This window comes from Saccostrea echinata, unplaced genomic scaffold, assembly GCF_033153115.1.
Source record: "Saccostrea echinata isolate AGI-Se365-2 ecotype Australia unplaced genomic scaffold, CSIRO_AGI_Sech_v1 ptg000007l, whole genome shotgun sequence".
Lineage (NCBI taxonomy): Eukaryota > Metazoa > Mollusca > Bivalvia > Ostreida > Ostreidae > Saccostrea > Saccostrea echinata.
This window is the reverse complement of record NW_026889756.1, coordinates 1,429,497-1,497,946: the sequence shown is the minus strand read 5'-3', so window position 1 is coordinate 1,497,946 and position 68,450 is coordinate 1,429,497. Positions and strand designations below refer to the sequence as shown.

At 31.8% G+C, this 68,450-nt stretch overlaps 2 protein-coding genes and 1 long non-coding RNA gene across 3 annotated transcripts; 1 reads left to right on the top strand and 2 right to left on the bottom strand.

The window, feature by feature from the left end:
- Positions 1 to 15,633: 15,633 nt before the first annotated feature.
- Positions 15,634 to 50,172, bottom strand: LOC133180595 (von Willebrand factor D and EGF domain-containing protein-like). The gene is made up of 11 exons (XM_061315072.1): positions 49,960 to 50,172; positions 49,778 to 49,864; positions 49,255 to 49,656; positions 48,949 to 49,034; positions 48,064 to 48,142; positions 47,770 to 47,949; positions 47,235 to 47,464; positions 16,948 to 17,209; positions 16,523 to 16,672; positions 16,224 to 16,392; positions 15,634 to 15,902 (listed from the first exon to the last, which is right to left on the bottom strand). Exons 1-11 carry the CDS (start codon positions 49,960 to 49,962, stop codon positions 15,634 to 15,636), a joined length of 1,917 nt encoding a protein of 638 aa, XP_061171056.1. The 5' UTR covers positions 49,963 to 50,172.
- Positions 50,173 to 50,441: 269 nt separating this feature from the next.
- On the bottom strand, positions 50,442 to 51,299 carry LOC133180824 (uncharacterized). The gene is made up of 2 exons (XR_009720394.1): positions 51,156 to 51,299; positions 50,442 to 50,606 (listed from the first exon to the last, which is right to left on the bottom strand). It is a non-coding gene; the product is annotated as an uncharacterized LOC133180824 (long non-coding RNA).
- Positions 51,300 to 54,889: 3,590 nt separating this feature from the next.
- On the top strand, positions 54,890 to 58,438 carry LOC133180715 (uncharacterized). Its single transcript, XM_061315186.1, has 11 exons — positions 54,890 to 54,967; positions 55,269 to 55,355; positions 55,454 to 55,480; positions 55,585 to 55,776; positions 55,995 to 56,159; positions 56,359 to 56,457; positions 56,590 to 56,781; positions 56,933 to 57,097; positions 57,219 to 57,272; positions 57,356 to 57,470; positions 57,817 to 58,438. Exons 2-11 carry the CDS (start codon positions 55,295 to 55,297, stop codon positions 57,938 to 57,940), a joined length of 1,194 nt encoding a protein of 397 aa, XP_061171170.1. The 5' UTR covers positions 54,890 to 54,967; positions 55,269 to 55,294; the 3' UTR covers positions 57,941 to 58,438.
- Positions 58,439 to 68,450: the final 10,012 nt, after the last annotated feature.

The window sequence follows — 68,450 nt, the reverse complement described above, 5'->3', positions numbered from 1 at the left end:
ATAAATATTTTCGTCTTTTTGAAAAGCATAAATTTAAAGATTTGGCACTTTGTCTTTGATGAGTTTTCATTAAAGTGTTTAAATTTTCAACTGGGTCTACATTTCTATTTAAATTTACATTGTGAAAAAAAAAGTTTCTCTGATATTTTCATAGATTTTACAATGAAATAAGAAATGTTTTTCATCTTCTACCGATCCGTCTTTACATAAAACACAACAACGTTCTTGTGGCGGTTCATTTCTAAATCGGCCTGTTTCTATTCGTAGCGGAAGGATACCACATCTAAACTGAGCCATTATGGAGCGTTCTTGTTTGTTTATGTTCATCGTTATGTAAGGTTCCATTTCGAAATTATTTTTAAAAGTCACAAATGTTCTTAATTTAGGTAACGACAATATTTTCAATTTCCATTCTTCTTCGCAAAGCTTAAATAATTTACATTTGGTTTGATTTATATCACATATACGGAGGAAATCAAAATGAGTGTTCATATCTAATTTATATAGAGTTGCTTTCATTTGTGAACACCATGTTCCATTATTTTGATAACTCCAGAAGAAACTTTTTTGGTGAGTCTGTCATTGTCCATTTCAATTAATCTGTTCCATCTTCTAATCATGTTGATCCAGCGCCTGTGCGTCGGTATTATCCAGCCAACTTCACTGTTTAATGCGATTGTGGGTGCGTATCTATGTAATCCTAAAAAATATGGAATAGCACGATTTTGTACAACTTCTAAAGAGTGATATGTTTTGAATCCCCAAACCCCGGAACAATAATCTAAAACTTTAAGTACACAATATTGAAAAAGCTTTTCGTAGGTATTAAATCCGACATCTTTATAATCATGAATTTTTGAAATCATTGACCCCAATGCTCTCCCTCCTGCTTTACCAAGTGTTTCTGCCGCTATATTGAAATCCATCATCTCGTGAAAGATTATACCAAGGTATCGGTATTGATTAACATACTGTTATTCTTCTTCTCCTATTTTGAACTTGTATTGACTTTGAGGAATGTGGCGTTTTTTAAAGTGCATGACATTTGATTTGGCACAATTCACATTTAATCTCCACCGTTTACACCAGTTGTTAAGAGTATCAAGACATTTTTGCATATCTGATTCATTTTCACTGAGAATGACAAAATCGACAGCATACAATAAAAGACTTATCTTTTGATCACCAATAGAAATTCCTGTATTAAGGTGTGAAATTTCTGTTGCTAGATCTTTCATGAAAAGGGAGAATAGGGTGGGTGATAAGTTGCCTAATTGACGTACACCGTTAGGACATTCAAACCAATTTGTGCGAAAGTCATATACACATAAACAAGAGAATGTTTCAGAATATAAACTGGAAATAGCATTATATATTGGACCTTTGACTCCATTTAACTGAAGTTTGTACTGTAAAAGATCTCTGTTCACAAAATCAAACGCTTTTTGAAGATCAATGAATGTAACGAAGGTAGATTTACGATCTTGTATTAGGTTGGTAAGGGTAAATATGTGGTCTTCACAAGATCTGTTGCGACGGAATCCGTTCTGTGTGTCGGAGAGTATTCCATTATCTTCTAGGTATTGCTGTATTCTGTTGTTTAAGACTGAACTGTAGCATTTCGTAACAACTGATAATAAGCTGATTCCTCTGTAGTTCAAAGGTATTCTTGTATCAATTGTAGCGCCTTTTGGAATCGGACGTATTAAAGCTTTCCTCCAAATAGAAGGGACTCTACCAGTTTCAAAACAGAACATAAATAACACATGTAACACTTTAGTAACAGAGTTATTCTTGAGAACTTCATTATAAATTTGATCAATTCCTGGGCTCTTTCCGTTTTTTTTTAGGTTGGAAATAACTTTACTGACTTCCTCTATGGTAATAGTTTTGTTCAACAGTTCATTCGGTATAAATAATGGATCCAGTGAGTTGCCTTCCAAGATTTGTTTATGAAGAATAGCTTGATTGTAGAATGCATCATCGAAATTTCCAATTGGTTATGTATAGATTCTTGAATGCAGACTCCCAGTGTCGTAATATTCGATCCTCATCATCGCAGCACAGTTAAGGCTGCAGTAAGGAGGCGGGGCCTAATTTTTACGGGAAATGCTTACTATGACATCACACAATGTATATGTTCTTCAAATTACCAGAAAATGAAATGATTTGCTATTTTAAACTGTTGGATAGCTTTAAACTACATTAATACTTATCATTGCATGTATTTTTGTCGTTGGTTTAATCCCACAGAGCAATATATAAACAATTCACTGATCGCAATGCACTTGTCAATGTGACGTCATATCGCAAAATTTGACGCAGTTTGTATGCAGAGAGAGGCGGATCAAGTTATATTTTATACAATGAAAAAAGTATTTTGTAAGTAAATAAAATATATTTGCAGATATATGAGAGACCATTAACTTGGATGCGATGCATATTTTATGATTTTAATCATATACTTCCCGTACATTTCCTAGACAAGCGATACTGCCGTATATTTGTATGCAGATTCATTGAAGGGTAATAGAAGGGTCGTAATAAATCGATATATTGCAAGGGCATACCCTCAATGAATTATGACAAGCTTTTACACATAAACTCAAGAGGTATGAAGATATTTGAAAAGTGCTGAGAACTTGATGAAATCTTGCAAATGAATTAATTATATCTATATTTAATGTACTTGACCAGCAAAATATTCAGCATACGGTCTAACAAACGTAATTTTAGCAGTCATATAGTAGAATCTATATAGGTTCGCAGCACTTTCCACAAACTACAAAGAGTGTTGAAAATAATTATAAATTAAACTTAGATTTTCAACTTGGTTATGCCCTTGCAATATTGAAATTTATAGATGACTTCAATACTGAAGGTATATTTGCTAAAATCACGTGACTGCCACATAACGTCACGAGTCTAGATAAGAAATCTAATCGTCCCCAACATGTAGTTTTCAACCACATTACATTTGTCTGATAATAGTAAAGTCCTAAAAAGAATCGCCCATCCTTGTAAAGAATGTATTTTCTATATAAAAAATCGCCGATATTTCCATTAGTCACCTTAACTGTGCTGCGATGTAGAACAGCTCCATCGTCATTCACATATTCCATCGGAATGCTAATATCCCTTTCGGTCCTAGTTTCTGCAACTCCTTCCAGAAGGCACTTGGATTCTCTGTATTAAGTGTTTCAATGTTTAATGCTAAATCACGTCTATAATTTCTTTCGTGAAATCTAAGTCGTTTATCAAAATATCTCTGTGCTGTTAAAAACTGTAACCGTGGATCTTGTCTACACTTTCGTCCTACGACTTTTCTGAAGTATTTTCACTTTTGTGTACTTTTTTCCATAGTTCTGAGAGTTCCTGATTCCAGTAAGGTTTATTGCACTTCAATCGTTTTCTAGCTTTTTTGGATGCATCAAAAAATGGTATTTTTTCTTCCATTTCAGTTGAAACAATACTACATAATTTGTCATAGATTTTATCGATTTCATTTTGTTTTTCTCTGCATAATTCTATTTGAGTAATAATTTCTCACAAAGCTTCTTTTATAATGTCCGAACACATGAAATTTGTTGGTATTTGTTTGAATTTGAACTTTTTCCTTGGAGTATGGTGAAAGTTGTTTTTTGAATTAATGTTGTCATCACTTGTTTCATCCGGACTTTGAATTTTACATCTGTATTCGAATATCAAGAGGTCATGGTCTGAAACACGACATCTGGATCCAAGACAATTTTGTAATTTTTCTGATTCCATCAAATCACAAGTTTTTATTCTAAAGTTATGACAGTTTGTCAGCTGATCATGAGGAACACATATGTAATCTACAACAGCCTTTCCTTTTGACGAAACCGAAGTAAATTTGTTAGATTCTTCCCCATACCGACCATTTAACACACAAAATTTGGCGTCACATAGATTTCAGCAAATGCTTGACCATGTCGATTTTGATTAAAGTCGATAGTTTCCCTGGGTCTGATATTGTCAACTTCGGCACAAAAGTCTTTCAGGTTGCCCAAACGAGAATGGAAATCGCCCAACAAAAAAATTTCATCAGATTCACTATTGAGATAGATTTGTGAAAGTATGTGCAAATAAAATGCCAGTGCATCTCTACCCCAAGGCGAGTTTTCCGGTGGGAGGTAACAAGCAAAAACAATGAATTTAAAATCGGTAAATTTGTTTTTAAACTGAAGTCCCAAAATCTCGTCAACACATTTATCGATAACAATCACTTCATAATGCTTAATAATATCAGTTTTAATTAAAAAACCAACACCTCCAGAAGCTTTCGGAGCATTCTTATGTAACTGTGTTCTGTTAAAACCATACCATTCATAACCCAAATCTTTTAAATCAAGTCCCGTAACTCCTGGTAAATGCGTTTCGCAAACACTTACAATATCTGCTTTTACACATTTGATCAATGCACGTCTTAAATCATGATTGTTCGATGTCCAGCCACCAACATTTAAATGACAAAAAATTAACGAGTGTTCAATGAACCGGTGCGGATCCTATCCTTCACTATAGTCCTGAGAATCCTTTTGCAATCTGTCCTGAGTTTTCTTAGCCGTTTAAAGTGATTCGAAAATCTTTTCGATGAGGCAATTCATTTAGCAGTGTACTTGCATTCAATTCCAATAATCTTTCAGTATGAGTTTTATTACCACGCAAAAACACATGCTTATATTTTTCCACTGTTTTCAATTGTTTCTTTTCCCTCAAGATCTGTATTTTATCCTGGACTGACTCAAAGCTAATTTTAACTAAAGCCGGTTTTCCGGTGTTCCGACTTCTCAACCGAGCAGCAGCAACCACACACATTAATTCATGTATTTAGAGAATTTATCAATCCCTTTGAGACCTCCAATATGTCTTCGTCCGGTTCCTGTGGAATGTTTGAAGCTATAATCGTTACATCCGCGTTGTTCAGGAGGTTCCCCTTGTTTTCAAACAGCGTGTTCGATTCATCTGCTGACCTACTTACATGTACAAGGTTCGGGCGTTCTACATTTTCAACCACCTGGAGTCTCTGAAGAATGGACGCAACAGACTGTGACCATAAGTCGATTTGGCTTTGCTGTTTTCCAAGTTCAAGGTCAAGGTCAGAACGGATAGCTTTGAGCTTTTCGTCGATAGATGACATAAACTCATTTCGGAATCTGTCTAATTTCTGTTTGATGTTGATTTTAACTGTGCCTGACCATCCTGGAGTTGATCTATTGCTTTCGCAATTATAGTCATTTGATCAATCATTTTATTTTCAAAGCTTTCTGTTGTGTTAGACTCACCGCTCGATGCCGCCATCTTGAACATCTTGTTCGGGGGTTTTGGTGTCTGTCCATCAGACAAGAGTCTTCTTCGTTCAGATTCAGACATTCTTAATCCTTCTAAATCCTCCCAAGAAACATCTTAAACAACTATCTCTATCACCGTAACTCAAAATTCACAAATACCATTACAAACTTCAGATAATTTTCTTTTCACTTAGAGCAAAAATTTCGTGACCACTTTCGCCTCACGCATGCGCACATCTATACGTACATGTTGTCAGTGGTAGAACTTGCGGCTTTCTCTATGACACTGTACAAAACTTGGGTAGCGAAGATTTGACCGTCATTCTCTTTGGTCTATACTAAAAAAAAAAAAAAAAAAAAAAAAAAAAAAAAAAACTCTCCTTCGTTTGTGATTTATAATGAATCCGTTACCTTGTTCTCATTGAGTCATTGTTTACAACAGACATCTCATGTTGTCTATTCATAGAGCGTTTTAAAGATTTAGATCATCAGAAATGCAAACCTGTACAATTCGTCCCCAGGAGAAAACGGATGAAACAATGGAGCTTATTTTTCTGTGTAGTACGTCATCAAAAAGTTCCTCTTTAAAAACCGTCTCCCTGGACACGGATTCCGTGCCTCCACACGGATTTTGTATGCGATGATACCTTACTCTCAGAATCAGATTCTGAGTCCGTGTCCTGAGCATGCAGAGCCCGTACGTTTTTTTTTCAAAACCCGTGCGGATTCCGTGCCTTAACCGTGCCCAAGCCGTGCCTATTCTGCCTCAAAATTTCGTAAGGGTAACACACTTGCCAAAATGTATTGTTTGGCTTCATTTAACGTGTATTTTTTTTTTACTTAATTTTGAAATCTGCAGGATCAATGCTAGCATGAATCAAAGAACTAATTGAATCTACAGGCCCGTATAGGAAGCAATTTCAGTTTGGGGGGTTGGGATGGGGCACAGCCATACATTTTCAGTTTTCAACTACAAAAAATCTCTTGAACAAAAAAAAAAAAAAAAAAACAAAAAACAAAAAAAAAAAAAAAAAAAAAAAAAGGGTATCAGAAGTTTTTATTGAGGGGGCACAAGCATATAGTTTATGCATATAGCTATATTTTCTATAGTATTCTATATATCGGCTCCTACGACCTTGATCTATATTTCAAGAATTTGTCTCTAAAAGAAAGGGTATTGAGATAAAAGCAAGACGAAAAGAATTTTGTGCTATTAATATACAAAGGAGGAAATACGAAAGAGGATATTGCGTTTCAGATCTAGATTTATGTAGTGATGTTCGAGTTCCAAAAATTGAGTATACGCAACCCGGATTGTTACGGGAAGTACATGTGCAACATTAACAATAGTCTATCCTTGAAATAGAATCTTATATTCTTAGACGTTGCTTGAATATGTGCCATATTGTATATAAAAAATGAGTAATAACTATTAAGGAAACGTTTTCAAACATTTTAAGTTATTTTTCTCTTTCAGGTAACTTATAAACTGCAATATTACAAGAAACTTCACAAAAATTATTTGTTCTTTTTTTTTTAATTTCAAAGGATTTGTATCCATTGGAGGAACAGAAGCAATCATACCAAACAGATGGATATGGTCAACCACATTTCAGTCACTCAAGTATACTGACTGGGGTCCTAACAAGCCGGACTCTGATGTTAGTGATTATTGTCTGGTCCTGTCTATGAATGTCGGCCATTCGTGGGATGATGAGTATTGCTATATATCTAAGGATCATTTCGTGTGTGAAAGATTGATGATCTAAATAATGTATATAATGCTGGATATTTTTACTTTTTCGGACACATTTTCCCGACCATTTTATTGCCTTTATCCAAATCAATTTTGATGAATTTCATAGAAAATAGCCAACTATTTAAAACATGTTTTGACTAACAAACATCACTGTTGAAACATATTTGATTATGTTTATTTTTATTTCTTCTCACCCGGTCAGAATTGAGAATTGAGAAATTCGTAAATTTTTCCCTTCTCCTTAAGAGAAATCTACATATTTTTTACACGCTGCTCACGTTCTTTGTTTAATTTCCATGATTGTATAAAGTGGAGATTATTCACTAACTTCATTTCCCTCCTACCTTCAATTTGTCTTAAAACTTCAAATTCTGTAAAATCACAATTTTTCGTGAGAGTTTAATTTTCGTTGTTTTGAAGGTATGAATTGACCAATTCATATCCCCAAGAAAATGTTCAAATTTCATATTCTTGTAGGATATTTCTCCTTAAACCTAAAATATCAAAAACCCGTCAACTAAAAATTCTTCTTCAAACCACTGAAATTAGACCCTTGAAAATAAGAGATCTAACAGTATATCTTAAGGATATTTATATTGTCCTGATCATAAGCAAGGATCAACAAAGTTCTTATATGTGAATGTCCATTGATAAAGATTTTGTACTGCACAAATAACACAGACTTCTTCTTTTATTACAGTGTTTTTATGCCACCGTATTAAAAGACATCAGCATTTAGTGTTACTCCATTTTGTGTGTTATTATGTAAATTATTTGTCCCCCAGACTTTTTCTATACCTGTAGACAATGAACTAATTTAATGTGTGTCTTTATATTGATGAGTATAAATTCGAGTTCGATTGTCAGTTGTCAAATTCTTGTTTCATGTTGATTGTCCCATTTTACGGAAGTTGTTGCCCTTAACTACCCACAAAGTTAAAATGATTCCACAGTAAATATCTTTAACCATTTTCTTTAATAATTTCATGTAATGGGTATGTTATGGAAGACAATTCATTAAATAATTGCCTTGTGTATGTTATTACAGTTACGTATTTCTGAGTTATCTTTCGTACATTCTTTATTTTCCATTATTGCTAATGCATAAAATCTTTACCTTTTAGATAAAGTTATAGTTAAAGTTAACCTTTCTTTCATAATCAAAAAGTCTAGCAAATTCCTGAGCAACACTTAGGATTTATTATATATTATTAATTGGTATTTTTTGAATCAGATATTAAGGTATATTTGCATTCAGAAATGTATTTTTAATAATCATCCAAATATACCATTTTGGTAATAAAAAATATGTACTATTAAAAAAAGACAATAAGAAATATATAAAATCAAGCTTTATTGTTGAATCAGAGATAAACATGTGTTCCTCCTTGAAACCTTCTTTTATGGAAACTATCACATGCGTTGTTTTGAGTGATCAATGCCGAAACATTCTTGAAAAATTCACATCGTGTGCAAGATCCAAAACAGAGCAAATATTTAAATTTCTGGTTGTCAACTGCAATGAAAAAAACTAAGCGTATATTTCATAATTACTTGAAATCAATATTTCTCTGATGAAATCGATAACAAAGACGGTAGATGGACTGAAGCATGAGTAATTTAAATGTTAATATATCTTTAACCATGAGGAGTTTGCCGATTTTAGAGATCTACTTCCTGGTTTAAGTAACATACAAGAGGATAGATAATCAGGCGGCTCGAGTGTGAATGGACTGAAACGTTTGTGTTTGTTCTTTGAAATCTGAGACTATTAAGTACGGGTTAAATCGCGGGCAAAAATATCATTTATCTCTTCCAATATTTTTGTTCGATCCATGACACTTTGAAGGATTTTTTTCAGTTTATAAGAATTTAAAGAAACAACACTTTTTTAAAAATGGAATTGGAGAACGGCTTTTTAATATTTTGTTTTTTACTCTTGTAAGAATTAAACCTTTCTTTTTTCTTGAACGCTTGGGCCATACCAGGTTTGAAGAACTTTGAACATGGCGATTATTGCATACTAAGCGCGCCATGTTGACCTCTTCTATGGATAAGGAGAACTTTCAGCAACAGAATTATTTGAGCCCATTTCTTTTTTCCAGTATTATGTCTATGATCTATGCTTTACCAAAATTTTTTTTAAGGACTGAGATTTTTTAGCAACACTCGTCATACATGATCATCATATGCCACCATTTACCTAAAAAAAAAAAAAAAAAAAAAAAAAAAAAAAAAAAAAAAAAAAAACCACACACGATCGGGATTCTTCATATATACATATATGAAACAATGAACTGAATATGTTATGACCGTTAGAAATAAACAAGTCGGTACTTCGTTTCATGATTTATTAACGATCCAAAACTTTGCGTTTTCTACACGAACTGGAGTCGGCGTGGACAAGTTCCAGTTTCCAACTGACAATCTTGTATGAAACAACCAATTGAAAACAATTGATGAAAGAAACAATCACAATGAAGAGTAACTCTGAGCGGAAGGGCATAATTGATATAATTAAATAATAATTAACATGTTTACTAAGTACAAGTGGCATCGAATGCCTTGCGGTCAAGATATAAGTTATAATTAGCACTATGAAAAGAAAATAATTATCACTCAAAAATCTGTTCATTTCACACGGCCACAATATATTGACAAAATTATGTCATTAATTTTGCCTTCTTTGTTGGAGGAAAGAAAAATGATTCAATCAGATGTAACATGTATGCATGTTTTAATCTATGTGAAATTTAGAATAATTGTTGTATATTTTAAACTCATGAAGAATACATTCGAAACAATTAAACAAATTCGATGACTTTTAAACTTACTAAATTGATTTTAAATGGAGTATGACTGATTGCTCACTAGACATTTGGGGTCTCTGCGGTTACCACTAACCCTTTCCACCCAATATCCATTGCGTCTTTATCAGCACCACGGAAATATACAAAATTAAATTTATATTTGTTTCTTTATCGATGCAAAACATATAAAAAAGTTTATTCTAGGATTCAATATATCTAAACACTGTGACAGAAAATGACATGTAAGCTACGGTTTATTTAAATTGGACTAAATTCACGAAATCAACTTTAGTTGTCTCTGTGATGTGATTAATTGTTTTCAATATTTAATAAGATTTTTCTCAGTAAAATTCCCCACATAGCAATCCCTAAATTTATATAAATTATATTATCAACTGTGTTATTTAAGACGAAATATTGAATATTCGAAGATATAATTAATGTTTACATGAAATCAATTTAATTTTATTTACTTAGTAAAATGTGAAAGATGAATCTGATTTTCATTTGTTGCTGTACACATCAACTGTTTTCAGATATATAGAGAGAAATTTTATGCTGCTGAATGAAAGATATTTTGTTTTCAATTTACACATAAATGTCCTCACGCTTCTTAGAGAGCTTAAAAATTGAATTTTTATGAATTCTTAAATCCTGCACCAGCATGTATCTGATTGAATCATATGACGAGTGAAACCTTTATTTTCCCCCTTAATATCGAGTTTATCACCTATTATATTATATAGAGATAATTGCTGATTTGGTGAAGAAGTGTTTTGTTCCCAATTAATAATTATTGAAATAAAAGTTTAGAATGATCTTAATTATGTAAAGTTAATGTAAATGATATTGCTTTAGTAATAATTGAACATTGATGACTTTGAGGTTTAAAAAATATCGTTCCGTAACCAAAATGTTTTGGAAGTCAGTTTAAACTTCCTGATATGGTTCTAAAACACTCTGAAAGGGGCTTGTTGAATCAATTGTTAAGAAAGAAAATATAAGCCAAAGAATTATGTATTCAGAAATGTTAGAAGAGATAAACATTTTGAGCCTATAGTTTTAAAATACCTAGAATTGTTATTGCCAACGATATATCAACATTGTGAGAACTATATTGCATTATTTTACATATTCTTTAACATGTTAGATAATTCTGTATTCAAAGATATGATTCAATAAAAAAATAATCTTAATCAATCCAATCAAATGATCTCAGTTGATTGTAAATATTCCTTTTCAAGTCTGTACTGTTACAGATAACATTTCAGAACTTTAACCTCCCCTACCGAGCTATTGCATATCAAGTTTACATGATCACATAACTAGACTATACACAAAGTAAAGCTAAAGAGCGTTGTTCTCCAGAATATTTAATTGTTTTCCTTGCTATTGAAACACCACGCACCAATCAGTGTGTATCAATATCGTACCAGGAAGGCAACTAGGACGAGAAAATAATTGTGATTATGATTTTTTTTCTTTTTGCTTTAAATTTATAATCATGAGCATTAAATTTTGAATATGCCTGAAAATGATACATAAAAAACTATCAAAAAAAAAAAGAAATCGATATTCCATTATTTTTTATGTTAATAGTTAAAACGTCACTAAAGTTTATTTCCAATTAGTTTTTTAAAGAATAAAGTTTTAATTTAATAGAAAAAAAATATTTCTTTGTTTTCATGTTTCACTCATGCTTATGCTTGTCTAATTTAACTACAAAACCAAAATCATATATATAATGAAAGTTCTGAGGTTACTCATACTAAGGTTTACAGTCCAAAGACGGTATCAGGAAGCAAGGCATAAATTAGGACAACCAAAGATACAGACATACTGGAAAAGTAAACAAAGAGAAGACGAAGAAGTAAAGAGAGCCGATTCCTTAGTCATTTTTAATGTTGGCCTTATTGGTTGATATATACCCATATATATACATTTAAAGTTCTTTTCTTTGGGAAAAGGGACCCCACAACGTCACTATGACACTTAAAAATCACGTCTATACTACTAACTACTATAGTTTCTGGATGACAATCATAATATACGGACAGTAAACACTAAATTGATTTAAAAAAAAAAAAAAAGAAAACAGACAAAATCTTGAAAATAAAGAAATCAATAAAAACTAGAGTCATTAACATATTTGGTTACTGAAGACGTTTTCGGGACCTATGGATTCAAAATCCGTATTGCTTATAGAGATTCAATTTTTATTAATTAAGCAGCATGGAAATGAAGATGTTTAATCGTGCATATGTAGTGAGCACTCAGAGATGACCATTGAGGAAGAAAGCGGGGTTGGGGGGCAGTACGGTTTCCTCAAGTTTACACCTTATTTCTTAGTTTCATGTTGGTTGGTAAGGACAATTTTTGAATTTGTTGAACTATGAAAGATTAGGATAAGAAACAGTTGAATCAATTAAAATATTGGTTAACGTACCAATTAACAAATGACAGTTTGCAGACTTATTTTGGATTTACAATTTGTTTCTGTCTACGGCGTCAACCTAACAATCAAGGGTTGAAAACTGTATCCTGGAATTAAACATATGATACAATCAGGTTTCCTCTGTGTTAGGAGTTTATTGTTGGCGTTTCTCACCTATTAAAATCCGTTTGTGACGTCAGTCTTTTATTTCAGAGTTCTTTCGGGAATGGAGATTATCTGATCCCATGGAAAGCATCATGAACACATTTTTAATATTATGCACGAGTTTCCCCCTTCCATACCCCTTGGTACTAAGCTTGCTTTGACTTGGAAAATGGTATAAAGATATACTTTAATCAGAAGTATGGCAATGCTCAGTATCGAACCCTGTACCCTATTCATGTAAGTGGGGTACTCTCAACACCAAGCTGTCGAGACAGAAATCGAAAATGACTTCAAAGCACTCATTGTGCCGTTCTTTATCAGGACTACAAATTATCTAAATGTAGAGTTAGCTAATTAAAACATGATTATATTAATTATAAGCAAAAATAATTACCAACATTTAAGATAGTAGATTTGAAGTAGGTCTCTATCCATGTACCTTTCCATTTTCCATTCAATGCAGTAAACCTCGATTGGCTACATTACTTTTAATCAATGGAAAATAGTTAAAAATCAATAAAATTGTGCAATTTGGACAATGAAAAGATGAAGAAGGTGAACGAAAATCGACTCAATAAATTCGCATAGCAACGTAAATAAGGCAAAACATGGACCATCTGGAAACAAGGGAGATAAGATCATGTGCCGAAGTGGAGAAATCATCATCTCTCAACCTGACACACCCACTGTGAGCTCCCTGTGTTAATCAAATGTCTGCCATGGCTTTGTTAAGTGCCAATATTTATAAGTAAAACGAGCTGACAAATGAAAATTCTGTATGGTAACGTTTGACCAATAGCAGCAAAACACACTCCTCAACGTAATGCATTCTATGCAGAATGCAGGTTTTATATATAAAGCGGGATTTACATTCAATATAGCAATATGAATAACAAGATGTTGATCTCTTGGATGATTTAATAAACTCAAAGATAGCTTTTCATACTAATGAAACATTTTTTATCATATAAAACCGAAATCATAAAGTCCCTGATATAATGAAAAATATGTAAATATAAAATCCCTTCTACCTCTTTTTTTCATAAATTTCAGTAAAACATGGATATACAAAAAGACGTATTGCATTGATTTACATAATAAATACGATAAGAACAAATACAAAACTTAGGTGAATACAGAAAAACAAATATTAACAACCTTCATGACTCGATAAACCGTGACATTTATGGCGATGGTTAGCAAGCATTTGAGTAAATGTAAATGAGTATCAGTATAACTGAGTATATATATATTACGTTAAAGGATGTTAAATGCATTTCCCCATGCCTGAAATGTGCCATTTCCCTTATAGACACAGGAAACAAAAATGTTTAATGTACTGTACTGACAATATTATATACAGCAAATATTCAAGGGGGTTTAACTAACAATTTACTTGAATTAATCCTGCTAACAATTGCAATAAAACTTACATAAACTTAGTCATATCTGTATACTAATAATAAGTAAAATTTTATCCCCATGGCCGTAAGATAAAATGTGAAGATAACGAATAGCAATCAATCTCTTAAATCCAGTCAACAAAGGAATCATGACCAGAGTATAAACAAGCAGGATTAAAACACTCCAGCAAAGAAAACAATTAAACAACAACAACAACAAAATTAAATAAACAATGAATTGCAAAATAAAAATTTGTACAGATATGAAATACTATATAATTAAGAAATAGTCAACCGTTCTGTCAAGAAAATTTGCATACCTAGTTAAACAGGTAAAAGAAATTTCAATTTACAGTGTTTCAAGCTCCCGATGGGCTTTAAAAGATATTGGTGTAAAAGTTTGGTTAAAGAACACTTCTCCCAGAATACAAGGCTACTCTTACTTTTTTACACCAAAAAGTTTATCGAGGTTTTGAGTATGGTATATTCCAATGAGGTCAGAGGTTGGAGGTTCAGATCTCATTGAATGTTCAGATGGTGGTCTGGAATACATCATCGATGGGTCGTCAAAATGCAACAAGTCCTCTACTTGCAAGACATTCCTTGGATAAGCGTTCTTATTCACTGCGTTAATGTTTATCTCACCATGCCCTTGATGATTGGCTGAAGACGAATTCTGGCCTTTTCTGAAAAAAGTAAGTCATGAAAAACGATACAAGTATATTATATATAAACAAAGTGGGAGAAAATTAAATGCAAATAATTCTTTGACTTCTTTAGAGATCGCACTTTTCAGGGGAAACACAGACACTTGCTTTTTGTTTATTTTCGCCTTTATGATATATATGGTCAAGATGATTATAATCAATGCCACAGCAATTACAGCAGCAGCAAGACCCAGTGTTCTTCCTGATATTTCAGATGATGCATCTTTCAATAATGGGGGAGGTTGGATGTTTGAGGGTGATGTTGTCGATTCTGTTGTCGTGTCTATTACTGTTCCAGACATTGAAGATGTCTCTGATGCAGACACGGTGAATTGGGTTGAAATAGATGCCTGCGACGTATTTGTGGTTACTGTTTGGGTGACAACGGTTGTCGTCAATGTTGTATCAACTGTTGCGTTAGATGTCCCATTGCTACAATCTGAAAAGACGAGTAGAAGAATACAGGGTTTTAACAGTTTAACGAGGAGAATGTATGGATGAAATTTCTTTTGCATACTGATATTTTCATTAAAAATTATAATTTGTATCAAATGATCTCCTAGATTAACAAATTGGCATACCGTCTGTCCAGGCATATTTGTTATTCATTGGGACACATTTTGCACAGGATGTATTTGCCGCCAATGCATCCTCTAGAATGCATTTCCCATCGATAAAACAAAATCCATCCTAGCAATATAATAAAACTTTATAAAGAATATTCAAATGCAATATGTTCTAGATAATGGTTTATTGTATACTAGTATTCAGAACACTTACCTGCAGCGTAAAATATATATTATTTGTGTCGTTCTTGAAAATTTGACAAGCAGATTGATATACAAACACGTTGAAAGTGTTTGTAAATGTTGTTCTGTCATTGGACATATTGAACACAAACTGTGTCACCCATGTATCGTTTGTTTTATAAATCAGGCTACAAAATCCTTCATAAAGAGTCCTTTCTTCAAGCACTGATTCATAAAAGTGCTGGGTCATGATAGTATTGGTGACTGAAATCTTAAAAAAATAGAAAGTTTTTACTTGTTTTCTTTTTTCCTTAATCTTATAAAGATGTACATCAGGACGTATTTCATTTGAATTACATTTGTAAATACCTCTTTTCTAGTCATGAAGCAAGTTGTATTCATATTTTCAACAAAAAAATGACCGAACATTGTTACGTCATCGCATGTATCCCCTGAAAGGTCACAAAGACCATTTCCAAGTAAACTGGCTACTCTTGGGGGAGAAGTTATATCAAACGAACAGTCACTTCCGCCAAATCCAGCATTGCATGTACAGTTTCCTAAATTTGGGAAATTATGATTTTACTGACTTTTCTGTAGGCAATCTCTAAAACAATTATCGCGTTTTTGATGACAAAATCCGATTTATTCAAGTATAAAATAATTTATAATATCATTAACTTAAAATGTTTTACATAGGTTTCCCAGATATACATTTTAAATTATTAAGTTTAGTGATATGATCATCACCATTGTTTTTCTTCATTAAAACTTTTAATATATATATATATATATATATATATATATATATATATATATATATATATATATATATATATATATATATATATATATATATATATATATATATATGCATGTACCTCCTGAACATTCTCCATGTTTGCTGCAGTTGCTAGGACAAACATTCAATATTTCGTATGTAATCGATGGTTTTTCCTTTTGAAGAGTGCTGTTGAGGTTTATGAGAGTCTGACATTCAGATATAGCGCTCTCCAGATGGAATGAGGTCAGATTTGGATTTCCCGTAAGCTACAAATTTCGGAGGCATACATTACATAATACATGTATCAGATGAATGTAAATGAGAAGTAAAATTTTAAATGAAGTTTGAAGATAACAATGCATGGACCAGAAAGTGTCAAAACAAACGGATACTCACAGACACATCTGCGATACAGTTTTGAATAGAATCATTGGAGAAATCAGCTACATGTTCTATACACGTTTGAAATGGGATTGAATTATCAAATTCTGCGTTACAAATAACAATCACTTCTTCATCTGTGTATGCAGCCTGCCTTCTTACTCTCTAAAATCATTACAATTCATGGGTCATATGGTTGATATATATATATATATATATATATATATATATATATATATATATATATATATATATATATATATATATATATATATATGTGTGTGTGTGTGTGTGTGTGTGTGTGTGTGTGTGTGTGTGATAACTTTGTGTTAAAAGTATTGTCGATGACTTGATGAGGTATTTATATTACTATGAAATTAGCTTCTCTGTTTTCAAAATGTTTCAATACAATTTCTTCAGAACGCGTAAAATGGGCATACCAGGGGAGTTGATGCCTCCACCGGGTCCGGATTAAAGGATGCCATGTATTCAGCGTGTCTCTTTCGCCTACTGCTACTACTGTGAAGCAGACACTGGTATTCTTTTCCACGGGTTGTTGTTCCACAGTCCGTGTAGCTACGGTAACTGCACTCTGTCTTCTTTTCTTCGTTACACGTGCAAAGTTGAGTTTTTATAAGCGATAGAGAATTCAGAGTCTGAAAATCCATCAAAGCAGAGAGAAGGTCCTCACTGGCCGATACTCTGAAATTTATTTCACAATCCAATGCAACTATTTTGTACTATACATTTGGATTGGCTAGTGTTTAAGGCACAAAAACACAACATTTCCTTACGTATTTCATATCATAAAACCTAAAATAATAAGACGTAAATATCAAAATGCATCAATTACATTAAAATGGGAATAGTTACCTTCTCATTTTTTATTTGCGACCGTTAATGCTGATTTAATGGTTTAATCTGTTTTGCTGGCCCTGATTATGCGTCGCCGATAAAACTCAGTTTGCGACCGTTAAATCAGCAGTAAATCTCGCATATAACAAATGAAAAGATAGTTACTCCGTAATTGAAAACAATATTCAATTTATAATATTTAGTATACAATGCAATAAAATACAATATTCACTTCAATTATCTTTTTACATTTTTATCATAAACTTAGTAATAAAAACTGTGCTGTGTGATACGAGTGCATTGTGCGATACGAGTGACGTCACAATGCCCATATCAACGACCGGTCCGAAAACATATCACGTATAAGATCAGCGTGCGAAATGCATATCAAACCGGAAGCAACTTTTTTGAAAATAAAGTTTAAAAAGTTTTATTAACTTGATTTATTGAAATTAATATGTAATACAAATTCAGGTCCGAAAATTTGCATGCTGAATTTGTTCTAAAATAGGCTTTATTAGAGATTTAAGAAAAAGTATTATATACATGCACGAAAATGCTAAAATGACTTTATGTGAACGCCCATTCTAAGTATTTAAATATATCATATCAACTCTAGGGCCCTATATCGGTCTAATATGAGGCCACTGGGGCTGATGTATATGATATATGGTATGGATTTGAGTATGGTGTATTCTCTATAAATCAAATGACACAAGAATGGCAAAATTCACCTCCATGAAATGGAAAAGTCATTCGGTGGATTATAATAGCTAAAACTGTTTGGGTTTTCTGTAGTTCCATCTCTTCTTGTCAGGTCGTTCTGGATACCACCTCCTAAAACACCACAAAGGCCTGAACTTTTTCCAACATCCGCCACGGAAGGATAAACTTGTGTTTGTAAAATCCAGTCACTATACATATATAAGGTAGTTGTAACATATGTTCCAGTGGGAAAAAATATCTGTAGATTAAAAAAAATGATTTTAGTCATGGCTTTGCCAGAATCAATTGTCTTTTCTGATGTTATGAAATAACCTAAATAATTCACCTTTGGACTCCTTCCAAACCAACCCGACAAAATACAGGGAGATTCATAATTTCCAATTCATTTTTTTTCTTTTTTTTAATATTCATATAGCATATAATTATCATTGGGAAATCATTCTGAGAGCAATTTCTAGAATACAGAAACCCCTGGATGTCTAAAATAAGGTGGACGGGAATTGTCCTTTTAATAAGCAGTTGTCCCAGTTATAAAAAAAAAATATTCTTATACATATTACCACTGATACTAACTTTATAAGACTTATCTGTAACCTTGACAACCTTCAACGATTTATCATGACAGACTGGAAAGTTGATATAATGTCTGTTATTGCAAGCATCGAAGATGAAAACGTCTTTTCCAGATCTCACAGCTAAGGAGCAGATGCAGCGTGCATTAGGCCAGAAACATTTGTGGTGTCTGACTTGCACCTAAATAAAATGAAGATATCAATTGATATTGCAGGCCTGCATGACATTTGTAGAAATCACATGTCTGTCTACGTTTATGTTCCTTTATTTTATTTACCTCCTGATCATGTTCTTTATTCTGATATAAAACACTGGTGATCCCTGTCTTGCATCCTACGTGCTGGCATTCATAATTACTAAAAACAGATTTTGAGTTTATATTATTAATCATTCATAATTAATTGAGTATCAGATTTGTCTAGAATATTTTTAAATGCGTTTCAGTGGTTGCTTATTGATATCAGTCCGTGTTCAACAGAAAATAATGCATTAAGTTAATGCCTTATTTTCTGTTGAAGACGTACTGAAATGATCGAACCTCGTTTCCAAAAATGGCACAGAATCGAAGAAAAAAAACCCCAGAGCAATTACAAATCATTTAGTGATTGAAGCTTTACTGGTGGAATATAGCTAAACATATTTTAGATGTGGATTCTTTATTAAATTATGCGTACATCAAATATTGCTAGTACTTAAATTCAATTTTTGCAGTGCAATATTATTTTTGAATAGAATTAACATCAAGTTACAGTTTGGGATCCTAGGTTGTTGAAACATGAGTTTGTTTTGCATTAAAACATACTTTTGGATTGTCGTTGTTGTATATTCCGATATCAATAATTATTTTTGAATCAATACCTTTTTGTGGATTATGATTATTTTAATGATAGTTTATGCATGAAGTCATACATTATATCATTCATATTTCATATCTTAATTACTTGATTAAAAGTATCGACCTACAGTCTACATGTATTCTTTCCTTGATGGGGTTCTAATCTTTGTGTTTATTTTTATTACTGAGAACAACATTTTTAAAGTTTTAAAATCAAATAAAGTTTGAACATTTAATATATTGTCTGCTTTATCACAGTTATTGTATTCTTCTTGGTTGGTGCCAACTCACTATCCATCAAATGTTTTCATGTGAGGATCTGCATGCGAGTAACAATATTTTCCCTTCCACACTGTCTGGTTGTCAATTATATTTATCTATAACGACATAACAAAAGACAAAATAAAACAATTATGCAATTTATATTAAACTTCCAACGTTAACAAACGTAATTTTCTATAAGTTTAATGTTTGCAAACATGTGAATATTGCAGGAACATAAAGAAATTATTGAATAAGAATTTATATCAAACGCCTCATGAATCAGCTGATGGCACTTTACTTCAAATTTGCAGAGGACAAGATAGGCTAAGACCCCTTTTTGGCCCCTGGTTTGGGGTGTCTTTTAGAATGTTGAGATAGTTTATCAATTAAAAACCTGATGTCACCTCTGCCACGAAATGAGTATTGGTTCTAAGTTATGGGATACACAGAGGTCACAGAAAGGTCAGAAAATATGTCAATTTCCGAATTTTCTCATTTTTATGCAAATTTTCCTCGACTTAACAGCAGATTTTGGTTCAGAAAACATAGAGCACAAGCTTGCCTATCTACCAAATTTATATATTTCATACACTAGTATCAGAAGCATCTTATATATAAAATTTTAAGATAGGCAAGCTTGTGCTCTATGTTTCTTGAAGTGAAAAGTGTCTCAAATTTGACGGAATTCGACTAGAATTGAGGAAATTCGGGAAAATGTCCTACTTTTGCACCCTCTTGTGCCCTCCTTGTAAACGTTGAATCAAAATTAGTGCTGGTTTTAAAACAAGCATCATCTAAAGTTCTCAACTGCAAACTATCACAATTTCAACTGTGTTCTGATTTTTACATCTAATAAGGGGCCAGATTCGGCCGTTACCATACCTTGTCCTTTGCAGCTTAAGAGTTCCTTTTCCTTAATTTAAGATAGAAATGTCACCTACTCTTACTTTTGAAAAGCTGAAATTTGCGAACAGTCAACATTATTTTTAGAGATATTCTAGAAAGGTAAAAATATAATTCCTTACCGGGACGTCAGGGAGCATCACTCCCTCATATACTTTCGCTGCCTTCTCCCCGCCTCCTTTTGTGTTTAGACGTAATAATAGACTGTTATCAATTACATAACCTATATTATCTCTATTGTATATAGTCATCGTATACTCTTTGTACCACTGACTTCGATCGTTGTATTTGTGTTTTTCGCTGTACTTGAAGCTTGGGATCTTTATTTCACAGTGATTCGAACTACCAGCCGTTGTACACGCAGCTTTTATATTTGTTGGGAAATCCAAGGAAATGGACAGTGGACCAATATCCTCTAAGTTGAATGCTGGTAATTCTAAAGTTTGTCTTGCATAAGGAATTGTAGGTCTGATTTTAAGCGTGGTTTCTCCCTTTCTTGACATATTCAGGATTGGTGTCAATACCTACAAAATAGACTGGTGGCATTATTATTTTTTCTAGAAATGAACAATATATTTCTATGAAAGAAAATAAGAAATGCTCAGAAGGGTAGTATTCTCATTCTTTTTCACCTCAATTCCTGCGAAAAATGGGGAACTGGATGTGCTGTTACATGGAGAATCCACGACTGATTTTTTGGCACCAACCACACAGTGTATCTGCATATTTTAATCAATTTTTTATTCGAATCATCTTTGAAGGCAAAGAGGCAAACAAAGTCTATTTTTGTTCGTAATCTACATATTTCATTTCTATTCAAATAGCTGATAGTTTCATACCGAACACCCGATCTTCTTCCCCGCATTATGCAGATCCTCTGTTGTTAGTATAGCTTTTCCAAGAGTTGAAGTGTCCACAGTCTGATTCTCTATTATCCTTGTATTATCCACATACCAATCGATATGATAAAACAAAGTGTTACCTGAGAGGGGTGTGAATTGACAGCGTAGCTCAATAACCGGATCCCATTGTGTACCTCTCGCTTTTGTTTCATTAGTGTACGAAACTCCTTGATATACGACTTGAAGGTTAGTTGGCGTGTCTGGTACACCTGTAAGTTTACAATACTTCTTAATACACCTGTCCTGTCTTATGGAAGGTCGTATTATATTGTAAGCTTTCCCGTATGTTCTTATTTGTTTGCACAACATGAGACTCAAGTCCATAGACAAAGTCAGTTGATACAGATTGAGAGGGATCAAGAATATATAACTTCTATTCCAGGTTTATGGTTATGCATATTCAAATCGTGTCTGGATAAAAAAGATCTACATTAATCAGCCTTTTCAGTTGGTGTAGTGTATATTTCCAAATTTTCCAGGCACCTTATTTTCTTTTGATATTTGTAGGCGCGATAAAAATTTCACGAGTTTTGGTTGTTCTTGTTCTTAATCTTAAATAATACAAATTTCCGCAAGATTGAAGTTTTGTAAGTAGACGTACGATCACTCGCAATTATTCAAAACTAAAATCATCGCAAATAAACAATAAATTTACAATATCTTTTTTCGATATTATAGGGTTGAGGTAGCCCGCTACAAACAGTTCGCTGAGCCATTTTATTGCTTTGAAAAGTTGCCAAATGCGGGTAGAACCCTGCACGTGAGGCCAAGTGTCATTAATCCATTTAACTTAATATATTGTATCATGGACTTTCAGTAATCTATGATGACCAATTTTCCTGAATGGGCATATAATATATTTGTGTTGTCCACGTTATGCGAAAGAAATAACGATAAGTTAGATGATTAAAAAAATAAACTTTCACTGACTTCTTTCCTAAGATTAAGCTTATTCTACTTACAATTGTCTGCTTTTTCTGAAACAAAAAGAAATATACATATTTCATGCTATAATTGTTGTTCAAGTATAAAAGTATTTTTTTTTTTAAAAAAAGAACGTTGTATTTGTACCTCTCTCTCTCTCTGTGTGTGTGTGTGTGTGTATGGGTATGTCTGTGTGAGTCAAAATTGAGCCATGTAATATCTTACCAAAACAATATGCAGAATTGCAGGAATCCAAAGACTTGAGTTTGTAAACAAAGAAGCTATCACACTTCTTCACTCTGATGTTGAAATTTTTTTGGCAAGATGATGTAAAACCTACACCACAAATTTCAACGTCTCTTTCATCTCCAACAGCATTAGGTAGCGTACCTTTAATCAGACAAATTGATATTTGATTAATTATTAACGGAAATGATTTTCCTTTAAACGAGAAACTAGTCATCTGTCATGACCCAAGCATGTAGAGTAAACAGAAAGTTAATTCACGTTTAACAATTTGAACACGCAGTAATCGACACACTAGTCAGTTTTGTAATGAAAAAAAAAAACCCACAAAAAACAAAATAAAAAACCCAATGCATTTTATAAGTGACAAATGACACGAAAAGTAAATTTACGAGTACCATTTGTATTGAAAAAAGCAGTTGTCTATGATGTCATTAAGCCTGGACTTTTCTTTATCGTGGTCAATGGTTGCATAAAATGTTGATATATATAAGCCGTACGTTCTGATGTTATTGATTTTATTAAATTTTTGCGATTTCAAGTTTTTTTTAAAATGTTCTTTGGAGTTTTTAAAGTATCCGCATCTGATTTACTCCACTTCTAGAATATATTGTTGTACAGTATTGCTATATGTTCTCTTTCACTGCTCTTAATATTGTAGTAAGGGTTCGTATAACATTTACTGGAACTCAATATGTACCTTTGTTTGTTAGGATTTTTATGTAGTTTAGGAATTCAGTATTCGATATATCAGTGTTCGAAATAACGACATTCAACTGTTTATAAGTTTCTTCGAACAAACAAGGTCTCAGGAGCATGAAGATCTAATATATATTTGAATTTAATATTTATAGGAACATAAATACATGCAGCAAAATTTCAGGATATCTAATAAAATTACAGAACAAAAAGCTCGATAAGAAAAGATTTTTTTATATGTACAAGTACTATCATTACTATCATTATTTAGCTTTTATTTCTCTAAATGGAGGTATAAATTATACATTATGCTGATGTGCAAACATTTTATTTCTGTCCTATGTAAAATTATATAAAATGCTGCTACCAGAACTAATTCATAAAACATACATAATACATATATAAATAATGAAAAAGTCGAAATTTCGTATGTTGTAATGAATCTTAAAAATTCTTGAATGTTTTTAAACTAAATGTCTCTAATTTTCTTTTTTCAAAAGAATAATGACTTGGAAGGGAAAAGAATACAATTTCATGTATATTTCATTGTACGATTGCGTCCACTAGACTACAGAAAGCATAAACCAAAAGAGTGGTAATTTATTATACATCTCATTACATTATTCATTAAAGTAGGAAAAAATAAAGGTACTCTTTTCATGTACCTTTCATCCAATACGGGTAAAGAGTACCACAAGCAGTAAGTACAGGTGGTGAAGACGGCATCAGATAAGAAGGGGCGCTGTACCATCCTTCTATTAGATGGTAGTCACACAGGGCTACGGAATCCATTACAAAATTAGGACTTCTCTTCAAGATGTCGCCAAGTTCTTGATGATTTGAGGGTAAGCATGGATCACCAGCAACTGATATTTTAAGTAAGAATAAATTTACAGTTATGCAAAAAATAATTAAGAATTAGTTTGCTGAGGAATGTAATATGTTTGCCTTCCAATTATAAAAAATAATACACATTCAAGAAATGCAGGTAAAGGCTAGTGAAATGTACACAGCATTTATCAACTAAGATAACTTAATTCTGAACAAGTACAACACATTGTATTCAGGACAAGTCCTTCAGAAAAAAAAACATGACAACCCCTTAAACATTTGTTATCAGAGATATCCTGGCTCCCTTCAGAGAGCATGTACATATCTTTTATCTTAACATACATGTATGAACTGAATGTTAAGAAGCCAAATGCTCTTGCAATAGAGGTAATATCCATAATGGATGTGATACTATTACATTGAAAGGTATGCTGCAGAGATATAGTGTTAACATTTATATGCCATGTACTTATCAAGGGAAGAATCGTCTTCTTAGTTGTATATTTTTCAGTTATATTTCCCATGAAATCACAAGCTAGAGTTATACCCTTCTCTATTGAGAAATATTATCATATTTTCGTATTTACTTTCACGATAAACTATTAGTTTGATAATACCATGAAAACAAAACTTTCATTTATTTTTTATCTGGATTGCTTGAATGTTGCTTATTAGAAAAGTACTAAATGTTGCAAGGTTTTATTGCAATGAAAAAGAAGTTTTCGGATATACACTAGACAAAATTGCTAACGCACCACCAAATTAAATTAAAAATTCTAATTTTCAAAAAATTGTTTATCATGTTTTTGAGAAACAAATATGTTATCAAAGTAAAAAATGAGACATTTAATGTCTTAACTTATAAATAACCGCGATGTTAACTGAAGCGTGACCATTTGTAAAAATAAAGAAAATCGTGCTCATACTTTTTTGGAGGAAGAAATTTTTATTTTTTTTTCTTTGTGTGTGTATTCTTTATGTTTGTACTAGTTAAAAACTCAGAAAAAATTACACCTATGCCACGTTTTTATATATATATATATATATATATATATATATATATATATATATATATATATATATATATATATATATATATATATATATATATATATATATATATATATATATATATTCAAATCTAAATATTAATGGCATTCATCAGATGACAGATATGCTCAAAATTTCGTATCAATAATATCTTTCCTGGAAGACACAGTTAATATATTTTTAAAATAGCACCCCTGATAAGCAAGTTAAAGCAGTACACTGTAGATGATATATTATTGTTTACCTCCCCTACACAAAACATCTATGTTTAAGAAATGTACATAGAATCTGATTATTCGCCGAAAAGATATGCAATGCAACAATCATTTTTTTTTTGATATTATGTAAACCTACTGCGACTTTAAAAGTATCTTAGATAAAATTCCTATTTTTGTGTTTTGATACATGTATGCCCCCTTTTCACCACAGTAAAGGCTACGATCAATTTTCTTTTCAGTTTCGTAATGAGGAATGGATATTGCATAATATGTGTGAAAAGCAAAACATTTCACCATTTAGTTTTTATTAATTTGTCAATTCCACAGTTTATAAGGTAGTTTTAGCATAACCACGAAAAAATTGTCTATATTTTGAAAAATGCGCAATTCCACTACAATCAAGACAAGTTAACAAAATATCAATCTTTTTTTTCTTAGTGTGGTACATGCAAATATATAGCTGCAGAACTGTAGCTCTCTGCTTGAGAAAATTAGGACAGACAAAGCAGAGAGCTTCAGATCCAAGCGTTGTAAAAACCTTCGATTTACGCCGCCGCTTTTTTGTCGCTCGCTTCGGGTATTATTTCTTGTATTTAATGCTTTCCCCTGCTTAAAAAGTGGTATCGGATAATTATCCATATATTTTACTCATATTACTGATACTTTATTTACCTTTCAAAGGTCTCAAACAGCCCTTTATGGTTTTGAAATGTCGGTTTAAAAAATTCCCATTCCGATGTCCATGTTATTGGGGGTTGTGCGAAAAGAAGTAATTCAAAGAACATATACTTGTCAAGAAAATGTAAATAAATATTTCAGAAGGTTTAAATATCATGTATATTGTCTATAAAGATTAGAATAAAACATGTATGTAAAAAATAAATGAGACAAATAAAACTCAGGCGTGTTGTTTCAGGAGGACACCAACGTCGACGTCGGAATGCATTTTTTAAACTGATATTACGGCCGTCTGGAACTGTTGAAAGGTAAATAAAGTGTCATGAATAGGAGTAAAATATTTGGCTAATTATTGGATACCACTTTTTAAGCAGGGGAAAGCATTAATTACAAGAAATAATACCCGAAGCGAGCGACAAAAAAGCGGCGGCGTAAATCGAAGGTTTTTACAACGCTTGGATCTGTAGCTCTCTGCTTTGTCTGTCCTAATTTTCTCAAGCAGAGAGCTACAGTTCTGCAGATAGCAAATATATATCTAAAATTCAAAATATTTGCCGGTCCGTTTTTGTAATTTCCAGCTAGATTGGGCCTCGTTAAGTAGAGAATCACAATGGAATTATTACTTATATGCAGATATATAGTTACATGTATCAGTCTTGGTTAATTTTATCACTTATTTGCATAATGGAATTATAATTTATTTGCAGATAAATATATACATGTATCCGTTTGGTTAATTTCATCACTTATCCGCACAATGGAATTAAAAGTTATTTGTAGATAAACATATGCATGTACCAATCTTGGGTAATTTGTTTTTCTACACTTTCTGATTTTTCGCAGAAATTTTCATTTATAAACTGGTTCTGAAATAATCTCACATTAGTATCAATTTTGGGTGTTCATAATTTTATTGATAAAAATGATTGTATAATTCCACAAACAGTTATATATGACAATTTTTTATATACTTTGAAATATATGCATGTATATATACATATACTTGCAGATAAATATATACATGTATCCGTTTGGTTATTTTCATCACTTATCCGCACAATGGAATTAAAAGTTATTTGTAGATAAATATATGCATGTATCAATCTTGGGTAATTTGTTTTTCTACACTTTCTGATTTTTCGCAGAAATTTTCATTTATAAACTGATTCTGAAATAATCTCACACTAGTATCAATTTTGGGTGTTCATAATTTTATTGATAAAAATGATTGTATAATTCCACAAACAGTTATATATGACAATTTTTTATATACTTTGAAATATCAAAGAAATTTGTCTGGTTCTTTTTTTTTTAAATATACCCATTGCTGTTTTATAACAAGAATCAGATCAATAAAATTGTTGCAAATTCTAATCAAAGTGTACTTAATTATAGATTTGCTTACATTACCTGAAACAAATTACGAGTTCTCATTAATGATAAATTAAAAAAAGAACTATTTCCTAAAACAAGTGATAAAATGATTGGTTGGCTTCACTTCGGGGATTTCGGGGACATAATTATAATGATGTGGACTCATGGATAAACAAGGCCGTTTTTCAAACCGAAATAATGCCGATGTGTGTAGTCAACTCAATTTATTATCAAATAATAATCAAACAAGGATATCATTATATTTTTGGATAAAACACCAGAATTTCAACAATATTTTTCCCCATGACACATATATCATCAACATCTTTCTGCCCGAATAATGAGTTGCTGTTGCATCATTTAAAGCAAAAGTAAATAAACTTAAAAAAATAGAATTTTTGTGTATCAAAGCAATTAATCTTTGTTTAATATGTAACAGGTACAGCTTTATTTTTTTTCGAAAATCAGTAATCACTTTTAATATGAAAAATAAGTTTTTTGATGCAATTGATGCAAAAAATTATTTTAAATCAGTTTCATGATCAAATACTGTAAAGCAATACAAAATATACCTAACAAGTAAACGAAGAAACTTTACCTTATACATATCATCAAAACCGATTATTACAATCCAATAGCGAATTATTAGTGATAATAATAAATAAAATTTAAAAAGTCGTTGCCATATTTCTATTCAAATGCACGAACATCCATGCACTTCTCCAAGACGCAACACTTTAATCTTATTGTAAGTTGTAAAGATAAGATGTTTTGATTTCTTTGGTATGCGTTGTATTATCTTTATTATCAATTTCAACTCAAGAAGGTTCCTTCAAAGAAATCGTCTTGGAGAATGCTTATTTTTATCAAATTTCTTTACAAATCAACAAAATACAGTAAATATCAAATGAAAGGTATAATTCTTACCTATCGTATATCCATGAACCAGTACAAACCAACACAGTTTGACGATAGTGGAAGCCATAATCAAATGCGAATGTTTAGCTGTTTACAAAGCAACTATTAATTAAAAACTAAATTGTTGATTGTAATGCATAATTAGTTGCACTTCCATAAGTCATCCATTTTAGTTTACTTTTTTCATTCCTAATATTTCTACAAAACGTAATAAAGAAAATTATTAAAAGTTAAAGCTGTTACCAACCCTTTTTGAAATATATTATTACTTAGCTTTGTCTGTAACCTTTATCTAGCTTAAAGACAGACATTCTACTAGTCTATGGTGTTTCAGCCAATCATATTTTTCACGGAAGTTACAATATGTTCTGATTTTTTAATCATTTTGGCAACATACCCTCGACACACAAGTTAAAGCAATTGTTTAAAAACACAAAGAAGTTATGTGGTCTATTTAAAAAAATCCATTTAAAGGGTCAATTCTACAGATTTCAATTCTTAAATTTTGAAGGCATTTTATCTTAAAAAATAAAATAGAGGTTCATTAGATATGGTTTGCAGTCTGGTATTAACAATATCTCAAAAGAATATCTAACAATAGCAAAGAATGTATTGAAAAGTTTCTTTTTCAAGTTTGTCATAATAGTTAAGCAATGAAGTAAAAAAAAAAAAAAAAAAAAAAAAAAAAAAAAAAAAAACAAGTCAATTTTTGTAATGAAACAAATTATTTATATATGAATGTTTAAGGAAACATGAGCATATTACACCAATTCTCATAACTCTTCATTGGTTACCTGTGGCATATCGTACAAACTATAAAATTCTTTTGTACACTTTCAAGGAATTACAGAAACTACTCTTAGCATATATTCAGGAACTGGTTCAAGTCTATCTCCCACAACGTGCACTTCGGTCTGGGGATTCTCTAAATCTTCTAAAGCCACGTACTCATAGTAGGCTGTAAGGAGATAGAAGGTTCGATGTATCCTCAGCCACCCTGTGGAACTGCCTCCCGCTGGACCTTCGGAGCGAACATTCACTTGTCGTTTTTAATCAAAAGCTAAACAAAATGTGTTTGTGAAACACTGATGCCCCCGTATGGCAGCTTATGGTGAAGTTTAATGTTTCTCAAATGCAAGTCAAAATACAGGCCAAAAGATAAAAAAATGTTGGTACCCAAAGAAAGGTTTTGTCTTGGGGAGTATACTTGTGAAATTTGAAAGCCCTGGCTGCAACTGTTCAAAAGTTATGGCGAAGGTTAAAGTTTTTTAAAAGTAAGTAAAACGTCAAGGTCAAAATGGTTGGTATCCAAAGGAAGCTCATGTAACAAGGATTACACATGTGAAGTATGAAAGCCCTAGCAACAACCATTCAAAAGTTATGGCGAAGGTTAAAGTTTTTCAAAAGTAGGTCATACTATTATGTCAAGGTCAAAGGGTCAAAGTGGTTGGTATCCAAAAGAAGGCGATGTCACGAGGATTACATATTTGAAGGAAGAAAGCCCTAGCATCAACCATTCAAAAGTTATTGCCAAGGTTAAAGTTTTTTCAAAAGTAGGTCAAACTCCTAGGTCAAGGTCAAAAGGTCAAAGTGGTTGGTATTCAAAGGAAGGTCATGTCACAAGAATTACATATGTGAAGAATGAAAGCCCTAGCTCCAACCGTTCAAAAGTTGTGACCAAGATTAAAGTTTTTCAAAAGTATGTCAAACTCCTAGGTCAAGGTCATAGCATCAAAGAGATTGATATCCAGAGGAAGGTCTTGTCACAAGGAATAAACATGTGAAGTTTGAAACCCCAAGAACCAACTGTTCAGAAGTTATGACTAAGGTTAAAGTCTCATAAAATTTTGCAAAAATGGGTCAAACTTCAAGGTCAAGGTCAAAAGGTCAAATATGATTGTACCCAAAGAAAGGTCTTGTCACAAGGAATACACGTGAGATATAAAAGTCGTATATCCGACCAATTAAAAGTTATGGGCAAGGTTAAAGTTGACAACAGACAGACAGACAAACAGACAGACAGGACAAAAACAATATACCCACGGGATCTTTCGATCCCGGGGCATAAAAAAAAAATAATTTGCTTTTGATTTATAAGCCACTTACTAAGCATCGGGTTGATATATATATTCAGAACGTTAGAAATTTTCATTCCAAAGATTGTTTTACGGGTATATCTGTATTTCAAATCACCACACAATACCGTCTAAGACATTCATCTTGTAACATATTTAAAATGGATATACATCATACTTTCACCTAAACCTGATAAATTTCATACTGTATGCATACAAATGAATGAAATACCCAAGGATTAAAGCCAGATGTATTTACTATTTTTAATACAACAATGGTGAACTTGTCCGGTTTCTTTAAGCATATCATTATCCAAAATGACGATTGATAAGAGCACATCTTGAAGAAAATTAAATGGACCATTTTTCTTTGAGAGCACATTGGATTGATGATATGTTGCTTCATCTTTCATTCGAGAAGATTCCAAACATATACGGACGTCACCATGTACCGGTAAGAGGAATAAAGAGCAGGAGCAAGGAATAGCCACAAATAGATCTGTGATTATGAGTAAAAATAAAATCTCTGTTTGCACGAAAAAGATTTCACACGGCTCAATGGCCCTAGGTGCCTAGCATAGGTATAAATTTGCAGCCCTCCAAGGCAAGTGATGGCGTCTGTGACGGTACAATTTGTCGTTTTGTACATATTGTCGTCGGCGACAATATTTACCTACCCTCACTGCACATATTATCGTCCATCTGTACATATTGTCGTCGACTGAAAAGTTACATATGTACATATTGTCGCTGGCGACATTATGTGCCTCACCCTCACTGTACATATTGTCGCCCTACAGATATTGTTGTTTAGAGGTGTTTTTTGCTGTTTTTTGGTAGTTTTGTGAATGTAATTGGTGTGAGAATCACACTGACGTGTCTTGTATGCTATTTCTTGCAGCGTGATTGTGACGGTACATTTTGTCGTCCTGTTCATATTGTCGCCGGCGACAATGTGTACCTTCCCTCACTGCGCATATTGTCGTCCATCAGTGTTTTTGTATATGTTAAGTTAATTATTTAATTATGAAATTTTACCTGTGGACTAAGTATAAACAAGTTAAACAAACAGAATTTACCAAAGCACACACACACAAAAAAAATCAAACCACCAAGCAAGATGGAGGGGGGGGGGGGGTGCTACATCTATCTGGGTCTTTGGTGTTTGAGAAGATTTTTAAAGATTTTCTGTATATATTCCTATGAAAAACTTTGATCACCCATTGTGGCCCCACATTACCCCTGGGGTCATGACTTGAACAAAATTGATTTTGTTTTTGTTTGTTTGTTTTTGATAAAAATGTGTTGAAATTGACCCAGTAGTTCTTGAAAAGAAGCTGAAATTATGAATAATTTACAGACAGACGGACGGTCAGAAAAATGTGATCAGTAAAGCTCACTTGAACTTCCAGTTCAGGTGATCTAAAAATGTTATTTTTGCGTTATTCTTATATTATTATTAACAATAAATTATATTTATAATATTATATCGGCACATGATCGTATATAAGAATAATTTCCAAATAATCATTACTACTGAACCAAAAAAAAAAAAAAACAAAAAAAAAAAAGAAAGAAAAAAAAAAGAAAAAAAAAACTGTATTCAATCTCCAAGTATATATTACAAGAAAAAAAGAATAGCTGATTTATCAGATATCTCAAGAATTACGGTATCTTGATATGTCATAGTGATGTACATCAATCCTGGACACAATTTTCTGACCAAAAAGTTTTCTCCCTACAGTATTGCGAGTAATGCTGTCTGTCTCCCTCCGTGAGTGTGTATGTTTGTCAATTTCCCTTTCTTTTCTCAAGTAAATATTCGTCAAAACAATATATCGACGACAATATATACCGACCTTGACTGTACATATTGTCGCCGACGACAATATGTGCTGGTGCTTGACTGTACATTTTGTCGTCCTTTATGCAGGAGAAAAATAAGGCTTGTCTCGGTACATATTGTCGCCAGCGACAATATGCACCGATGGACGACAATATGTGCAGTGAGGGTAGGTACATATTGTCGCCGACGACAATATGTACAAAACGACAATATGTACCGTCACAGCGTCTCCATATGAATGAAAAATTCTCGAAAGGGTCGTTTAACAATGAACAAACAAACAAAGTAAATATCGCATATCTTTAAAAAAGAAAAGAAAAAACAACAACAACAACAACAACAATATATACAAATTAAATGGCAGATATTTACTCCAAACAGCAATGTATTTCTCAAAACTAAGAAATAAGAAGAAAAAAAAATATGTAAAAATATTTTTTTTCTCAATCTCCTCATAGGAGTCTATAAGAGGTAGCTTTGCGTTTAAATCGCAATTTATTGGAGGGGGATGATCGACGAGTTTTCCGACCAAATTTACACTATAAATTAATATAGCTATACAATTGCTGGAAAAAGTATATTTCTAGAGAATTTCGAACACTTGAAAATGTCGCTGAAATTCCTCTCATTTATGTGCAACGCCGGCAGCTAAAATGTTCTGGTGATAATTTTCAATAATAAATTCATTCCGTATTTACGAGTGTTTCAAATTGAAGATTGGCTGTTAGTGACAGTGCTTTAATTTTAGAAACTGCACTTGGAAAAGAAAGATGTTATTTGTTTATTGCGTCGATAAATGTTCCTTATTGATAACATAATTATTAATTTTATTACAGTTATGAATAAAACATCTCAAAAATATCGAATACTAGTATTTTCACTAAATTGTTGTTAGTATATCTCTTTTTTCATATTCATAAACGATTTACGATTTTTTAGAAAGGATTTTACAAGAAATACATTAATGGAGTGTGTAAGATATTTACACAATCGCTACAAGCGTCCAGTATTTATTAATGATAAATAAAACTTAGACTATATATTACATTTTGTTTGAATATGCTACAGCTGTGTATCATATTTTTCTAACACTTCACATTCATCGCACTATGCAGCATATCGGCATGAAGTTTGAAACAACGTCATGTGACAAAACTCTATGTCAATGAAGTATGCACCCGTAGAGTTTACGTCCTTTTGTCAGAGATAATTAGTAAATATACATTTTGAGTATAAAGATATTATATTTGTCTTCTTTGTTTGATGATAAAACATTCGGTGATATCCATTTATCTCTGATTTTCGTATTCATGATTTATAATGTATTTGCAACAAAAATTTGTCTTTTCTGTTGAATTCACAATATGTATATCCGATTTGTAAATATTACTTTTTTAAGATAATTTATTTTTTACTTTTCTTCTTCGGATTAAAGATATGTCATTAAACCCTCAAAAGTGTTTTGGACTATTGTTGAAATACTTTAAAATGCTTCATTATTTTTTTACGGACGTTTGGTGTTTTACACCATTCTTTACGTGTTTATATATGATTTTACCTACCACGCAAAAAGAGTTTAGAGGAAAAAATATCCCCAGCACTGTTGTGTTAGTTGATTGATTGATTGATTGTATGTTGTTTTACGTCCCATTCGAGAATTTTTCACTCATATAGAGACGTCACCTTATACCGGCGAAGGGCTTCAAATTTTGACCTTTACTCGGAACTCAGGGCCATTGAGCAGTGAGGGATCTTTATCGTGCCAACGCCTGCCGTGACACGGGGCCTCGGTTTTTAAGGTCTCATCCGAAGGACCCGCAACTTTCACTTCTATGTGCCGAGCGCATGGCGAAGGAACAGTTGCTACCTATTTTTATCGACTTAGGTTTGTCGCGGCCGAGATTCGAACTCCCGACCTCCCGATCACAGAGCGAACGCTCTACCGACCGTGAACGGTGTTGTGTTAGTTGGAAAGGAATACTGAAAATAATTGCCCGTAATTTTTCTGCTAATTCCTTGATAAATAATTCAACAGCACAACAAAGAAAATACAGTTTATCAATCTCAAGTATTAATAAATCCTCATGAAGGTATACACCATTGTTTTATTCTGTTTTTATATGGTCCACATCAAGTTGCTTATCAGTCAAGTCGGCAACACGCGCACATCTTACATAAACTATTTCTTCCTAGTTTCCTAATACAAGTATTACATTGTTTGCTTTACATTTCATTCAACTATTCCTGTCCATTGCTAAGAACGTTTAAGGTTTTTGCATTTTTCGCCCTGCACTGCACACAATTTTAAAGCACAATATTCCGAGAAATTAGTTTTCATATTTGAGTGGATTCGTTGAAAACACAGCCACCACATGCCCCACATGTACGTACAGCCGCAAACTGCCTTTCCTTCCGAATTATTTACATCATATTTTTTACCCATATTGCAAGTATAGAGTACAGCACAAGTATAGACAGCCCATGAATGCATTCCAGTAGAGCTGTTAGTATTTGATACTGAGATGCGAAAATCAACTTCATTGATAGGTCTCTGCATGGTGCAAGGGTGATAATAGGAAGACTTGTTTTTAGTTACATTGCCTGAAATAAATGTCTAGAATAGTTATATGTATATAAGTTATATAGAACGCACATATGTAAGTACATTGTAAATCGATTTTATGCGAACTTTCCTACTAAATAACTCAATTCCAGTTTGAGTTTTAAATACTTATTAAAATCCCATCTGAGTTTTAAAAATATGTACTTATTCAATGATTACATTACATGTACATGACATATAATAAACCGTTTTTAATTAAGTATTTGCGCCATGGATGCAGCAATTGTTAGCTACATGGTACGCAAGTGATAAGTGCCGACACGATTTTAAATGAACTACAATGTATAGAGATAAGCATGACAAGAACCGCCCTTATCTACTAACAGTGGATTTTCGTACAATGTACATGCATATCTTTACTTTACTAATTGACTCCTATAATTAAAACTGCACATAACTCAGTATTACACTAAAATAGCCGAAAGAGAGTCGGGGATTTCCAGTTGCATATTTTTAGAAAGGCAGTGGAGTTATCTTACATGCTTAGTGGCGCTGGATCGCGAACGGAAGTAGATTTACGATGACAGTAAGTGCTTTGCGCTGCGCTTAGCACTTAAAAAAAGAAGTACAGGTCTTAAGTATGTATATGTGAACTTTGTATCTGTATCTGTATTGGGCAATTGGCTAACAGAAGCATTGTAGTGAGTAATGTGAATTATTTTGTAGCGCCGATGAGTATGTAGAGATAATGACTATTTTGAACGTACAGGGGCTTATGTAAAGTACCTTAAATTTGAAACCCTTCATCAGTATATAGTGACTCTCTAATTGAATTTTTTTTATCGATCATTTTTAATTTTTAGCCATTTGTAAAGGACACATACAGTATATACCTTATTTTTGGTATACACATCTCCACACTTTAGAATTTTTGAAAATCTTTAACTATTTCAACTACAGGCTGAAAAAATTACATTGAATAGAACTCAAACTTAATTGTACTTCGACTACTGTAAATGCATTATATTGAAGAATACACAGTCAAATGTAATTTAATACGTTTACAGCATATTCTGAATAAATTATATAAATCAGAACCTATATCCTGTATCATTTATGGTAGATTCGAATATGTAAATTTAATGAGCTCTAATTGCCAACCGTAAAAAGCTGGAAATGTTTTGCAACGTGATGTTAAACTCCCCAAATGGATGACCTTGCCGGGCAAAAAAAAAGCAATTATAGTTCCTTATCTTGCCAAGGCCTGCTCTGACACAGGACTAGTTTGTTTTTTAGTCTCATGCGAAAGACACTTGATTTTTCACAAATAATATGAAACATGTTAGACAAAATACGAGTCCACTTCGATATATTTCCTTCTTCACATGATGAAGTTTTTGAAGAAATTCTGCTTCATAGGAATATGACAATAGTCGCCTAATAAAAGCTAATAAAGGAGGTCAATTAATGCTTATAGGAATTCTAGCAGATTGTTTGAAGACTTTGTCTTTAAAGACTTCATAAATGTTGTCAATTAGGAACTCCAAATATCAAAGTTAGAGTACTTGTGTAGAAATAGAGTGAATTTTAACAAAGTTCATGACAAATCACAAGATATGAAAATTTTTGTGTTCAATTTCTGATGAGGAAACAGTTATCAATGATGTCAAAACCTTGATATTTAATTGTTTATTATCTCGTGAGGAATGACTACATGAAGCGAAGAAAATTGTTAATGTTAGATTTCAATAAAGCAATATTTTTTATTAAGACGAACAGTATTTCTCTGGATATTGAAGATGAAAATTTCTATATATTTTTTTTTTTCAGTCTATACCCCCCCCTCTAATTTTATCTACTGTAAGTTCTAACAATCTAAAAATGAAAATAAATACGACACTGCTTTGAAAAATTAAGATTAATTCAAAAGGAATCATGGTGCATGTAACCCTCGATAACCGATTATAATAATCATAATCGATAATCGATTTAAAATCCAGAAGAGAAATTGAGTGACGAATTTAACCAGAATGATTAGCTACAAATCAACAAGCTGCATTCTATATTTTTTTTAATAATCGATTTAAAATTCAAAAGTGGTTTCCATTGATTAATTTGACATAGTTATGAGAAAAAAAAATATATTTGAAGCGCTGAAAATTAAAAAAACAAAGATAAATAAAAAAGAAGAATATTCTAATTGATACAGGGATGAGGATGAGTTCTTGACATAAACTTTCATCATCGAAATAACAGTCGAGTAATCTTTAAAATTCCTTACATCGAGGAAATCTAACTGATGACTTTTATCAGCGGTCTTTTTTTTTACCACTAAAGGATCAACATTAAAGCAATGCCATTCTGTTAATCTGTACACGAATTAACATTTATGAAGAGGATTCTAAAATTTATTTTTAAAAAAATATTTTGTACCTTTTAACTCGTAAGAGATGATTAAGCATTTTCCCCCAAAATTTTATCACATAAATGATCGATTTTAATAAAAAGTGAAAACAGAAGGCACATACTGATAAATTAAGATCCCCTTTTAAGACTGAGTGTAATTTGATAATTTTTTTTTTTATTTTCATAGTTATATGATTCGTCCATTTCCAAAGATATAGTTGTCAAAATAATAAGCATCAAACAATAATACTAATAATTATAATAATGGTAATTTGGTTTTGTAATAGTCAAAATTATAACAATCATCAAATGATAATAAATATGCAAATTCAGTTCTGTAGTATCGGTAGTCAAAATAATAATCATCTTATAACAATAAATATGGAAAACCAGTTTTGATGTACAGACGGATAGAAATCATTGTTTGTTGTCCTTTAAATCGTCCCTTGGAGATTGAAAAAATCAACCTGGGTTATAAAATATATTTACTCAAATCGGACCCGTAGCTTTATAACACAATTCAACAATTCAAGTGGCATGAGACAAAGCCAAAAGCTAGATTTTTTAATAAAAAAAACATTCTCAATAACAATGGAAAACTCCTGTCTACAGGGAATTCAAGCATACATGTTCATGACCTTGGGTAAACAAAAAGTGTAGATTGAGGACTCGCATGAATGATTTAAATGTACTTAAAACCCCAATACAGTGTATTGATTTGAATGATCAACTTCCTGTTTTTCGATTGACAAAGGGAGGGATTTTAATTCGTGTGTGGATGGAAACAAACATTTTCTTATTTCAGTAAGACCTATTTTAATTTCGGTTAAAATTTTTTACATCAGTAAAGAATATATTCATTTCAGAAAGAAATTGTGGAAATAGGCAGTGGAGTTATATTAGTCCTTTGTGGGTTGAAATGAATACTAGTATGCTTCAGAATTATTTTTTAAAAATCTATTTGAGAGTGCAGTGCCTTTGATATCCTTTTGACGTTCAGATTGATTTTATTCATAAAGAAAATGATATATGTTCAAAATGGTTTTCTCTGCTCTTGTATAATGCTCAGAAGACCTCATCAATCTTGAATATAACTTTAAGATAAAATGGTAAGGACATAATTGAAAAATCTCTAGAAATCTCTCAAAAATATTCACTTATGTATAAAACAAAGATCAACGCGCCATTATTAAACTTCTGTCAGGAAAAGTGGTAAAAAGAAATATCATCTACCATGATTTGAATATGATATTCAAATTAAAAACTGCGGGTCCTTTAACGTTTATTGCTTACCTGCGTTAGATGCCTGCCCAGAGAGAATTTGTTTTGGTGAGACAACCAAAATGATATGTTTTTCTTATATGTAAAAAAAAAGATGACTAAAAAGGCTTATAATTCGTTGCAAATTCCAAAAATTTTCATAAAATAATCTTCTTTTTTTACGAACAAAAAAGAAGGTAGGTACATGGGTATCACACTCGGTGTTTATTTTTAACAGGAACTAATGGAACATGAGAATATCCAATTACTAATACGCCTCAGAGAGATAAAAACAATCCAAGGAATACAAAGGCAAGCTTAGTTTATGCATCTGTAAATCTTTAATCTATCATTTTATAGATAAATAGTTATGTTTTTCCCAATCTTCTTTATTTCGAACAGACAACAATCTTTACATTTACAAGCAAATATCATACTAAAATTCAGTTTTTATTACTTACTAAAATTTTAAGCTTTACTTTTGTCTTTTACTACATTTCAGACCTTGAAAAAAAATATATCGGTGCAATAACAGCAGTGATTGTACTTGTTTGTCTATTGTCCCTCGATACCGTGTCCATGTTCTACTACATAATGAAGTAAATAGTCACATTATTGCTGATTTTAAATGCGAAATAGATATTTTTAGAAGTAGTTAAAATATTATTTTTCTGTTCTTTTCGACACATATCTTCTAAGATATTTGATAATATGTTGTCTTTTGCAGAAAAAGAAAAACGGAATGCGAAGTCAGACAAAGTAAAATTGAGCTTTGTAAACAACCTGATGACGAAATTGTTAGATATTAAGGATGGGTTTACTAGGGAAACTAAAAATGTTCCAGGCGTGGATTTTCAAATCAAAAATGCTACAAACTGATCGAAAAAATGGAACCTGATAGACTGATATGAATACAGAACTGAATATGGTTAATGATATTGATGTTCCGATAAATACTCTTAAGCATATAAATGGTTGATTTTTGTATATCATTTAGTAAAAACAAGTAGTAGGAAATAAGATCAAGGAAATTGTCTTTATTTCTCTTTTTTCTTTTTTTTTTTTTATATATTTTTGCTTCTGACTTCTAAAATTCATAAAATGTTGACAACAGTAAGATTGATGTAAATGTTCATGTCATAATACTTTTACATGAATGAATGTTTCGGCAAATAAACAGCAGTGCAATAACGTACATATAAACAATGTCTGAAATTTTGTATGCAGGGATGTATTTATAAAATGCGATAAAAAGGAATGTAATAATCATTAGCGTTGATTTCTGAAGCATATTTCTCGAGAAATTGCAGTGATGAGCTCTTTTTTTCCCCTCACAAATATGATAAAGGAGAAGATGAAAATAATTCAAATGCAAACGGCGGGTGTCTGGTCGACAGAAATACTTATTCCTCCATGGCGCCTGCTCCCACGTCTAAAATATAAGAAACTGTTAACTCTTCTAATATGTATTGATTTAATGGACATTTGAGCCTTATTACTGTTCGATATCCTTATATTTCATTTATGCACACAAAGCTATTCTTTAATCTTTTTTTTTTTTTATTCCTAAAAGTAATTTTTAATTTTACAGATGTACGACATTTTATGGATGTGATTTATTTCTTAAAAAAAGGTTTTCTGTAAATTCCAAATCTATTCTAATGCATTTTTGTAATTTTCTTTTTAAGGAAGTAATTGCGCTTCCATTGATTATGATTTAATTGAACGGAATAAATAAAAATATGGCTTTTTAGTTAGGAAGTTTGAATAATTTATTGATTTTATAACCGTTCTATTGTGGGGATGTAAATTAGACCTTTAACTGCGTAAGTCTAAAATATTTGGTTTTACGGACAATGACGACAGTTGGCTTAGACAAAGAAGTTTTTGTAAGCAAAAGAGGATACCAAAGATAGATTATTTCCATAATGTAGAAACATGAATATCAAGTAACATTTTTTATCATATGATGGGTTATTATTAATGCGGTTTCTAACTGATTTTAAGTTACAAAAATCTGTCTGAAATACAGAACCAATATTTTATTTTCATTATTGCTAGGAAATTAGCCATATTAAGAAGAAGAATAAAAGCATACAACAATTGTTAATAAAGACATGAGGGAAAATTTCGAAAGGAAAATAAATAATTATAATTGAATATAGTCCTTCATCCAGAGAGCTGTATTTTTTTTAACCGTAAAAGTATTTCCGTAAAGTTATGAAAAAAATCTGAAAGCTAACACAAATGCTAAATCTAGAATTGCCGACAATTATCATGAATAATGATTTTCACAATATTTTAATTACTCCCTATGAATAAGATTTCGATGATCTTGTAATATTTTACAATGAAGAAGCTCTTAGTTTCAGTTTAATCTAAAATGATAATGTAATTATCGTAATTTCACACTAATAATACTATTGATAAACGTATTTTGCAATTTACATGCCCTAAGAGATGAACTTCCTGTTCTGTTATGAAAAACTTCGTGCTGATTGGTGCTTGGTGTTTCAATGCTAATTAAAAGTAATGAATGAATTTATGTTACCGTTCAGAACTTCAGAACGTACAGACTGTGGAGATTTAATTAGGTTAATGTTAAATATTGGACCCTGCATGAACATTTCTCAGTAGGAGAGGGAATGGCACTTTCATATAGGCAATTAAAAAAAGAAAAAAAGTGTATTTTAGGGTTAGTTAAAGTTTGACCTTTACACTTATTTAATACAGAGTTCTTCGTGCACAGAAAACGTTGGTAAAAAAATAACTAAGAATGTCCTAGGGATATAATTTACTGTCTTTAAGCCAATATCATCTAAAGAAATCACCTAATAATAAAAGCAAAGAATATTACTCCTTTTCATCAGGTATGCTTTAGAATGAGAAAATGGAACAATTTATTGATTGATACAAGAAATATTTGTTTGAAAATATTTAAATTCGCTTCTTGTTAAGCAGTTAAACAAATGTTAGTTATTGCAGTTCTAGCCTTTTTTTTTTTCGCAATATGATTAGATACAAGACTTCGAAAATATGCAATTAATTAAAGTTAGACTAGAGGTTTCCTGCCACTAACTTTTGCAAGGGCATACACTTAATAGATCTTGACCATTTTTGGATAAACATAAAGGAAACATTCCTTAACATGAAAAGTTCTGCTGCTTTCCAAAAATCTCGAGTGTTACTTGAAAAATACATAAAATACTTTGTTAAAAGTTACACCTATTTCAACTTGAGCTCAATTACTTGAAATTTAAACTAATAAAATGCAAATTCTATTTAAAGCAGCAGCACTTTCCAGAAACTAAAAGAGATGTAGAAATAAATTATCATTTAAATTTTGAATTTGAAAAAGGGTATGCCCTTGCGATATTGAATTGTGTTTATGTCCTCTATGCAGTTCACATTATATTTATTTATGTATTTATCACGTGACTAATAAATAAGTCGACCAGACTAGATTCAAAACAGAGTGGAGTATACTATATTCTTTCAATTAATATTAAATTCAAGTGATAACATAAAAGCTGTACAAAAAAAGATCAGTTTAAAAAAGTATCTATTCGCACACGTTTATATTCCATTTATCCTTCTAACTTCTAACTGCTTACTATGAACGCTATATCGCTCATGTTTGGAAAGGGACACGGTCTAATTATAAAAGAGAAACAACCCGACCAACCGACAGACAGACAGTTTATAAAGTGTCCCGTCAGCGTTGCTGTTTTTTTAGGTAATACATGTAGAAGAAGGCCTCATGGGAATTCGCAGTAAGATTTTAACATGATATTATTCCATCTGGTGCTTTTAAACACAAATAAATATGATATGGAAACCATATGCGTGTATGCGTACAAATGTAAAATTTATTTTAAAAGCAAAAGCATTGAAGACAATTAGACTAGCACATTAGCATTATAACTGGCTGGTTTCACACACACACACACACACACACACACACACACACATTGCAGAAAGGGAAATACAATAAAATTTTAGTAGATTAAACCAAACACTTGATAGCTTAAAAATAATTATAACATGAAAGATATAATATTGTATAATTGTATATGTATATGAGCTAGATTATATAAATTCGATATATATTAGATGATGCCGATTTAAATAACAGAATATAGATTTGTCACACACAATAATTATTATGTTCAAAATAATATTAGAAAATCAATTTTGAACTCCAAAGAGTTGGTCTAATTTTCCAGGTCCATATATTTTACTGAGGTCAATGGTTGGCGGGCCACGTCTCATTGAATGTGCAGATGGAGGTCTAGAATACATCGCAGCTGGGGATTCAAATTTCAGCAGGTTTTGGCCTTGGAAGGCATCCTTAGGATTAATGTTCTTATTCTCAGGATAAATGTTGACTTCATCGGGTGCCTGCTGAGCAGTTAGGGAGGAACTTTGATCATTTCTGAAAAAAATGTCTTTATTCAAGAAAGCAAAGCCTTCGTTTGAACTATATTTTAAATGGAAATCGTGTTGTTTTATTCGAAAAGTATGTGTAGAAAGGGACCATTTAATGAATAAATCAGTATAAAAATAATTATTCAAACATTATAGATAATAAATAACGAAGAAAAAAAAAAGAATTAGAAAAAAATTATGATCAATGTGGTATGATAATCAATATAATTTACTTTCATAATGTTAAGTACCTGTTATTGAGCTTTGACTTGATCATATATAGAGTAACGATCATTATCGTTAAAGAAACAATAACCACAGCAGTAATGAGTCCAATGGTCCCTGTAGATAATATGTCATCTGTATTTGTTTTCTTGCGTTCTGTTGCCTTTGTTGATGTCGATGGTACCGGTGATGATGTAATGGTCATTTGCCCTGTTGTAGTTGACTCCGTCCTTGTAGACGATGTGGAGATCGATGGCGTAGACGATACTACTTTTGTCTGATCAGGAGAGGTGGTGGTAAAAGTCGCTTTGCTTGATTCGTTTGTGCTGGACAACTGTAGCGTTGTTGAGATTGTTGTCGATGCCAGAGGTGCCGGTGATGATGTGGTGTTTATTTACTCTGCTTTAGATGACGTCAATCTTGCAGACGTTGTGGAACTGGACGACGTAGACGATACTTGTTTTGATATTACAGGAGTGGTGGATGTAAAAGGTGCTTTGCTAGATGCGGTTGTGCTGGACATTTGCAACGTAGTTGAGGAGTATGTTGTCGATGCCAGAGGTACCGGTGATGATGTGGCGGTTATTTGCTCTGCTGTAGATGACGTCAATCCTTTAGACGTTGTAGACCACGCTGTCGCCGTTGGAACTTGGATTGTAGATGTAAAAGACGTTATGCTTTGTTTGGTTGTGCTATACAACTGTAACGTACTTTGGGATACCTTTTGGGAGATTGTTGTCGTCGATGATGAAAAGTAAGTCGATGAATTAAATGTAACATTGTTACAATCTAAGAAAGTGTAAAAACGGGTCATTACCTTTATATGAAAAAATAAGGAAAATAGGTAATAGCAGGTTCCGATTCTGTGTATAATAATAAGACCTTAAAATGAATCTTTTTTTTTTAATATGAACTAAATTACTTACCGTTTGTCCAATTGAACTGGTGCACGCTTGGGTCACATTTTGAACAAGAATCATTTGATTTAATTGTATATTCCCGAATGCATTTACCATCGATGAAACAAAAACCATTCTACAAGAAAAGAAAAAAATGAGTAAAGACAACGCAGGTATGCTGAGGCTACGTACAGATTTTATTACTTTCCTTCATTAAAAGGCGTAAGCTATATATGACGTGAAATAAGAGATTGGGATTTTTTAATATTTATATTTAAAGATTAATTTCAAGTGCTAGGAATGAATGAAAGTATGTAAAACATAATATAAACTAAATTTTGTCACTTTTGGAATAAATAACGAGAAATTTGTAGGTTAAATATCAAACCCATAACTGTTGACTTGCTGAGTGAAAATAAAAAAAGAAATTAAACACGAATTAATGTAAACGAAATATTAAAACCATATGCCGTGAATATCCTGTGTGATTCATAAAATAATAAAATTTTAAGAATCAAGAAAGAATCAGGTACACTGATTTATTTTGATCATTATTTTCTTTTAATTGAGGACAAGCATTGTTTTGAAATCCCGATCAGCCTTCCTCTGCCGTTCTTAAAAATAAAGATACAAAGGTTCAACACAACGCCTTATTCTTTGAAACATCATTTTTGTCCATATGGAAAGTTTGTCGTCTATCGTACTTGCAGAGTGCTGCTAGAATTGCGTTAATTTGATGAAAAATCTTCGATCATTTGTATAAAACGTAAAACGTTTGAAAAGGTTTCGTGCAAAAGTGTGGAATAATTACTCCTGTGATAGGAGAGTAAGGATTCTTGCAGCACCTTTCATGGCCCAGAGATGTTTTTACATAATTCTTTTTTATAAACAGAAATAAATTATCCCCATGGTAGTTTTAAACTTTTTCATTCTTTCATTAAGGCATTTTTTTTCTATTTATAGATGTCACATGGTGACGTCTAGTGGCGTGTTTCTTTTAGCCTAAGACTCATTGACGTCTATACATACATGAGAAGTGAACGGAGATTTATAAAAAAAATGATACCTCATTATATTCAAGGTACTTACCTGTAACGTGAAGTACATTTTATTTGTATCGTTGTTGACAAATTGACACTCCGACTGATATACGAACACGTTGAAGGTATTTGTGAATGTTATTTTGTCATTAGACATATTGAACACAAATTGTGTCACCCAAGTATCGTTCGTTTCATAAATCAGACTACAAAATCCTTCATAAAGAGTCCTTTCTTCAAGCCGTGTTTCATAAACTTTCTGTGTAATTACATTATTTGTGACTGAAATCTAAAAGAAAGAAATATGGTACTGAAACACTTAATATCTCTTAAGTTTTATAAAAATAAATATAGAACACAATTTCAGATTTAAAAAAAATCTTTACCTCACTTCTAGTCATGAAGCAAGTTGTATTCATGTTCTCAACAAAAAATTGACCGAACATTGTGACGTCATCACAGGTATCCTCTGATAGGTCACATAGACCATTTCCAAGTAAAGTGGTTACTGTAGGGGGAGAAGTTATATCAAACGAACAGTCACTTCCGCCAAAGCCAGCTCTGCAGGTACAACTTCCTGTGGTTGTCATAAAGAAAGATTATAAACATAATTTTAAATCATCACTACGAGATACATGTAAATGGTTATCAAACGCAATGTTTGTATTATTTGCACAACATGAAACTGTGAGTTAAGATTTCAAGTTCAGTGCATAACGTATGTTTAAAGGTGAAAAATATGTATATTCTTCTTGATTTTTTTGTTATTTTTAGTTTTCCCAGCTTTTATTTAAACATTGTGTCAATCCACCAAAAACTTAAATTTCATTATCATCGTTGACTTTTCAATTTATTATGTTATTATTTCCTTGTTTTCTTGAAGCTGTTAAATGATTATTTTATCATCATCATCAGCAGCAGCAGCATCAGCATTGTCATATTAATTAAATTTGTAATTGACTTTAGAATTCTTAAAATATTTTAACTACTGTTTACCGTTTGAGCATTGACCGTGATTACTGCAGTTATTAGGACAAACGCTGAGTATTCCATATGTTATAGCAGGTTTTTCTTTTTGAAGAGTGTTATTTAGGTTTATGAACGTTTGACATTCAGTAATGGCGCTTTGGAGATGGAACGACGTCAAATTTGGATTTCCAGTAAGCTAAAAGAAATTAAACTATACCCTTATATACTGTTAAATGAATGTAGGTTCTTTATGAATATCATAAATATGGTTATGCATATAATATTGCATAAAAAAGTAAATATGCAGGATGTAAAGGAACAACCACAAAGAATACTCACAGAAACATCTGCAATACAGTTTTGAATAGAATCATTTGAGAAGTCAGCTACATGTTCTATACATGTTTGAAAAGGGATGGATCGATTGAATTCTGCGTTACAAATTGCAGTAACTTCTTCGTCCGTGTATGCAGCCTGCCTTTTTATCCTCTACAATCATTTAAATAGTAAAATCTATTACGTTACCAAGGAGGTACATGTATCTATTGTCAAAGAAAGATCAGAAGTTTTGCTGACTTCAATAAAAAAAAAAATAACTTTTGTGTTTTCGTGTAATGTGAAAAACCATTTTAATGACAAATTGTAAATTAAACTAAAATACCAAAAGTATTTTGTTTTCCACAGGGTCGGGATTAAACGATGCCATGTATTTTGCATGCCTCTTTCGCCTACTATTTCTACTGTGAAGCAGACACTGGTATTCTTTTCCACGGGTAGTCGTTCCACAATCTGTGTAGCTTTGGTAACTGCACTCCGTCTTAGTTTGGTTACACGTACAAAGTTGTGTTTTAGTAAGCGAAAGAGAATTCAGACTTTGAAAATCCATCGAAGCAGAGAAAAGGTCGTCACCAGCTGATACTCTAAAATTTATCTACTCATTAAATGTTCTTAATAAAAAAAAATATAGTAAGGCACAATAAACTTTAAAAATTAATGAAAAAAAAAAGACTTTTAAATTACCTCCATGAAATGGAAAAGTCATTTGGTGGATTATGATAGCTAAAACTGTTTGGGTCGTCTAAAGTTCCGTCTCTTCTTGTCAGGTCGTTCTGCATACCACCTCCTAAAACCCCACAGAGACCTGAACTTTTTCCAACGTCCGCTACAGACGGGTAGACTTGCGTTTGTAAAAACCAGTCACTATACATGTATAAGGTAGTTGTAACATACGTTCCAGTTGGAAAAAATATCTGTAGATAAAATTACTTATCAGAACCCACTTCTCTCTTTGGATTTCTTTAGTATGCACCCTTTTTACTGGACGTACTTCCTCTCCGATTAAAAATATCTGGAGAAGGCGGGGGCAAAACTGCTTAACTAGACGATTCTTTCCTTCTTACAATGAATATATAATTATTGAAAGTAAATGCTAGAAGAACAATTTATAGTAAAGTATTGTACTCGGGTGTACTTCTTTAAGAAGTGGGGGACGTCCTGTCATCAAAGAGCTATGTAAATTTCAACACAATCTAATATATTTATCTTATATGCTTACTTTATAAGACATATCGGTAACCTTGACAACCTTCAGTGATTTGTCATCACAGATTGGAAAGTTGATATAACGTCTCCCGTTGCAAGCGTCGAAGATGAAAACGTCTCTCCCAGATCTTGCAGCCAAGGCACAAATGCAGCGCGCATTAGGCCAGAAACACTTGTGATGTCTGACGTGCACCTAAAAAGAAAACAAAACAATAATGTCAATAAAAAAAATGCAGGGCATTCCTATAACGAAAAAATCGATGACTCTCTCAAGTAAATGTTCCCCAAAACTTTATTTTTTTTTTACCTCCTGATCATGTTCTTTGTTTTGATATAAAACACTCGTGATCCCTGTCTTGCATCCTTCGTCCTGGCATTCATATTTACTAGAAAAAGATTTATAAATTGATTATTCATCTAGAGTTAAGACAATAAAATGTAATAATAACAATGTTACAATTTCGCTTATACATGTTGTTATATCTCAAGGTAATACACTATCATCATCATCATCAATGTTGAATGGTTTCAGTGTATTTTGTCTATATTTTTGCTGATATAAACGCTGAGGTGATCCAGATTAAATCAAAATATACCGTCAACTTGTTAAGAAAATGAAATGAAAAAAAAAATGTTTTTTTTTTTATTTCTTTTACGGAAAATAGATAGAACCCCAAGGAAAGGGGAATTCTGACTAAGATCTGCGTCTTTTCTTGAAATAGTAATTATTATTATGCAGACAATGAAATTATTAGCTCAACAAATCTTTTTTTTTTTTTAGTTTTAAAATAAATCAATTATGAATTAAACCAACATCAATATAAAGGAAAGAGGCTAACGTCGATGAAACAACAAATGAGTTTGTGTAAAATTTTCTCTTTTGTTGGCACTGCCACATTATCTATTTCTAATGAAATAAATCTCATATGCTACATCAATATATTTATGTTTACTTATATACAATTTAGTGAAGAAATGTCCCTGTCGACTTCCATATACTCTTTTGATATATCCTGTTCTAATTTAGTGAGGAGACTTTAAGCATTTTGCTTTGTTAGCTATATTCCTTTGGTCTGATTTTGAATTCTTGTTTTGTTACTGTGATAAACACATATTTAAAAGTTTCAAAATATAATGAAGTTTTGCACATTTATCATATACATGTACTTTTCGCTAATTTACAATCACTTACTATTTATCAAATGTTCTCATGTGAGGGTCAGCATGTGAATAACAATACTTTCCCTTCCACTCTGTATGGTCGTCAATGATATTTATCTAAAATAACATGATAAAAATAATACACATTTCAAAAGATGACATACCATACAGATTGCTATGACATTCGCCATTTGCATTGTAGATAGCAAAATAACTAGAAATCTGTAAGAATAAAAAAGAAGTGAAAAAAAAAAATTGCACAAGAGATTTAATAAAAACTATCAAAATATTTATAAACGTACTATAAGGAAGATGCATTGAAAACATAATTACTAACTGGGACGTCGGGGAGCAAAACGCCTTCAAATACTTTTGCTGCCTTTTCGCCGCCGCCTATGGTTTTTAGCCGAAGTAGCACACTATTATCAATTTCATAGCCCAGACTGTCTTTATTTTGTATAGTCATCGTATACTCTTTATACCACTGACTACGATCGTTGTATTTGTGTCTTTCACTATATTTGAAACTGGGAATTTTTATTTCACAGGTTCTCGAACTGCCGGCAATTGTACAATCTGAAATAATGTTTTCTGGGAAATCAAGAGAAATTGACAATTCTCCAGTATCTTCTAAATTGTATGTTGGCAATTCTAACGTGTGTGTCGCATAAGGTATTGTGGGTCGAATTCTAAGCGTCGTTTCTCCCTTTCTTGACATATTTAGAACTGGTGTTAATACCTACAAAATTTTAAGTGTCTTGAGCTTAGGAAATTAGCAGACAATTAAAAGTTTTAAACGTAATTTGAGCAGAGAAATGCAAAGATTTACTTTTCTATTGTATGAAATTTTCATTGTTTACCTGAATTCCTGCGAAAAACAGGGCACTGGATGTACTGTTACAGGGTGAGTCCACGAGTGTTCGTTTGGCACCGACTACACAATGAATCTGCACATTTTGATTCAAATGTAGAATTTATTAACCTAAATGGATGTATGTACGTTAAATTACAACACAAAGAAATATTGCAGTTAATTTCATACCATGCATCCGATCTTCCTCCCCGCATTGTGCAGATCCTCTGTTGTAAGTATAGCATTGCCAAGAGTTGAGGTATCTACGGTTTGATTCTCTATAATCCTTGTATTATCCACGTACCAATCGATGTGATAGTACAGAGTGTTATCCAAAAGGGGAGTGAATTGACAGCGAAGCTCTATAGTTGGATCCCATTGTGTGCCGTCCGAGTTTGTGACATTCGTGTAAGAAACCCCTTGGTATACAACTTGAAGGTTAGAAGGGGTTTCCGCTACACCTGTGCATTGGAAACTCAAAAACTGAATGCATGTAAATGATGGTTTGATAAAAAGGGATTTAAGTTTTGCAAGTTCGATATTTATTACTTACAATTGTCTGTTTTTTCTGTAAAAGAAAAAAAAATCGAGAACAATATATGACTTATTTTTCAATGACTAAAGAGAGAGAGAGAGAGAAAGAGAGAGAGACTCAATTTCTGTTTTCTTACCGAAGCAGTACGCCGAATTGCATGAATCCAAAGACTTAAGTTTGTAAACAAAAAAATTGTTACACTTCTTCACTCTGATGTTAAAACTCTTTTGGCAAGTTGATGAGAATCCTACACCACAAATTTCGACATCTGTCTCATTCCCAACAGTACTAGGCAGTAATCCTTAAAACACAATTTAGAAATGGGACTATTATTATAAATTTCGATAAGTTGACCTGATGCAGATATGCAAGCATACCTTACAATGCTGATGGTAAATATTGCAAATATTTACAATAAATAATATCAGTAGGATAAGGAGCAGTGTCAGAAGAATGTCTTCGAACCCACAGAAGACCTTGTGATAAGTAATCCGACAAAGAAAGCAACTTCGATTAGGAACATTCACAGCATTATATACAAATTTTATTTTGAAGACACCTTTGATATTGCGGACATAATGTGATGGCGGACAAAACGTGACTCAACAATTTCATTTGGCTTCAAGAAATTCAGATAGTTAAGGTACAAAATAACGTCATTATACAAAAGTAAAAGTCCCCGTCCATTGAGGGGGGGGGATGCCGGACAACATAATGAGTTATGAAACAAAACAAAAACTATTGTATCTATCACTACCATCAAGAACAACATGTACGTTTTTAGATGTCCGTATGTATACAGAGAAAAATTGTTCTCCATGGAATAAGAGCAGACATCTGTTAATCGTACCTTTCATCCAGTACGGATAAAGAGTACCACAAGCCGTAAGTCCAGGTGGTGATGACGGCATCAAATAGGAAGGGGCACTGTACCACCCCTCTGTTAGATAGTAGTCGCAAAGTGGCGCGGAATCCATGGGAAAATTTGGACTTCTCTTCAAGAGGTTGCCGAGTTCTTGATGATTTGTAGTTAGGCATGGATCTCCAGAAACTGAAAAAAAGCGAAGAATAAAAAATATAGAACATCATAAGGTATATAAAGAAAAGAGAAGTGCTGCAAAGAGAAATTTATATTTTTCAGTTTTTAGGATACTGTTATGCAGGCAAGGACAGATACACTAGTCTATTGAAACAATACAAATCGGGAACGGAACAAACACGGATCTCTAAAAAAACATCGGAGATGGGATCAGGTGTCATTGAGGAATAAGCATCCTGTGTCAACAGATCCCACCTGCCGTGTGCTCCTTTTCATGATCGAGCAAACGGGAAAATCTGTAGACAATTACGTATTTAAATAGTGGCCAAACAATTACAATGAAAAACGTCAGTAAGCGTTCGACTTAATGGTAAATTGTATTTGCTTACAAGGTTATTGTAGGACTTTCATAAAAATTTCCAAACAAAAGATCTTTAAAATGAATAATAATAACTTTCTTTTAGAACGAAATTCATTTATCACTGGTATTGGTCAAGTTACAATATAGGAAATGTTAGATATCATGTCAAAGAAAGCAAATTACTAGTTCTTTGTTTAAAATATCCTAGTGAAGCTTCAATAAATTCAGTCTATATTAAATGAATAACTCACCCCAAAATATGAATCCAGATATTAATATCAGGTAACTCACGTTGGCTTTAGTAGAAGCCATGAAACAATATTTAATTTTCACGAACAATTTTCTGCCAAGTGTTAATAATAAAAATACCCCGATAAGCAGATATCTCAAAGCTTGTCTTTAAGTCAACTTTTCCTCAATATCATTGATACAATACAGAAAATATATTGAAGGTATTACATTCTTCTTTTGTTAGGACTGGTTAAAATACTTTTTAAAACTGATCCCTTCCCTTTAAAGAAAATCAGGTTGAAAAAGTCAACATGATCAGTGACGTAGAAAAATAGGCGTATCAGCCAATCGATCTCTTCCTGGAAGATTGATTAGGTGTTACTTTTTTTTAGACTTTTGTCCAACCTAATTACAACGTTAAAATGAAAACAATAGTCAATTATTTATCAATCGAATACGTTACAATTAATAAATATGGATTGCTCATTTGGGTATAGCAGATAATATTACGTCTATCTGTGAGGAACAGTATTATAAAGCAATCTTCTTTTTAATATGCCTGCGATATCAGTACTTGTTCCTTACATGTTATTTTCTTTTTTAACATTTGGTTTCGATAAATCTCTTTGTCTGAAACACTTGTACATATGAAAAAATGTTTTCCTGATATAAAGCTTGCTTAACAATAGAAAATAAATGATTATAATTTATATTCGATGAATGTAGATTTTCAGATGTAGAAAGATTGATTGTATCATTTTTTTATTTATTTATTTATTTATTTTATTTATTTATTTTTTTTTTTTTTTGCAAAAGGCGGCACTTTCAGGTTAGATTGGAAATCCTCTTATGTGTTCGATTTTTGGAAAGGAATACCAGTGGAATTACCATTGATTCTGAGATATAGCAGTCTGTCTGTATTTTCAAACCCTTTACGGCTCTGGATTTACCAACTTCTAATTGCCTACTTGGTGAAAATTATTACTCAATGTGTATCAAGCTCCAGTGCTCATAACTTTAATTTATGGACTATCGATTACAAACCTAAATAGATAAATACACGAACAGTTTTTATTTATCTCTCCACCCTAATAAATATATTTAAATCTATGTAATGTTGGTTTTTTTCTATTATTTTTAAAATTATTGCTGGCTATTTTAAGAAGCCAGAAATAGATCTTAAAATTTTATATGTAGATGAAAAATGAGATATATTAGTACATATTTTTGCTGACACTAATCAAACATACACGATGTCGATGTTAAATTGGCATAGATGATACAAATCAAAATATCTGTTATTGTACAATGAAATATTATGCACCTATTTACTGGTTATGAGGACAATAGCAAGTTTATCGTCCCCCAAGACAGCAACTATTTCCCGAGACGCAGCCGAGGGAAATAGTTTGCTGTCGAGGGGGACGGTAAACTTGCTATTGTCCGAATAGTCAGTAAATAGGTGTTTTATTATACCGAAACCGACTTTTGTCGGATACGTCACAATACCACAAACCAGATAGTTTTGAGATGAAAAATGAGGGAAATGGACTGCTGCCGGTGAATAGTTTAATGACTATTTCACCATGGACAAATAGCACAAAAACTATTCCACAGTAGGGACTGTTTAGAAAAAATAAAAGGTTTAATTGTCATATTTTTATGTAGCAAAAATTCACAGAGGTATAATAAATGTAGATAACGAACAGTATTTAAGTTCAAAAGTCCATTAAACAATACAAAATTTAGAGTATAGTAAATGCGCACCTCTAAAATATCAGAGGTGGGATCAGATACCATGGAGGAGTAAGCATTCTTTGCCAACCGGTCACACCAACCGTGTGCTCCTTGTCATGATCGTGGAAAATGACTCATTTAAAAAGAATGAGCACAATTGGACAAAATTAGCCCAAGAAGTATGTGAAAAGTATGTGAAAAGTATGACATCAAAGTATTTATCTGTGCGTATCAGAAGATAGATCGCTTTTTTTTTTAGCTGTTTTGCTGCTAAAAGTAAATATCGCATGGCTGATGAATAAAGTATTGCGTACAAACAATGGAAGTAGAAAAATAATCAAATTTTCATTTTATAATATCAAATTTCAATAGAGTCTCAAAATGAATCAATTTTCATAAAGTGTTAATCCTCTTCAGTTTTATTATTTTGTAAATACTAGACTTGATTTATGTGTATCTGTGTTTTAAATTAACTATGACATTCTACAATTAACATATCCGGTAGGAACTCGTATTATTTTCGAGGAAATTTGTTTGATTTCAGGGAAGCAGAAAACAACAATTTAAAGGTCTTTTTTTATTACCAAGAAGTGAAACTACGTCTTAATGGAGCTAAGCTTCTTTGCTACATCTTGTTACAAACATGGTAAATTCTGATACATTCCTTAAAAAAATTTCTGAAATTCAATTCTAATTCACTTACTGAAAAAAAAAAATTACAAAAAGCTTTATCATTCTTACTGGAATGAAGAGTTTAAGTGACATCACTTTTACTTATATGCTAACAGAGGATTGATATGCAAATAAAAAGATTTCAAATTGGAAAACAGTTGTAAAATTGCAGTTCTAAAATGAAAAAAAAACATAAATAAATAAATTAAACATGCCCATAATCAAAGCCTCTGTATGTCTTTCGATGACAGTTAGTAGCATTTCTTAAGTATTTAAAATAAAATGCAAATATTATAATAATTCAAAACCTTGAGGTGCAGATATTGAAGAAACTTGGCAACAACTCAAAAGATTTAATACAAAAGAGGTTCGCTGTGATACGTGGATTTCCAGCCGAGGGGAATCCCGGTTGTGTTTTTAAAGGTCCATAATTACATATTGACTAACCACGTTAAAGTAGATCAAACATAAATATTTAAATATTCATACAGTTCTTTTAACTCACGTGATATTTGCAATAGTTTAACTTCCTACTTTTGACCTGACAAAAGGAATTCTAGACTCAGTGAATAAACAAGTGCCGCAGGGGGATTGAAGATACTGTAATCAAGGGTAAAGCAAGGTAAACGGCAAATAATATATTCATCTCTCAGTCTGAATATTAATACCATCAATTTTTGTCTTTTTTGACCCTTACACAATTTTGAATTTCGTTTATCAAATTTTCTGCTTTGTTTCTTTTTATACAATGTTGAATTTTCATTATTATTTTTTGTTCGAGTTAATTGTGATAAGTTGGAAAACAAATATATCAAACAATATCAATTAAAAAAAATAAGCATAACATAATAGACATAAAGAGAATACCTCTCCTTTTCGAATGAAAAATCAGAAAAGAAGTCAAACACTTTTTTGTTATTTAGATACTTCACAACCCGCTTTTCCTGAAATGGACTCTATTTTGGGAACTCTGCGTCTTTTATTCCTGTGTCTGGGCTTTAATACTGGAGGTAGTCCTATGATTAAATATATTATATCAAAATAAATTAATTGGTTTTTGTCCGACTGATGAATTGATATATTTTATCAATATTTTGAAATATTTCAGGTGCTGTATATTATTGCAATGTTGCAGGTAAGATTATAAAACATATTACGCTACAAAAACTGTATCAAAATGAATCTTAAAACTCGCTAAATAAGTACAATTTCTTTTTATTTTTGGTCGGTTTACTTTAGATCCATGTGCGCAAGCAAATGCATCTTCATTCTTTGAACCTTATGCAAGATTTGAAAATTGTCAGTATGATTCAAAATACGCACCATGTGACCGTTACATAACTCCTCAGTGGTACAGAGTAAATGACGCAATGCTGACGCAATGTCCGGAGCTTCTAAGTTGTGGTGCTGTTTACCCTCTTTGGCTAAAAGGTGGGTTATCAATTAATCACTCTTTACATAATCATTTGATTATATCTGATGTGACTTAATGACATAAAGTGCAGATTATATTAACTATAAGTTTAAATCTCATATCAGCTTACTTACCTTGCTCAGAAACCCTAACATAGTATCTACATGCAATAATTGCATTGTTTTGAAGTAAATTGCAAATTTATACAGTTTAATGCATTCCCTCTTACTTTCAGGGTCCTTGCCGACTGCTAGTGAAGGTATTGTTGAAAGAAAAGCATGCAAGGTCGGATTTTCATCTTGTTGTTCAAAGGAATATGATGTGAAGATCAAGCATTGCGGATCATTTCATGTTTATTGCCTGGGGGCTCTTGATTCCTGTTCCGAACGGTATTGTTTTGGTGAGATTTTAAAAGGCCTATTATCAGTGAGATTCTGGAGTTTTACTTAACTTAAGAAAAATCAATCTCATGAACAAATTGAAAAATATATATCAATATGCAATATATATAATGATTACAGTCTGTAAATATTCTATAAATCAGTATAATGTTTAAGTTAGTTTGGATTGAAAGAAACTTAAAGTGTTTTTATGAACAGGCAAACAGGGTTTATGTGAATACCCAAATACGAACACAATGTCGACCACAACAACACCAAAACCAACAACACTCAGCCCAACAACGACATGCTCTGAGGGTACGTTCACAATATAAATCTAAACTAATTTTCTTAATCTCTTTAAAATTTCATTATATGTTTGTAAAATTCTGTTTCCAAATACATGTTCAAAATAAAACAGAAATGATATATGAAAGTTTTGCTTTATAGATCCTTGCATAGAAAGCAACCTCCAAACATTGACACAGACTGAATTTCGCTCTATGCATTGTGAATACAAGCAAGGACAGAGTAACTGCGATAATCATCTTACAACAGGATGGTATAAAGCCAGGTTTCCTATGCTAAATCAGTGTCCAAAACTTTTAAGTTGTGGATCAATATACCCTGTATGGATGAATGGTGGGCATAATTTAAATATTCGGATTTTTTTAGTTGTATAATAGGAATGCATCTCCCTTACACAAACAAGTATTTGTATTAAATAGCTTAATTGTTTGTTTGAATCGTCGAGGGATTTCTGATGAAGAATAAAACTTTACATTGTAAACAGGAAGTGTCCCCAGTACGGGCGATGGTGTTGTTACAAGAAAGGCATGCCAAAGAGGTTTCCACAGTTGTTGTTCTAAGTCCTATGACATCAAAGTAAAGAACTGTGGCAAATACACTGCGTACTGCCTAAAGGGAGTTGATACTTGCCCTTCGCGGTATTGCTTCGGTATGCAAAACTTAGATTGATTTTTGTGTTGTAATCTCACTCCCATCATAGACTATATGTTTAAATAATTATAATCATTCCTCAACCGCAATTTTTATTGTCTACAATGGTGTAATTTTAGGTGATCAACTATGTGAGGATGATGAAGATGATAAGAGAAAATCAGATTCGGATGGTAAAACAAACTTTGATATTTGAATGTATATTTGCTTTTCTTTTATAGCCATACAAGTTCTTTCCAATTATTTGTATTTTCAGACGATGGGGCTCATCAGCATGGAAATCTGGAAATTATTCTCGGCGTGATACTTGGTGTGTTGATTCTTATACTTGTTGTGATGCTGATAATTGTGAAAAAGAGATACGTTAAAGGGTTCGTTATCTTTTTTTTTTTCCAGATTTTGCCTTGAAATCATTTTTTTCGTCTTTTTTATATTACATGTTACATAGTTGATATAATTTCAAAAGAGGAATGATTTATTTTGTGGACAAACTATTAGACAGTTATCATTTAAATATTCTTTTTTTTGTTTGATCACTTAAGTTTTGGACACAATCTATGTTCTAAAGCACCGATTCTCATTCTTTGCATTAACCTTACTATAATTCATCATCCAGGTTTTCTTGTCAAGTCCCTATTCAAACTAACCTAAATTCAATTTTTTAAAGGTTTTAAAAAATAACATATATTCAATATGGGTTATGTTTCTTTTTTATAGGAATAGTAAAACAGGCTCGACCGTCAATATCCAGGTGGCAGGGAATAATATACAGAAGATTAATAACCTTGCTTACTCGACAGAAGATCATAAGTGGGGGAATCCTCCTCCATACAGACCTTGATAACTAAACATAAGAATATGAGCTAAAATATTATGTCTTATGTTAGACTGAATGTGGAATATATATTACATTGGGTCATTATTATTATTCTTTTTTTTTTCAAATTTGTTGAAATGATGGATATTTTTTTTCTACTAACAAGAGCTAATGTAAGCTTGTAATATATATTTACCAGCTTTTAAAATATGTGAAATAATAGACTTTCTCGAATAAGATCGGTGTATATTTGTATTGCATGCAGATTTCCGTGGAAAAATAGAGTCATTAACATTGTGAATTGTACTTCGTTATTCTGAAAGGAATGAATATGCCTGAGAAAATGAGCATTTTAAACAGGAAGAAGAGGGCGTCACCTTTAGTTTCATTTATTTAAGAAAAAAATCAAAAGTTGTGCGTTGTTTCACACATATAAAGTAATTGCTTTCACACATTAGAATGAATTCCTTAATTTAATATATGTTTAAAAATTTTTAAATGAGCCCTCAATGATAAATTTACAAAAGGTTTATGAAACTACAAAAGAATTTTCGAGGTATTGAAATTTACATTAAATATTTTTGTATGTAATATATGTATGTTTCTTCACAAAAAACATAAATACTTCTTACATTTTTTACTCTTACATGTAAAAGACGTACAAAAACAGATAAATAAATCTTCAAAATCTAATGCTTTCTATATTTAAAAATGAAAGATCTTTTATCAAACGAAGGCAACTTCATAAAAAAAAAAAAAAAAAAAAAAAAAACCCTGATTTTTTTTTTTTAAACGACATTGTTTATTTCGCCGAAAAGTCAAGAAAAAAAATCTCTGGATCGTTTATCCAAATTGATTTTTTTTTTTTTTGGAGGGGGGGGTGGTTTTTTTTTTATTTGTTTTTTAAATTTTTTTTTTTTGCTTGTTTGTTTGTTTGATTTAATAAATGTTTTGTATGGTCATTTTCAAATGCATAGTCTGATGAAGCAATGTCCATTTGAGGTACATGTATGTCACTGGTCAGCTTTTGAGAAAAGCCTGGTCAGAACCTCTAACCTCAATTTTTTAAATTACATTTCAATTTGTATTACATATTTGAATTAAACAATGCCATTATGCAATATTGAATTTAAAAACTGCTCACAAAATTGTAAAGAAACAAGATTTATGGGAAACTATTTCTGGTGGTTGAAGGATATGTAGAAGAAAATTCTTCGAATCTACACATTTGTTTGATTTAAAACCTTTGAACGTTAGTCCTACATATATTTACTCGGAGAATTTTGTGCGTCATCATATGCGAGGAATAATAAATGTAGGGTTCCGTTAATATTTCTAAAACAGATTTTGAAAATTCACACAACAGTCTTTGTCAAAAACTGAAGATATATTTTAGAAGTCAAAATAAAATTTAAATTGTTTTTCGCTTTAAAATCGCTTATTTTGACCTATATTTCAAAATTTACATCACTGGCCCCAACTTTTTACATTCATTATTTTTAATTACACGATACTTTCAACCGATAATTCAGCATTAAGCCATGAAGAGCTTATACAAGAAAATATTTTTTTGGGCTTATTAAGATTAGAAAGGTAACACAATAATATACTCGCACTAATTTGCATGATTTTTTCAATAATAAATATTATTCAATCGATTATATATATATATATATATATATATATATATAGAGAGAGAGAGAGAGAGAGAGAGAGAGAGAGAGAGAGAGAGAGAGAGAGAGAGAGAAGTTCATATATAGATTCATATATAATATAATCCTATATAACCGCTTTTTTGGTAAATTATCAGAATGTGGTAATTGCAAATATGAGTGAATAAAAGTCTGTTAATGAATAATATCATCTTTTATAATTATAAGGAAATGTATGCAATGAGCAAAAAAAAAAAAAAAAAAAAAAAAAAAAAAAAAAAAAAAAATAATAATAATAATAATGAAAAAAAAGAAAGAAAAAAAAAAAACCCTGCATTAAATGACATCGACATCATTTATTAGTGTATATCTATTTCTTTCAAATACAGAGGAATCTTTAGTTATGTTGCGTTGCAAAGGACCACACTATGCTTTATAGTTCTAATTTCACGTAATTGTATTAATCTTATTATGGAGAGCAGTTTTGTTGTCAACTTGTTTTTATTAAATGATCCGTGATACCACGGGAAAGCCTGCACCTGGTGAATTCGATTGATTTCTAATAAGATTCAATTAAAAAAATGAATAAATAAAACATGTATACATGTATATTATCTACATGAAAATATCAATTTACAGCATATTTTTTTTCCTCATGAAGGATTAAAAAAAAAAAAAAATAGTCGAGAGGTAATTAATGTGTTCCACGTGTTGTCTCCCCATACCTTATTTTAATATCGCAAATTATGTACGACATTTGAAGGCAAGGCTAGTTTAATAGAAAGAAAAGAGAGATAACTGTTTCTCTGGGACGATAAATAGACGCTTTTAACGAGGTATAGGATTGATAACTCAATTTCAGATGTCTAATTTTCAATAGATAAATTCATTCAGGAGCATAAGGTTAGGCATTATTATTATTATTATTATTATTATTATTATTATTTGTTGATGAAGATACATTTATGGAAATAGTTTTTTTCCCGAAAAATCACTCATTTTTTTTTTTTCAATTGCAATTAAAGATAATTTTTTTTCTGTTGAGGATATTACCAACACTAAAACAGAGCTATAGATTTTTTTTTATATAAAATTTCTTTCATCTTTATCCTTTATTCCAACAGTTCAATGAAATATATGGCGATAACGAACAGTATTCAAGCTCAAAAGTCCATTAATCAATACAAAATAGGAGCAGAGCAAACACGGACCTCCAAACATCAGAGGTGGGATCAGGTGCCATGGAGGAGTGAGCATCCCCTGCCGACCGGTCACACCCGCCGTGTGCTCCTTGTCATGATCGGGAAATAATGGAAAAATCCGTCGACAATTCAGTGTGTAAATAATGGCCTAACAATTAGTATGAAAAACGTCAGTCAGCATTTGACTCAATGATAAATTGTATTTGCTTACAAGGTCATTGTATCGACCATAAACTTACGAAATGATGACTTTAAACGAGACAGCTAATATTCTTGTTTCATCAACTTATTTGTAAATAATTGACCTCGTTTTAGAAATTGTACATGCGTAGAGCATGCTCTTGCGTATCGAATCAACTGAGAGATGTATACCCCGTATGCAGGTGATGAAGGTATATTGCTGCATAAGTAAGGGAAGGTGACGATTGAAAAGTTAAAGTCATCACGTTTATCATAAAGCTTGGTTGTTAGATTACCATTAACGTCTTTTTCAAGTAAAATATCCAAATATGAAATAGATGTGTCAGTCTCTGTGGTATCTTTTATCTCAAGTTCACAAGGATATATCGTATCAACATAGGAATGGAAATAGCCATTGTTAATTGACAATACGTCGTCGATATATCTAAATGTCGAGTTGAAGGCCACAGCAAGTGTTTTCTTCTTTTCACGTACAAGATTTTGGACAAATTATGCTTCATATGAATACAAAAAAAGGTCTGCTAATAACGGGGCGCAATTGGTACCCATGGGAATTCCAATAGATTGTTGGAAGACCTGGTCTCCAAAAACCACATAGATATTGTCAATCAGAAACTCAAGCATCTTTTAAATGTCAACTTCAGAGTATAACAAAATAATTTTGCAAATGACCAATGACAAGGTAAGTATATTTACGAGTTCCATTTTTATTGAAAAAGCAGCTGTCAATGATATCAAAAAGCCTGGACTTTAATTTATCGTGGGGAATGGTTGTGTACAAAGTTGAAAAGTCGTAGTTTTTAAGCTGTTGATTTTGGTAAAATCTTGTGATTTCAAATTTTCCAAAAGTTCCTTGGAATTTTTAAGTATCCACATCTGATTTACACCACTTCTCGAATGTATTGTTGCACAGTACTCTTGAAGTTTCTCCTTCACCACTGTTAATATCTTAGTGAGGAGTAAAGATAGAGGCTTGGTTGAACATTTACTGGAACAGGCTATGTATCTTTGTTTGTAAGGATTTTTATGAAGTTTCGGAATCCAATATAAATATGGTAATTCAAATTCATTTTGGTTGTTTGTAATATTAAAAATATTCAAAACTGACATATGATTTTGAAGAATTTCTTCCTTAGAAAGGGAACTATGAGTGTAAGTTGGATTACCACTTGTAGAATTAAATCCAAGTTCTTCTAAAATACATTTAATATAATGAGCCTTACAGACAAAGACAGTGTTGTTACCTGCTTTGTCAGCAGGGACCAGTACGTACTGATCATGTAATCTATCTAATTCTTTTTTCACTTCTGGATTATTGAATACAGAAGGATAGATGGTTTTCATATTGCCTCTCAATCTTTTAATGCGCGATTTTAACATACATCTGATACATTTAATCCATTCTGACAAAGTGTCAAGGTCTTCCTTTTCATGTCTGGTCCATCGCCTGGCGATATCAATATCATGTTATAACTAAGATAGAACACTATTGATTATCGACATATTTGTTAAGAGCTAAACCTGACGAATAAGGAAGAGAATTAAGGCGTGAAACGAGTGAAGTTTGTATATGTATAACTGAGGCTTATTCTTTAAAATTCAATCAATTTGAGTATCCTTAGCCCTACAGATATCTCAGTTTACATTAGAATTGATACACTTAATTTTGTTTCAGTATAATTGTATGAAATAATAATAAATAGTTACATATTTATATGTAGATGCAGTTAAGTATAATATTGATAATTTTTATTATTTTCTTAAAAATATGATTATTAATTGTTAACTAATTATCTAATTATAAGTTATAATTATTAATATTAATTGTTAATTAATTATCTAAAAATATAAATGATATTTATAATTAATTTCATTTAAACAAATAAAATAATAAATAATTTAAAATATTAAAATTAATTGATTAATGATTATAATAACACGATAGATTAAATTATAAATTTAAATTCATTAACGTATCATTCTTTGGTAACTGAATAATAAATTTAATTTGTCGCTTTCTTGTGGGAATAATTTTTTTCTTCTCACATTCCTGAATCAATATTATATAGTATTTTCAAATACTGACGTTTAATAAAATTTTGCAGCGAATCTATTAGTTGATTACAATATAATCAGGGTAAGGAATAGGTTATGCAGTAAGAATTTTATCACTAGGAGTGAAAAAGACTCGGTGTCATAAGCGTGGGTAATCGATAGACTGCAAGAGAAATTACATATATTCAAAAAATATAATTGATACATAATGTATCCTCTTCTGCAACAAAAAAAGAGAGTCTTTATTGCCTGCACATTTCAATGTTTCAATGATGAATTAAACCTAAAATTCACTATCAACCAAGGCTGGTATTAAATGGATCGTAACAAATAGAAATTTCTTTTTAAACCCACAGAAATACGCACACAATTGTATAAATCATCTGACATTATACCTCTGACTATATTTAATACCTATTTTCTAATAGAAAAAAAGGGATAAAGAAAGGCAGATAATGGCAGATCACAAAGCACATTAAAGACCCATAAACATTTTAATGTTGAAGTGCTTGTTAATTGTGTCTCGTCTCAGATGCCCTCGGGTGTCTGTGTTGGCTCTAATCTCACTTTGTATTATTTAGCTTGACATTTGCCTTGATTGCTGACGGTTTTTCACATTATAAAAAATAGGATCAAACAATTTTCATTTAAAATTTTGTAACACAATAAGAACATTTCAATTCAATGTCAGAGTGGATGCATTTGTGTTCAACTTTATCCCCAATGTTTGACATTTTCTTCAACTCTTTGCAAATCATTAAATGCATTCTGTTCTAGTATATCATCTTCCAATAATTAGTACAAGATACAAATACATGTAGTTATGATTTTTATTTTTTGATCCTTTTTTTCTCGAACTTAATGAAATTTGATACCACGTATTAAGTTTTAAGTACATGAATACACGGATCATTACTAGTACTTGAACGTGCATGCATAATCAATCAGGCGTAGACGAAGGAACTTTTGTTTTCCTTTAACATCTTCAACTTTAATTTTTCGGAAACATGCCTTCATTCAAGCTTTATTCAACAACAATTTGTTATATACATTTTTTTTTTCTTCCCAACTTGATGTTTGTATGCTTAGTTCCAAAAATATCTACATATTTTCAAAAATGTTCAGAAAATGCACTCTTTTGAATTGTAAGGTATAATCATGATTTTATGATAAACTTGCTTGTTTGCTTTAATGTCCGATTCGAGAATTTTTCACTCAATTATAGACGCCAACATATACCATCGAAGGGCTTCAGATTTAGACCTATACTCGTCAATCAGGTCACTGAGCAGTGAGGGTCCCTATCGTGCCGATGCCTACCCTGACATGAGACCTCACTTTCCAAGGCATCATCCGATAGACTCATGACTTTCACTTTAAATACTGTTGCCTTTTCGAAGGAACAGTCACTATCTATGTTTACGTCTTAGATTTGACGCGGCACGGCGAAAGAATATTAAACCCAGGCCGATCTTGAAGCGAGCGCCACTAGGCTATCAAGACCAATCCTGAGAAAATCGAAAAGAATTAATAAAATATCAGAAAAAAATGTTTTATGTGAAATAGAAACGATACTCAGATGGTTTTGTGTTCATATTTCTACTAAAACTACTAAGGTTTATACAGCAATATTTACTGGAATCAAAATTGAGTTTTAATCATTACTCTTCACAATTTAGACTTTGGTTGATGTAAAGAATTTAATATGCTCTTTTTCTTTCTTTTAGAATATATTTCGAGTCTTCCTTTATAAACTTATTTGATTATTTCGCAACTGTTTAAATATTCTACCGTAGACGAGACAAGGAAAAGATCCCACAATGATTATTTAAGAATCATTTACTTTTAATAATAAACTCAATATTGATTTTGAGGTTCGATTCAGCTAAACAGCATAATTTGAACTTTCTGAAATATTAAATTTATTTCACAAATACATCACGTAAAAGCTTTCAAAAACTAAAATTTAAAGACAATGTGAATAATTAATCGATAAATGTCCACACGTACTTCGAAATACCGGTAAAATACAGTGATAATAATGCATTATATGTAACCTAATCGGCATTTAAACTGAAATTTTGCGAAGTGACAAAATTATACACTTTTAAATATTACCAGAACAGTTACAATTCCTTAAAAAAAATGTTGAAATAAAATTATTGAATTGTTTAGAAATGGATGATTAAGGCATAGTTAAGTTTGTTTTGTTCCTCTTATACTATATACACTGTAGAAACTCTTTCTGCAGCTCAATACCATCTAAATCTGGTGCTTTAATGAATAGTTTACAATATTAAAGTCCTATTTACCAATTTCAGTATCCGTTGAAATTTTAACTTCCTGATAAGGTATTGAATACCTCAAGCTGATTGGCGCTTTGTGCTATTAAATGGAAAGAAAGGCTTAATGTTCAAGATTCAAAACAACATGAATGTGTTTGAGACAAATAACGAACTATGTTATAAGTCTATATAATTTCTCAGTGGGAGAGGTAATTGGTGCAGAAACAGTATTTAAAATAGGTTAAAGTGCAATCCATACATTTTATTTATGAAAAGATTTATACAGTGTATAAAGAAAACATTAAAAAATGTCATTGAAATATAATGCCTACCCGTTCTTTGGCTTACTTAAATTTTAATAACTTATCATCAGGCTGTTCTATTATCACACTGGTTGGAAATATATGATAAATAAACTACAATTGAAAATATTAAATTAGGAAATTATAAGTTATTGATACAGAATTGCATGCCTAAAATAAGTAAACAAGAGCAAACGACCAAGGACATTGATAAATGCTATCGCAAGCACTTTCACACATGTGTAAATTTTATCACTGTTTATGAGATTGAACATGTGCATCTGTCCAATGGATGTTTTTTTTCTGCCAGTTCTCTCTCAAATATCTGAACAAATTTACAAAAAATTAAATTCGGCACCATTCCAGACTCCAATGGACGCTAACGTTTTGACTTAACTGAAGTAGACTAATAATTGCAATGCATAAGCATTTATATATACAAATGAAATGTAAATATAACAATGTTATCGTGATAAAAAAATACAAATTGGAATAAAAAAAAAACAAAAACAAACAAACAAAACAAAAAACAAACAAACAAACCAAAGAACCGTTTATAATATCAGAGGTGAGATCAGGTGTTATGGAGGAGTATACACCCCTGTCGACTGACAACATCCGCAGTGAGCCCTCTTTTTTGATCGGGAAGACTGGGAAATCCGTGGAAAATTCGGTATGGAAAAATGGCGCAACAATGAGCTATTAAAGAGCACAGGCATCGTTGCAGTCGCAAAAAATTGTCACTGTGTCGACCATCTAATCTGGGAAATGTTGAACTTATTGTTAAGACTAATCAATGATGATTAAAGGGTCAAAGTTTTTCGCTACTAAACTCAATACAAAATTATGTGGTTGGAATCAGAAAGCAGAAATAGATCTTTATTGACCATTGAAATTTAATATTTTTTTTTTTTTTTACAAATATATATTAGTAAAGATTTCAAAGTAAAACTTAGAATATAAGAAAGTTTGAAAAATATTACAAAAATGCCCATAGATTTTTTTCTCTTTCAAATGACTGATAAAAATATAAATTACATGTAGATTATTCGGCATTTATAGTTAAATTCAAGGACGTGACAAAATTAAGTATGCTTTCCTATTTCCAGAAATATCTAAGGTTCCTAAAGAATTAAGAATGGATATCCATTATCTGAAACATAATCCTCCATTGTGTTCATGTTCTTTTTCACCCTATAACTATAGTCCTGCTGGACACGTTACATGTATTACTGATGACGTAAATATAGTTAATAATGAAGACCTAAGATCATTAATTTTGAAAGGTCATAAATTTAGGGAACCCCGATCCTTCAACCGGCGTCGGAATTTCAAAATATTATGGATTCTGTAGAGGATTACGCCAGGCGATGGGCCAGACATGAAAAAGAAGACCTTGACACTTTGTCAGAATGGAATAAATGTACCAGATGTATGTTAAAATCGGGCATAAAAAGATTGAGGGGCAATATGAGAGCCATCTATACTTCTGTATTCAATAATCCAGAAGTGAAAAAAGAATTAGATAGATTATATGATCAGTACGTACTGGTCCCTGCTGACAAAGCAGGTAACAACATTGTCTTTGTCTGTAAGGCTCATTATATTAAATGTATTTTAGAAGAACTTGGATTTAATTCTACAAGTGGTAATCCAACTTATACATATAGTTCTCTTTCTAAGGAAGAAATTCTTCAAAATCATATGTCAGTTTTGAATATTTTTAATATTCCAAGCAACCAAAATGAATTTGAATTACCATTATTTATATTGGATTCCGAAATTTCATAAAAATCCTTACAAACAAAGATACATAGCCTGTTCCAGTAAATGTTCAACCAAGCCTCTTTCTTTACTCCTTACTAAGATATTAACAGTAGTGAAGGAGAAACTTCAAGAGTACTGTGCAACAATATTTTCGAGAAGTGGTGTAAATCAGATGTGGATATTTAAAAATTCCAATGATCTTTTGGAAAATTTGAAATCACAAAAATTTACCAAAATTAACAGCTTAAAAACTTACGACTTTTCAACTTCATACACAACAATTCCCCGTGATAAATTAAAGGCCAGGCTTTTTTATATCATTGAGAGCTGCTTTTCAATAAAAATTGAACTCGTAAATTTACTTACCTTGTCATTGGTCATTTGCAAAAGTATTTTGTTAAAAAACATTCTGATTGCACACACAAGTACTCTGAAGTTGACATTAAAAAGATGCTTGAGTTTCTGATTGACAATATCTATGTGGTTTTTGGAGACCATGCTTTTCAACAATCAATTGGAATTCCCATGGGTACCAATTGCGCCCCGTTATTAGCAGACATTTTTGTATTCATATGAAGCAGAATTTTTCCAAAATCTTGTACGTGAAAAGAAGAAAACACTTGCTGTGGCTTTCAACTCGACATTTAGATAAATCGACGACGTATTGTCAATTAACAATGGTTATTTCCATTCTTATGTCGATACGATATATCCTTGTCAACTTGAGATAAAAGATACCACAAAGTCTGACACATCTGTTTCATATTTGGATATTTTACTTGAAAAAGACGTTAATGGTAATCTAACAACCAAGCTTTATGATAAACGTGATGACTTTAACTTTTCAATCGTCAACTTCCCTTACTTATGCAGCAATATACCTTCATCACCTGCATACGGGGTATATATCTCTCAGTTGATTCGATACGCAAGAGCATGCTCTACGTATGTACAATTTCTAAAACGAGGTAAATTATTGACAAATAAGTTGATGAAACAAGAATATCAGATGTCTCGTTTAAAGTCATCATTTCGTAAGTTTATGGTCGATACAATGACCTTGTCATCAA

Excerpts from the sequence above, each read along its gene's own strand:
- LOC133180715 (XM_061315186.1), top strand. The coding sequence starts at position 55,295 with ATGGACTCTATTTTGGGAACTCTGCGTCTTTTATTCCTGTGTCTGGGC. Across the intron at positions 55,481-55,584 it reads ATATTATTGCAATGTTGCAG|ATCCATGTGCGCAAGCAAAT; the intron begins GTAAGATTATAA and ends GGTTTACTTTAG. Across the intron at positions 55,777-55,994 it reads TTACCCTCTTTGGCTAAAAG|GGTCCTTGCCGACTGCTAGT; the intron begins GTGGGTTATCAA and ends TCTTACTTTCAG.
- LOC133180595 (XM_061315072.1), bottom strand. Across the intron at positions 17,210-47,234 it reads GACTTTTCCATTTCATGGAG|AGTATCGGCCAGTGAGGACC; the intron begins GTAATTTAAAAG and ends AATAAATTTCAG. Across the intron at positions 15,903-16,223 it reads ACATGGAGAATGTTCAGGAG|GAAACTGTACATGCAATGCT; the intron begins GTACATGCATAT and ends TCCCAAATTTAG.